The sequence below is a fragment of the Arvicola amphibius genome, chromosome 1, assembly GCF_903992535.2.
Source record: "Arvicola amphibius chromosome 1, mArvAmp1.2, whole genome shotgun sequence".
NCBI classification, from domain to species: domain Eukaryota; kingdom Metazoa; phylum Chordata; class Mammalia; order Rodentia; family Cricetidae; genus Arvicola; species Arvicola amphibius.
Genome location: NC_052047.1, coordinates 123,422,477 through 123,494,565, shown reverse-complemented (window position 1 = coordinate 123,494,565; position 72,089 = coordinate 123,422,477).

Sequence of the window (72,089 nt, the reverse complement as noted above, 5' to 3'; positions counted from 1 at the left end):
GTGTGCATTTAATTTCTACTAACCTTACCTCTTGTATTTGGAAAGAAATTTAACAAAAGGAAATAATAACGGAAATGTACAGGCAATTCTGCTTGCCACTCGATTCAATACAGGCACACCCAGAGCGAGCCTGAAATAGGGCTTGAACCTGCTGTTCCCCATGCTCTTCTATAAAGAGATGGTCACACCGTGTGAAGCATTTAAAGATTAGCACCTTTGTTTTCAGTGTTATTAGCTTTTTAAGCAGCAGGGCCTTCTTGCAGCCATTCACAGGGTATCCAATTGGAAAAGAGATTTCTTCCCATAGTGACGGGAAACTGGCTGTGGTGGCCTCTCTGAAAGATGGCATACGATCTCCAGCACAGAGCCTTTCCTGGTGATTTTCAAGAATAATTTGGAAAATGCAGGGGTTTTTCCCCCTGGCTTTTATGCCATTTTGAATATTTTCTTCTACTGTCATTCTATTCCAGGACTCATATCCCAGGCCTCAAAAATGCTAGCCAAATGTTTTACAGGCTCAGCTGCTTCCTCATCTAGATTGCCCTATCTCTACCTCTCCAGTGTCAAGACCATCAGCTGGGCTGGTGACCAGCCAGCAAGCCCAGGAGTTCTGCCTGTCTTTACCCCCCAAGTGCACATGATGTGCCCAGCTCCTTGTGAGGGTGCTTGAGGATCCAAACTAAGGTCCTCATGCTTGTACAGCCATCTTCCCAGCCCCACCAGAAAGATGTACCCTCAGGCAAAGCATAATTTTAGTTTAAGGGGGTCTGGTACAATTTTCTTTCTTAATAGGTACATCTTGGTAGACAAGATGGTCCTCGGGTCATGGCTAGGGCCAGCTGCATCAGAAGCATCTAGGATGCTTGCTTTAAGGAAATGCAGACTCGTGCCAGGTAGAATATAGAACATGCTTACTATTTTGGTACTCTGGAGGTTAAGCCAAGAGAATTAAAAGTTTGAGGTCTGTCTGGGTTACTAGTGGGTTATAAGTTCAAACCCATTCTGTCAGAATATGCAGTCATGGGGTCCGACAATCTGCATGCTAAGGAGTTTTTCTGGGTCTTTGAGGCCCACACTGTAAACTTTGGTGAAGCGAAATAGAGGGACCCTGTCAGTCACTGATCTGTCCTCTCTGCCTAGGACAAGATTGGCCCATAGTATGCATCTGATAAGTATTGATTAGCTGCAAACAAGCACGTGGGTTTGCTCTGGCTTCTGAGTATGTAGATCAAGCCAGCTGTGGCTGAACGAGAAGGAATGACTGCCTCCTGCTCTTTCCCCAGGCTTCTCCAGAACAGAGGCCTGGGACCAAGTGGCCTTAGAAGCTGCAGCTCAGCAAGGACCCTGCCACCTGCTTCTCATCCTCTGGGAAGCATCTCACAGATGCCATTAGTCATTCATTTGAGGCCTAATCCTCTAATCCTGCTGCTTGCTTGCTGATTTGCCAAATGAGGAATATGCACAGACACAAGCCACTTGTTCCCGCAGTTATTCCCAGCTGGTGAGAAGGGGACAGCTGGGGGAAGAGGCTTTAGGCTTTGCTCTCTGAGCCAGGAAATCCCAGCGTGGTGTTAGGAGATAGCTCTTCCATCCAGGCCTTCACTCAGATACCTACAGCTTGGAGGCATCTAGTCCCCGAGAAGATGACAGGACGGCTCCATATTGAGATTATTGTATGAACGTCGTGTGTTGCTCAAGCATCTCATTCTCTGGGGAAGGATTTACTGAGCGTCTGTTGCATGGGTGGCATGGAACTCAGTGAGATGGAAGCAGACTCGGTGTTAGGCTTTGGGGAGCTCTCAGTCAGCTTCCTGTGCTCTTGGTTTCCTGTTCCTTTGTCAGCCCAAAGAGCTTACTTGCTCTACATAGTTCTCTCACTTTGGGGAATGCAGTAGTCAGGGTTTCCATTGTTGTGATGAAACACCATGTCCAAAATCAAGTTGGAGAAGCCGTGGTAGAAGCTCTAATGGAGCAGGAACCTAAAGGCAGAGCTAATGGAGAGGTTGTGGGAGGAACACAGCTTACTGGCTTGCTCAGTCTGCTTTCTCGGAGAACCCAAGACCATACTTGAAGGGTAGCACCACCCACAATGGTCTGGGTCCTCCCTCATCAATTGCTAATTAAGAAAATGGTCTACAACCCATCTTAGGGAGGTTTTTCCCCAGTTGAGGTTCCCTCCTCTCAGATGACTTTAGCTTGTGTCAATTGACATAAAACTGTCCTGCCGAGAAATAACAACACTGTGATTTTAACCTCCACTACACCATCCTCCAGGTCCCCACTACCCACCATGTTCCCACCACCCCATCACATGTTTGTGGTCCCCTTATTTAATAGAAATACTTCTCATTTGTGCTTACTCCAATGCGCCATCTCTTCTCCAAGCTGAGCCTGACTCACAGGCTCCCCCTCTGAATTCTCTGGGTGGGGGATGGGTTGGTGAGTAAGGGAGGGTGTGTTCCCTTGTGTGGCACCCATGAAGGCCCATGGGTGACCTCAGGATGGCCCCCTTAATCACCTTTCTGCCCTGTTTTATTCTGTTCTATTCTATTTTTGAGACGGAGTATCTCGCTGGACCCGAAACTCGCTGTTGGGCTAGTCTCCCTGAGATCTGCCCATCTCCGTCCTGACCCCAGCACTGGGGCTGCAAGTGTGCCCTGACATGCCCAGCACCCACGCGGATGCTGGAGACCCAAACCCAGGCCCTCACCCTTGCACAGCCAGCACCCTGCACTCTCTCTCACACATACCCCTCTCGGCATTCTTTTCTCGCGTGGGCTCAGGAAAGAAGCTGAGACCAAGACATGTGACCACATGTGACACAGATGTGATATGTTGGGTCTTCACTCGTTCTCATATTTGCCAGGGTAGTTGTCATTACTGAAATAACAAAAACACAACAAGACAGCCTCCCTTACCAGCTTGGCAAAGGACAGCAGCAGGCTTCTCGCTATGGGTGGCATCATCAGTTCAGGCTGGATGTCAGCTGTTCACCCTAAAGCGGAGTGGTTTCCTGTTTGCCACAGTCTCCACCATTCCCTACGGGCTCCTTAGTGCTGAGGCTGGTCTCCTCTTGCTACACTCAAGCTGCTTCTCTTAGGGTGGAGAGGAAAATGAATGTTCTCTCGTCTTATGTCAAGTAGAAACTGGAAAGATAAAAGTTAGACCTGGAGATGGAGCATAAGGAAAGATCTCTGTAGAAACAGACTCCTCCTAAATCATAACAGGATGCCCCTGCCTGCGAAACACTCGTTTTCATTACCTTCCCAACTCCAGAGAGGATTTACACTTTGGGCACTAAAATAGTTTTCGTTAAATTTCTGCCTTAAAGGCATCCCACAATAGCTCAGGGAGATAGATAACAAGTGAATTTGGACCAAATTAGACACAGGCAGGCTAAATGAGTCCTATAATCTCTACACATCCTCTCTCCCCAACATAAACTGTAGACTCCCTGGCGCACAGACTCCAGGAAAGGGACCAGGCTGATCTAGAAACTGCATTCAACTGAGATAGATAAGGGTCTGATCTAGCCTTGATTTACACATAAACCTCTGTTTACTTCACTTCAATATCACTTTCAAGGAAGGAGGAGCTAAGACTGATCAGATTTTACATTGCCCTGAAGATTTTATACATACCATTTTGTTTTGCTGTTTTGTACACAGGGTTTCATGTAGCCCAGGCTGGCCTCCCCCTCGATATGCGGCTGAAGAAGACTTTTAACTTCTAATCCTACCTCCTCTACTTTACAAGTGCTGGGATCTCAGGTCTGCACCACAGTGCCCGGCTTTATGCGGTTCAGGGATCAAATCCAAGATTCATACGTGATAGGCAACACCACTGACGGAGCTCCCACATGATCTCTTTTGAACTATGTAAGAATTTTATAAAGTAGCTGCTATGACTTCCTCCTAAATCATTTTTAAATGAAAAAAATCTGATGTCCAAAGACATGGGGAAACTAGGGCAACATCACAGGACTCGGATGTGATGGAACCAAGAGTCAAAGTATCCATATGCATCTCTATTGTCACTGCTGAATAAAGGCTTTGAGTGAGTTAAGCAAGATGAGGAAGCTTCATTATTTAATGAATAAAAGATTTGCTGTCTTTAGAAATAGAGAGATCTTCCCGTATATGTTTTCACAGGTTCACCCTCATTCTCATTAGCCGCCGTACGGAGATCAGGTGCCAGAGCTGCCTACCCGCTCTCTGTTGGTGGACACGAACAAATGTCCCAGTGTTTCATGGCCATGGCCATTAGGGGCACTGCAGTAGACTCTCTGCCCCCCCCCTTGCATTCTTTTGAGATGAGCTCTTTAGAGCAAATTATTAAAACTGGACTTTTTTCAGCGGCGTGCACATTTAATTTTCTGCAGGTCCAGCCAGATTTTCCTGGGCCAAGCCACCACTCCCACTAACAGGAATACCTGTTTTCACAGTCCCCTCATGGCCAGTGCAATCTATTAATAATCCTCCTTCCTTGCCAGGCAAAGGGTTATGATTTTATTGAATATTATTATTATCACTCGTGCATAGGCCACTTACATTCCTCTCCTGTAAATTAGGCTGTTGCACATCCTTTGCCTATTTGAGGTAAGATTGAAGCCCTTTATCTCAGCTGAGTATCTCAGTTCAGATGAGGACACAGGTTCTTGAGAATAACTCCAAAAGGAACTTGGAATGAATCTCTGATCAAAAAAGAGAACGTGTCTCTCAGCGTCACGTGATAAAGCTGATAAGAACAGACTCAACCCTGGTCAGGCGGTGGTGGTGCCCACCTCTAATCCCAGCACTCAGGAGGTAGAGGCAGGTGGATCTCTGTGAGTTCAAGGCCAGCATGATCTACAAAGAATGGGTTCAATTGAGAGTGCTCGCTGCAAAGCCTGGGCTAGAAGAATAGCATCTTGGCAGCTAGCTTTTAAGTGACGACAACCCTATCCTCGCCACGTCGCATCCATGATGGGAAGCTCTGTAAACAAGGCGTGTCAAGTCCTGCTCCAGGAAACATAACACTGATAAAGGAGAGACACACGAGACAAGTCACAAAGTTGTCCCAGCATAGACGTGTATGACTGAGCACCGAGGGACTTTGAGAACTCAGGGGAAGAGCTGGTGAGAGGACAGCAAAAGCTCTGTTCCAAATGCACCCGTCTCTTCCGAGAAAGACCGTCAGCCAGAGGTAGAGTGGGAGAAGGGCTTCCAAGACAACGGTAGAAGAGACTCCTTTCTTTATCAGGGAAAAGGGAGATTCTTCACCCACAGCTGTAGTTGGGGGCAGGACTTGCACAGCCATAGCCCTTTGTATCTGTGAGGTGACTTGTGCCTGAGATGACACACGATTTGCATACATCCTGACATACCCTGTCACACACTGTGAATTGTCTCCCCATGACTTAGATGACCAGATACAATGTAGACATCTGTAAATGGCTGTAAGACAGCAGTCCTCGGGGAATATCACCAAGAAAGAGAAGTCTGTGTGTGTTTAGCTCAGACACAAATCTTTTTCCACGTGTCTTGGCTTCTCAATTTCAAGAAGTTGGCTGAATTCGTCAGTGTAGAGCCCAAAATTATGGAAGACCAAGTGCCAGGTTAAAAATATAAAATCTGGACCAGCAAAAGGCTTAGCAGACAAAAGTGTCTGCCACAAAGTCTGAAAACCTGATCTCTTCCCCAGACCTCATGTGTGGAGGGATAAGACTCATTCCTCTGGCCTCCAAGTGTGTTTTGACATGTGCCTGTACCCCAATTAAATAAATAAATGTAAGAAAAAAAACAAAGTCTGATGATTCACACCAGAATTTCCAAAGAAGCAACGGGGAACGTTGCATGTTTAACAAGCACCCAGATGATTATATGTACAGAGGAATTCCTCTGGGACAGTCATTCTCAGCAGAGTCCCTTACAGACAAGCCACTCATGAGAATTCTAGTTCAGCTCTCTGGAACTAGGTCAACTCTTCTTTGTTGATAGTTGGTTGGTTGGTTGGTTGGTTTTCTCTCTGCTAGTGACTACATCATTGATGCACACTGAAAATCACTGGTCCCTCAGTGGCCAAACCTGACATAACCAGAATCACCTTAATGCCGAAACACCAACTTTACAACCCAAACTATAGCAAACACAGATCTAGCCCTCACCTCCGAAAGGGCCAATGAAACAGTTTCTGGATAGGTCCTCAGAGTAGACAAGCTACTGTCTTCGCCGTAACTGGTGGGAACTAGCTCTACGACACACCCTATGCCCACAGCTGTGGATGCCCACACCCTCCATATGCTTTAAAGTGTAAGGCGTAGATGACAGAAGTCTAAACCATCTCTACTTTACTTACAATACCTAGCACACATTGAATGTTGTATGAACATGTTGTGTAAACAGTTATTGTATAACATTATTTAAAGAATGGTAATAAGAAAAACCTTTGCAAATGTTCACTTCAGATACTTTCTTAAAATAATTTTAATTCTCCTGTGGTTGAATCCACAGATCCTGAAGCCTGCCTGCCATGATACCATCGCCTGCTGTGGCTGCCATACCCAATAGAGTCACTAATCTAGTTCACTCACAAGTCGGAATCCTTTCTCAGGAAGACCACACCCAAGAAGATTGGATTTGAGAAAACAAAGACATTCCAGAAATAGAAGGATGGGCAGAGGACCCTTCTAGGGCAGGCCCCTACCCACTGTTTTCCTTGCTAGGTTTAGCCTGAACTGACAGGCTGGAAAGATGCCAACATGACCACGGGGGAGGGAGGACCACGTGTTTATTTTCTGGGGAGCAATTTAAATAGCCTGGGAGTAGTCTTGACCTTTTCTGGGGAGGGGTCAAAATTTGGGGTACCTTGACCCAGGGGCACAGGGCCAGAGACCAGGATCTACATTCCAGACTGTTTGTATAAGGGGTGACAGGAAGCTGAGGTGATATTTATGACCAACATTTAGTCTATCTTTGGAAAAAGGGGCATTGACTCAAGTCTGGCTACTTCCAGTTGGCATGGGGAAACATGGGGGAGGGGAGAGCTGGGTCTTGGTGGGTCCACATTCAGTGAGGCAATGGCAAAGTTTTAAGTGGGGAGGAACGGGTCCCGTCTACCCCCATAACTGAAATTGGTGAGGGGAACGTAAGACCTGAATGAGATATTAAAACAGAATAGGTAGCTCCTGTGTTCAAAAGAAAAGTAATGGACTTACCCACTACCTGTATCTTTACCCTAGGCTGGGATAGGGTTATGGGAAATAACCAAGTCTGGGCAGCATCAATCCTCTGCAAGGCTGAGAAGTTCAAAGGCTGGCACAAACTCACTTGCCAAAGTTGGTGAGGTTGGACCTGCTTGGCGTGGCATAGAGGATGAGCCCTCATAGGAGCATTGTGATTTCCAGTGCCCAGGTTGTTGGGAGATAGGGCATGGCCTTGTAGGAAGTTTAGTGCAATATAGTGTCATATGGCCATTTAGATCACGCTTGAAACAGCTTGCCTGTGAGGTTGACTTAGGCTGGGCTCCATCAGGGTAGAGCCTTGTGGTTGGTTTCCCTTGTTCCCCTTCCCGTGACCTTAGGGCAGCTGCTAAGGCCTGGGCTTGCAGATTAACTGCTTGTTGTAGCCTTGTCTGTTTCAGCTGTTTCTTCTCGGCATTAAAAACTTTAAAGGCTATTTTTGCCAATTCCTGTATAAGGATTTGGGGACCCTCCTCAGCCTTTCTTAACTTTTCTCTAATATCTGGTGCTGACTGAGAATTAAAATGGGTAGCCAGGACCGTGGCTCCTGCTAGGGAGGCTGGATCTAGCCTGGTATATTGGGTCATGGTCTCTTGTAACCGATTTTAAAAAATGGCTGGATTTCCGTCTGTTAGCTGTGTAATCTCTCAAAGTTTGTCAAAATTAACTACTTTTTCTGAGACCATTTCCATACCCTGCAGGAGGCAACAAACCATGATGTCCTGCCTTTGTCAGCCTCTTTGACCAGGTTGGTAGTCCCAGTGTGGTTCTGTGGCCAGCACAACCACTTCCCCAACAGGGACTGTTCTGTCTACCAAATGAATCTGGTCTGCATATTGTCTTGCTGCTGCCTGGCTTCTACTTCACTCCTACAGTGATGTAATATCATGCCAGGTTAGATCATAGGCCTGGGACAAATAACAAAACTCTTTAATATAAGAAGAAGGATTAGTAGAAAAGGAACCCAGCAGCTTTTCTATCTGAGAAAGATCTGGACGAGAAAAGGGAACATGGACTTTCACAATGTTATCAACTCCCACCACTTCCTAGAGAGGGCAGAGAAAGGCGGAGTTATGGTGGGATCTGGTATAAGAGGAGACTGGGGAGGATTGGGAGGGGCTAGCCCAGTGCACAGAAGGGTCTAAGGTTGGGAAAATGAGGTAGGAGGGAGAGAGAGGAAGGTGGGTAAGGTGGAAGTTAACCTTGAACTTCTGGTTTGGCTAGGGAGTGGGTAGATGAGGATGGGGAAGGAAAGGAATGCAGAGAATGTTCTTCCACAGGAGGGGGTTGGGTAGTGAGGGTTTGAGGGAGTGGAGGAGGGGCCAGTGCTTCTGGCTACATGGTCCAGCTAGAATTATCTGCATCCCAGTTCCCAGATAACCTGGAATTTGGAGGTATTGTGACCCTAGAGACCAAGACTGGTGCTTCAAGACACTGGGTACTGAGGGAAGGGGCAAGAGCACAGTACCCAAAAACCATGGACATATGAAAGCTCTGTCCATCTATCCCCATGGTGACAAAAATTTTCTAGGCCTCGGAGGACGGTAAGCTCAAGGCTTTTCTCTGGTGGCCAACGTGTCCCATTGTCAAGATCGTAACACTGGCAAATTTTAGTGCATAAGGAAATTAGCTGCTCAGGACAGATTGTATCGGACAGGCCCAATTTATAAAGATTTTGTAAGAGGCATCCCAGAGGTGACAGCAGATATGGTTTGAACTGCAAGCACCCATTTTAAAGTCTATGCCCAACTGTGTGGCCTAAGTCTATTTTAGCCCATCTGCCAAAACAGCTCTTAGGCCAAAATGGGGCCATGAAAATTGAATTCTAGGTGTCCCTAAAACAAACAAAATTCACCTCAGCTAAGCCTGGCTCAGCCACTGGAATCAGGCTTTTGGCACAGCCTGCATCTTCCACAGAAGCCCGATAATCAGCAAAAAATAAACACGAAACCCTATAGCATGGACAAGAAAAAAAGGGACTCACCAAGACGTACCCACTGTAGTCCAGGAGCCCGTTTTAGCCTGGTGTGGAGAGCTCAGGTTATGGACAAAGGCACTTTCAACGTGTGGCCATAGGCCCTATCTGGTGGGTCCTCCAGATGTTAAGAATATTTTCTAACACGAGCTCTCTGCCTTTGCAAAAATCCCAATCAAAGCAAATCAAAACAAACCAAATTAAAGGATATCCAGGTTTAATTGGACTTCTGTGCTCTTGGGTGGCCCCAATAGGAACTGGAAATCTGCAATGTGATGGGGGTGGGGGAGACAACCTAATTATTTTGGGGGGAACAGTTTAAGTAGACTGAGGAGTGGTCTTGACCTTTTCTAGGGAGGAGTCAAAGTTTGGCAGGCTACCCCGAATGGGCACAAGGGTGGGGCCTCCAAAGATGGTGGCCAGAAACCAGGATTTACAAACACCTCATCTGACTCTCTTTTGTTTGTTTTTTTTTAACCTTTGTAATATCAGCACAAAACCCTTCCTTTCTTTTACTGAATTGGTCCATCCCTTTCCTTTCCCCTGCCCCATGCCTTAAAAGGACAGCATGGCCTTCAACTTTCTGAGACCTTCTCTTCAGGCTCTCTGAGCCATGGGTCCCACTGCTCTGACTTACCACCCTTCCAGTGACAGATTCTGAGGCTGCCATACACTGGGTTTGTTCTCACCCTCAGTTCCACTGGGAGCAGGGTTCAGAGATATGGATGCTCATCCATTTAGTGTCTGTACATTCTGTAGACACTCTCTGCACAGGCTGCTATTACTTCTGCAGACCTAAGGCTTCCAAAGGCACTCTTCCCCACCCAAACCCAGCCCTGCCCAGATTCTTTGCCCCAGAGTGTGAAGTGGTATCTTGTTATTATTCTCATTTGTATTTTTCTTATTGTTTATGAATATTTCTATGCTGTGGGACAATGGTCTTGTACTCTGTCACTTATATTATATTGTTTTAATAAAATGATGATTGGCCAGTAGCTAGGCAGGAAGTAGAGGCAGGACAACCAGAACAGGAGAATTCTGGGAAGAGGAAAGAGTCATCCAGACACAGAGGAAACAAGATGAGAATGCCTTGCTGATAAAAAGTACCAAGCCACGTGGCTGACACAGACAAGAATTTATGTAAGAGTTTATAAGAAACCTGAGCTAATAGGCCAACCAGTTTAAGAATAGCATAGGCCTCTGTGTGTTTCTTTGGGACTGAATGACTGCGGGAGTGGGCAGGACAGAAACCCCTGTCAACATTTCTATGTACTGGTTCACCTTTTACATTCACACTTTCTTCTCGCCTCATCTGCCTCTTAGAGGGTTCTTACCAGATCAATTTACCATGCCCATTTTGTCTTTTTGGAGGTTTCTGTTGTAAAGAGAGTGGCACATAGAGATTCTTTCTAGTAGGTTTTTTTTTTTTTTCTCAGAGTGGAGATAGATTCTCTTGTTGGTGGATGTTGCTGCTCATTCCTTTAATCCACACAAAGTTCGGAAACAGGCCTCTGACATCCTTGTGTGCCCAGAGCCTCTGAACTAAAGCAATGCTCTGATTGAAGCTGTATTTTGCAGTCTTTCTGCTCTGAGACTCAGTTTCCCACAGGTCCCTATCCACTCCTTAGATCTGACCCTGGGCTATCACTCACATTTTCTTATGTGTAACTCCAGTTGTCTGATGTTTACTCAAGGCTTCTGTCTTATTCCCTCCGAGTTGCTGTAACAAATCAACAGAAGTTTCTTGGCCCTACCAATCTGTTCTTGCTACTATAACCAAGTATCTTAGGCTGAGTAATTGATACTAGTTGAAATCTGTTTATCATTCTTCTGGGGTCTGGAAGTCCAAGATGAAAGCTTCACCATGTTGGGTATCTGGTAAAGATTTAGCCCCTGCTGCCAAGATGGTGTCTTAATAAATATGTTCCCACATGGTAGAAGAAAAAAATGACAAATCTCTCTGGGACTCTTATTATAAACAAAGGCATTAATGTCATTCACAAAGGCAGAACCCTCATAACCTGAAGATCTCATGTCTTGATATTGTACCAAAGGGAATTGTGTTACAAGAATTTTAGAGAGACACAAACATTCAAACCATGGCTCGAACTACAGTGTTTATTTCTCATGGCTCTTCAAAGGTGTGCATTGCTTCTGTGCACCTGACAGAACCCTGAGAGAACAACCTAAAGGATGAAAGACTTACTTTGTCTCAGTTTCCCTGGATCCAGCGTGTGGTCACTTGAGCCTATGGGCTAAGGCAAGATGCCATGGTATGGGGTCTGTGTGGCAAAGGCGGTTCTTCACCTCATGGTCAACAGGGAGCAAAGAGAATGGAAGTGCAAAAGAACCAGGTCCAACCTTTAAAATAGTCATGCATCCCCCAGCTAGAACTTCCTTCCCACAGTTTCCAGAAATCTCCAAAATAATGCCCTCATCTGGGAAACCCAGCCCTCTTTGATACATAAACCATTATACAGATGTTGGGCCATCTGAGCTCAGGGTGCTGGCAGACCCAGGGTCTGGTGGAAGCCCTTTCCTGGTTTGCATTTTCTTATTTTCCCATGGCTCAGAAAGAAAGCCATTGAGCCTTGCATCCCCTCTTGTCATATGACTGTGTATGGTCAGGCTGAAGGCTGCCATCAAGTGACTTCCTCATCCATTTTCCACCTCCATTTTTTAGACACCTTTCTCCCTGAACCTGGAGCTCACGGATTCAGCTGGACTAGCTGGTCATCGAGTCTGAGAGGGCCTCCTGCCTCTGCCTCCCCCGTGCTGAGATGCCAGGTATGTGCTACCACTCCAGCCTTTTCACATAGACACTGAGGATTCAAACTCAGATCTTGATGGTTGCATAGCAAGCACTTTGCCAACTAAGCCATAGCCGCAGTTACCTGGTTACTTGTTACTAATCCCACCCATGAGGGCTCCAACTTAACAGCTTACTTATATGCCAAAGGCTCTACTTTCAAATATTATGGCATTGGACACTAGGGTTCCATCATGTGGATTTGAGCAGTAAGGTCACACCAACATTCAGTTGTGGTTGCTTGAAACTGAAAAACAAAACAACAACAACAAAATACCCCAGAAAACTCAGCAGAGAAATCATTGGAAAGCCATGAGGACAGCAGAAAATCCATGAAGGTTTAGAACATGTAACCCATGGTTAAGGCGGGAGCCAAGGAAATTTGGGGGCCCTTTGATGAGAGTGGTCCAAGAACAACAACATCAGCATCATCCCCCCGACCTGTTGGGAAGTCAGAAGTCTGCCCCATGCCCTCATTTCTACAATCCTGTTACCTTTCAAATCAACCCCTACCTTTAGAAGGCGGCCGGCCATCCTACTCTATCCACCGTCCTCATTTCTCTGGTCTTTTCCCTGCTTCCTCTCATTTCAACAGCACTTTCTATAGATGCAAATGGGCATGGACAGATAAGAGTCAAGAGTTGTTAAAGAAAGAATGTCCCCTTGACCAGCATCACCTAGCAAAGATGCCCTATTTCGAGCATACTCCCACTATGTTCTTAACGATCATGTCCCTGGGCTAATCCAGCTCTCTTACGTTGATCTGTGTTCCTTTTAAAGTGCTACAGCCACTCTTCCTGTGGTTGGGCACCTAAGTTCTGTGAGCTGGTGAAAACCAGTGTGTTGTGTAGGTATTGCCTGTGCAGTCAGGGTGTTGTAGAGTTCAGGAGGGAGGAATTGCTGGTAAGTTTCTCAGGGCATCTGACTCACACTATCACAGGTATGGCAACCCTTGGTACTACATCACAGTTAATATCTTTTGTTTTGTTTCCATCAGAAATCATTTTTTATTTGTCCCAACAGATGCAGAACTGTTCACACCCCAGGTCAATAGTTTCTGCAATAGAAATTCTCTGCTAACATGCCCCATCTTTTCAAAAAATGCCCTCAAAATACAGACACATTCTTTTTCTCAAGTTGAGTCACATAGTGTGACTAAGATCTGTCCACAGCCACAATTTTATCTTGGTGGATGAAGAGTTGTTAGACCCTTATGTATGCTTTGGCATGGAGCCGGCTCAGCTCCCACTCCTTTGTGCCTGCCCTTCTTGGGGTAAGGGGAAAGGGCTGCTGGCACTGGAAGCATCCTTACATCACAGGCTAACTGATGCCTAAGAAGATCTAGGCTGTTGTGCTATTGTGCAACTTAATGATGCACTCTCCAATTAAGACATGTTCATCCGTCTACCTGCAGAGTCTTAGCGGGCACTTTCCGCTAACTGGTCGTATTCTTGCTTTCTTTGTCTCTTAGTTATGATGTCTTTCAGATTTCCCTTCTGCCAAAGGCTTGGCCCCTGAGGCTGTTTCTTATCACTTATTCCTTCTGCCGCGGGCACACTGTACGTTCCTCTTCTCTCGCTTTGCACAGAGCTTCCTTTTTGAAGATAGCCAAGTCCAAAATGCCTGCAGACTCCCTCAGACAAAAAAAAAACTTGATTGAATAAAATGTCATTCTGTATAAGTATTTTGGGGGGGGGCGCTTGGGGTCTGAAGGAGGCAAAGTAAGGTGAGGGGGTGGAGAAAAATAGGAGATGGAGAAAAATACCACAGTGAAAGGGGAGAGATGAAGCCGAAAAGGGGGTGATAGAGGGAAAGTTTAAATGGGGAGAGGAGGAGGAGGACAGGTCAAAGGGGAGTACTAGGGGAATAATAACTCCCACTAAGGCTATGGGGAAAAGCCGTATTTTATAAACCATATATATATATATATATATATATATATATATAATATGTTACATATATATTACATATATATGGTTTTTATATTTTTATGTGCATTTATAGTGTGTGTGTTTGTGCATACATGTGTGAATTTAATTGGAGTTTTTCCCTACAGAGGAGATTTTTGTTTATCCCAGAAACCATGAGTTGCCAAATAAAAAGCCCAGAACTGGATATGGGCTACCTTCCCTCAAGTTTTTTGGTCAGAGGTGCCCTAGAGGCCCCTTAAACAATGCAGGTTATTACCATTGCTTGTGGTTGCTGGGCAGAACTCAATTTGTGAGACAACTTCTAAAAAAGAAAATCACACATATTTGTTACAAAACCTGGGTAAATCAAATTAGAATCGAAGGGGAGGCTTCTTTCGCTCTGGCTTTCCTCGTTCTGGAAGGTGGTATGTAGGCTGTTGGGAGACAGGGAAGTCATCAACAGTCTTACCAGCTGGGAACCCTGTGAGCTGCAAAATGACCAACATGGCAAGATATGCCCATGGGTGTGATAATGCACAGATGCTGTGGGGTCAACGAATCACTTTCTGATTGGATGTAAGGCCTGAGTCTCAGGAGGAAGCACAAGCCTGGTGCTGTAAATCTGGCCAAGAACCCATTTGTTGGGGGAGCTCACAGTTTCTAGGAGTGACTCTATTACCATTATTCTGCCAGGGGGACACAGCACCAAGCTGCCCTCTAAATTTGTATTTTTCTACATAGATTAATACAGCTCCCAGACCTCATAAGAAAAGTAAATTTATCTGTGTGGTTGATGGTGGTTAAATCAGACACTCACAACTGGTCAACTGGTGGTTAAATCAGACACAACTGGTCAACTGGTGGTTAAATCGGACATACAAGTGGTCAAGCAGTGGATAAATTGGACATACAACTGGTCAACTGGTGGTTAAATCGGACATACAAATGGTCAAGTGGTGGATAAATCGGACATACAACTGGTCAACTGGTGGTTAGATTGGACGGACACACACAGCTGGTCAAGGGTCAGTAGTGCGTTCGGCCACAAATGGTGCATTGCACCCCTCCCCAAGGCTCAGGGATTGGCAAGACTGTGAGAGCCCTGGGAAGGGCTGAGTGTCTTCTAGGTGTGATAGGACCACAGCACTCATGAGCTCCCAGCCTCTGTGGTGGTCTGTATCATGCCTGCATAAGGTCAAACAGTCAATTGTCTAACTTGGAGTGGGACATTCTCTGAACTTGATCCTTTGTGAGCTTCTGAATGAACCATCAGCCACCACACAAAGAAACTTATTCCTCTCATCGGGTCTGAGAGCTGTGCTAATCTACAATAGATGTGAATGTAGACCAGTTTGGTGCTGTGTCCATCTGGCAGGACAGAAGGAAGAGTTTCATACCTGGGACCTTGAGCTCTCAGGCATGGGTTCTGAGGTGCTATGTGGAGAGCTGATGACTTCTGGAAGAAGAAACAGATTTTGAAGGGTGAGCCTCCTAGTAGGCCAATCATGGTCCAGGAGATTGCACCACACCCAGGAGTATTTGGGCAGCCCAAATTGGACCCAATGGGTCATATATTAAAGAAAAGAGGACATGAAATTGGGGATTTGCAGAGGTGTGGGTGGATCGTGGAAGAATTAGGAGGAGAAACACTAGTCAATATGATCAAAATAGATTGTGTGAAATTATCAAAAATAATAAAAATACTTTTAAAATAAAGATAATACAGTAATGAAATCTAATAGTTTGTATGTTAATTTTTAAAATAAGTAAAAGCTTAGAACAAGACTTGGTTAATGATGTAAAACTAGCTTAATTCAGAATAGTGTCCTTGCGGACGGGACAATTGCTCAGTGGGTAAAGGTACTTGTTGTCAAGCATAACAACCTGAGCTTGATCCTCAGGACCCACAGGGCAGAAGGAGTGAACTGACTCCCATGGGTTGTCCTCTGACCACCATTTGCATGCGCACACACATGCGTGTGCGTGCACACACACACACAAAAAAAAATAAATAAATATTTCTAGGTATAAGTTTAATTTTAATTATTTTTTTCTCCCATATAACTCTTCTCATCCTCTTTTAAATTAAGTAAATAAATAATAAATATTATTCTTTTAATAATAAATATTATTTTTAAAAGAATAGTTATCCTTTCCAAAATCTATGTTGTACTTGGACCATAGCGACAGCTCTCTCTATAATCCCAAGCCTTCTCCATCTAGATGTCACCTCCTAAGAGTCAAGAAGCCTCTCTCTCATACACACAAGATGGACAGGATTTTACAAACAGTTTCATCTGTCAAGTTTCTCTGCAAAGGACTATATCGTAGAAAATTAATTTCTTACTGATTTTATCTTATGCAGATAGATCTTTTGCCTGCATGTGAGTGGTGCCTGGTGCCTGAGGAGGCCAGAAGAAGGCATCAGATCCTCTAGGACTGGAGTTGTAGATGGTTGTGAGCTGCCAAGTGGGTGCTGGGAATTGAACCTGGATCCTCTGGAAGGGCAACCAGTGCTCTTAACTGCTGAGCCATCCAGACCTCCAAATGAATTTCTTGTCAAGATTTTTCATTGGCAACAAAAATTATGTGAGAATTAAGGTAGCCAAAGAAATCTCGGTTGAAATTGAGGTATTTCTTGATCCCTTAGCTCACACAGTAAGAAACCTCTTGGGTCCACCCCCAAGTAGGACAGACAGACTTCACCTGTCCTCCCACCAAGGTGGCTGAATAGAGGTGCGACAGTCATTATCTACTGAGAATTGCTGCATTCATGAGTCTGTGGAGCTACAACCCCGGGGGCCTATATTATAGAGTCAGAGCCCTGGAATCATCTGAAAACAGAGGTTTTGTGCCCAACAGCCATTCTTCTGGGGATACTAAGTAGCATTGGTTTATCCATTGATAATATTTCCCCACATGCATCAATTCAATACATACAGGACAAATGCCGAATAACCATCTCCTATTACCATAGGGACAAGCACCCGCATGTTGGTTAACACTTAAACCCTCCCAGCTTTTCTCTCTTCTTCTATTCAGACTAGTAAAAGTTCTTTTCCCTCCAGGACCTTCCCATCAGAGATCCCCAAACCTGGTTTCACTAATGAAGACTGGTAATATACCTTTATGTGCTTGCATGACTTCCACTCAAGTCAAACTTTAAAGAGAAAAACTTTCCAGATTGTCCCATCAGCTGAGTTTACCCAGCTACCCAAGCTGTACTTCCTGTTGTTGTAGGGGACACTTTCTGGGAATGTTTGAATACTGCGGTAGTTTGTATTGGAGACCAGCTTCGACAAGGATACCACTTAACCAGGGTATGGGAATGGGGATTAGAAAAGTTAGAAAAGAGAACGAAGATGAGTGTGAAAATAATAAAACAGAAACATGGGATAGTACCGGGAGGGAGTTCCTGTGAATACTGAAAATCTCCTGTGTTTAATTTTCCACACACCTTTATGCCCCAATACAACAGAGCGGAGAAGGCGAAGGACTGCTTCAACATGAAACAAAGAACAACTAGAACAGTTCTTGATTCAGTACTTGAGACATCAAGTCATTAATTATTGAGAAAAGCATTCTGTTGTTGAGGCAGTGAACCCACCCAAGACCAAGCATCCTGAAGGCAGCCACTCCCTAGGTCAAACCTCTTAATTCAAAAGAAGAAACAGAATTAGGCTTGAATTCTCGGATCTTTGATCAGGGTGGAATGGATCTACCTGTATGGGCCATCCCAATGTGGAAAACCACAAGCAACCACACCTTAGGTCAGGTAGCCACACCTGTTGTCAACAACTTTGAGCAAGCTAAAACTCTCTGACATTCAGACAAGGTCACATTTTTGGGCCTCCACAGTTTGTAATTGGCCCCCATAAGCTCATAGGAAGTGGCACTATTGGGAGGTGTGGCTTTGTTGGAAGAAGTGTGTCACTGTGGAGGCAGACTTTGACATCTCATGTATGCCCAAACCAAACCCAGTGTCTTAGTTCACTTCCTGTTGCCTGTGGATCAAAAATGTAGATTTCTCAGCACCTTCTCCCAGCACCATGCCGTCATGTCCCATCATGATGATAATGGACTCAACCTCCGAACTGTAAGCCACCTAACTAAATGTTTTTTTTTTATTATTTATAATAGTTGCCGTGGTCATGTTGTCTCTTTCCAGCAATAGAAACCCTAAGACAAATACCATTCTTATCAAACTCAAGATTGAATCTTTAGTCCAAAATCTTACCTTAGAAACAAACACAACTTAGTGTACTAGTCCATTGCTTTGCATTGATTGATTGATTGATTGATTGATTGATTATTATGTGGGTGGGAGGTGCACTTCATGGTGCACATGTGTAGGCTAGAGGATAAGTTTCCAGAGTTGGTTTTCTCTTCCCAATGTGTGGGTTCTGGGAAGAGAATTCAGGTCTTCAGGCTTAGTGGCAAGAACAAATAGTCACTTTTTATTACCATAACAAAATATGTGCAGCTGAGTAACTATACAGAAAAAAAAATGGTTTCTGTAGCTCACAGCTGGAGAGGCTGAAAAGTTCCAAGAACCTAGGGAAACACCCATGGCAGATGGCAGGGGCCCAAGTCAGAGCCAGAGATCACATCACCAGACAGGCTTCTAAAATGACTAGAGTCCTTCACTCCCTGGCAAAGGTATGTCTCCCACTGACCTAGCCAGCGACTGACATGCCACACTACAGAACAAGCCTCTAATAGAGAAGCCCTTGGGGAAGAAAACACAGCCAAATCATAACACCTCTGCTGACCACCACTGCACATTTTAAGTAACAGAAAAACCAAGTCATTTTCAGGTCTCCTGGGGTCTCAATTTCAGACCAAACAAACAGTGACAGGATAGCATAAATATAACACCCACCCATTCAAAACTCATTCCTGTTGAAGCATGCATAGCACGAAAGTCCTGGAAACAAAGTTGGAACAACAAGGTCCTTGGCTACAGAAAAGTGGTTTTCTGAACCAGACTGTCGTCTGTCCCTGAAGAACTTAGTAAAAATACAGATTTCTACCAGGTATGGTGGTACATGCCTTTAATCCCAGCACTTGAGTAGCTAAGACAGGGGGAATCTAAATTCACAATATAAACAATGATCATCTGGAGCAGGAGGAATGAATCCTGCTGCTCACCTGAGGTTAATAGATACAAGTTGTGGTGGAATTAAAATGGCCCCATAGGCTCATATGTTTACCTGCTTATTCTGCAGCTGGTAGAACTGTTTGGGAAAGATTAGAAGGTGTGGCCTTGTTGGAGGAGGTGTATCATTGGGGGTGGGTTTTGAGGTTTAAAAATCCTATGTTTTTCCCAGATAGTGCTCTCTCTTCTTATCTCTCTCTGGTTGTTGTCTCAACACATAATAAACTCTCAGCTACTGGTCCAGTGCTATGTCTATCCATGTCATGCTCCCTGTCATGATGGTCAAGGACTCTTGACCCTCTGAACCTGAAAGCAAGCCCTCAATAAATCTTTTCTTCTATACAGTGTCTGTTCATAGCAATAGAAAAGTAACCAAGACATCAGTGAATTCTACCAAAACAAGTTTAGTGATCACTGCCTTGGGGAAACCCAAGAGAATGAGAATGCAAGGAAAGAAGTCTCTCAGAACAATGGGATGGGACTTAGGGTAGACTTGGTATGAGATGCAGTGCGAGAAGGCAGGCTTATCACTCGTGGGTCTGCCAGGGAAAGGAATCACACCAGCTACTGAGATGGAAGAATTGAACCTAAGGAGTATTTTATAAGATATAAAGTTGGTTTTTTAAAAGGGGTCACTAGGAGGAGGGAAGAAAACTCAGAAACATGAAACACATCCCCCAAGGGTCAAAGCAACAAGGGAAGGAACCAACATTACTAGAACTCAAAAGTTCAAAAGTGATGCAAACCAGTTGGCACTGATGTTGAAGACTCTCATGAATCTGGGTCTCTTCTATGAGTTCAGAAAACCAAACACCATAGACTGGTTAGGCTGTTCACAGGAGCAGGAAGAGGTTAAGTCCCCCCCTTCCTGTCACAGCCCCACAGCTTCCTCTAACAGAGGTCACCTCTCCTATGGACAGAGTCTGAACGGAAGTAAAGAATGTGCCTCACAGTAGAAAGAAGTATGGTTGTCGGAGTCTCCGTCACAGCATCATAGAGACAAATTCAAAGGGTTGAATTTGCAGCCAAGATACATCAATTTAATAGCTGGTCAGTGTGTGCAAAAAGAACGAGGGATCCTTTCACAGTTACTTTGCCAAAGAATTTTATTCTGTCAGTGAAGCCCAGAGAGGTCAAGTGACCTGTGAATGTCACACAGGATGAGCCAGCATCTATTCTGAGTTGGCCACAGCCCTCGCAGTGTGCTTGGGGGAGACGTCTGTCATCCACTCTCCACTCATTTTTCCTGGAATTGGCTTCTACCCCATTTTGGCCCCCAGAGGAGCTGCTCCTCAGATGTAATTTAGTTACACAAAAGCTAAGGTTTCCTTTTCTGATTTTTTTTCTGAGTTTACCATGACCTACATGTAATTGAGGTGCCACTGACAATGTCTCCGCTGGATGGAGCAGGGAGTGACTTAACAGCTCCAAGAGTTGAGTCACTGCACATGAGAAGGTTTCCCAGCCATCAATCCATCAGGAGACCTTTGAACTAGCCTGTAGCAGGCTGTGGATTCCACCGAATTCTCCAGCTCTCCAGCTACACTCTCTGTAATAGGACTTCATTGCTCCTCCCATTGCTTTGGCTGTCGAGAATGGTATGGTATAAGCAAAGTCTTTTAAAAGCATCGGCTTGCCCTCTCTTTCTCCCTCTCTCCTTTCTTTCCTCTCCCCTCCTTCCCTTCCTATAAATCTAGTGAAAGATAAGGCACAGCGAACACAGCAGAGTTGCCCTTGATGTCCTAACCTCAGTCACGCCAGGTCAGCTGATCCAGCTCCCAGATGACCAACCAGGCAGGTGAGACCAGCAGAATTGTTTAGCTGAAGCTTCATCTGGCTGTAGCTTCCTGAGTTAACAGGGCTTAGTGATCCATGGACTCATAACATAAATGCTTAATGTTTCAAGTCAGAATGGTATGATTATTTGTTACACAGGGCTTGGTGGCAATAAGTAAACTGATCTACTATAACAAAAGGCAAAGATAAGAGTCACACCATGGTGCACAGACAAAGGCAGCATTAGGGACCCACGGGGTTGAAAGCTACGGACAGATTCCATAGAAATTCCAAAGATGGACCAGTTCTAACCTGTTTTTACTTTTCTGTTTTTCTCCTCTGTTCCTGTGGAGTTTCTCTTGTCATTCGTCTCAGCCATTAAATCCCAGAGAAAGAATATGATTGGTCCATTAACTTACCTCTCGCACCAGGGTTGTGACTGACAACTCCCCTAAATCATGCGACATGGATTCAGGTTGTTCCTCCAAGAGATACAGATACAACAACCCCCAAATGAAACACGAGCCCTGGGCAGGCATGAGGAACAGAATCTTCTACAAGCTCAGGATCTTCTTTCAGGTTTTATAGCATCCATTTGTCCGTGAGCCAGGACACAAGGAGGGCTGGCTGCGGTTGGGTGACAGATTGAGAATCCAAAAGATTCTCCAACAATTGGAATCACAGCCCAAAGCTAGCAAGATGAAATTAAATATGGATTAATGTGAAGGCCTGCACTTGTGTTCAAATAACAGCTGGTGGGGGATGAGATAAGAGTTGACGTTTAATGGTGGCTTGTGTGGAGAGATTAGAAGCTCAGAATGTGCCAACAATGAGAAGATGCCGAAGATGGTAGACAGCTGCGGCTGGGCTAACGGGAAGGCTGAGGAAGGGTGGGACCTCCGCGGACAAGCCTCTCAGCTCTACGCGGCCGCTCTGGGACACTGACAGCCTAAGACTGACTGCGTGTCTAGCCTACACTAGACTGGCTGGCATCAGTTAGACCTTCTCAGTTAACTAACTCACAGACACGATGCTATTATTCCTTCCTTCCAGGAGATGTAAGGAAAGCAAGGAGAGGTTACCCAGCTCTGATGGAGCCTTGGAACCCACGATGGACCCCAGATCTTATGCTCATAGCTCCTAAGTCACCTGACTCCCAGGAAGTGTGGCAATGGCACCCTGCTCTTGGGTGGAAGACTGGAGGAAGTGCGCTTGTGGTATGTGCCATGCATCTATAGGCATTTCATCCTGGAAGGTATTAGGGTCACCATTTCAAACATGAGGCCTCATGGGAAAGAACTAGAGCATGCTGGGAACAATAGCTGGAGAAATGTAGTCCCAGGCATCTCTACATTTGGGGTGAAATCCGTTCTGCTTAGCTGCCGGAGCTAAAACTGAAGCCATGGGTGGGGCTTACAGTGACATGACTTTATCTCAGAGTTCTGAAGATAGTTCTGATGTAGACTGTCTTACACTAAATCTCAGAATACAAACATTATACCATTAACTAGACTTTTATATGTGCTAAGAATTCCTCAATCGTGGCATAGGAAGGGCATTTTCATAATAAAACCATAAGACCGGTTGCCATTAAGTCGCTTACTGTATACTAATCACTGCCCAGCTTTAAGAAAGGGTGTCAGCATTATCCCCACTTAATACCACAACCACAGCACAGAGAGGCTAAGAAAGCACCCAAGGTCCCACAGTTAAGAAGAAGCAGGATCAGTGTGTGAATCAAATTGCCCAATCCCTAGACAGAGCTCCCTTCTATAAGACTGCAAGTCTCTTGGGACAACAGGGAGCCATGGTGAAGGCTTCTAGACACTAGAAAGCAAGCATCCTCCGTGGAGGATACTAGAATGAAATCAAAGTCTCCTCCCACCCCTGGAATCTAAAGCCCAGAGGCACACTGTTTAATTCTGGAAGAATACCAGCAGACACATACAACCCTACGCTGTGGGGGTGTACAGGGATCCCGCCAGACCTGGGCCCCGGCTGTGCAGCCAGTATGTTCCACACAGCGGGCTCCCACCCTGCTGGGCCAGGCTCGATGTGTTTTATTAAAAGGCAGAGTTTATCCGGCCTGCTCCTGGCAGGGCTGCGGCTGCAGTTTATTAGGACATCATTTGGAGTGTAAATTGTTGCCGGTTTATAAAAAGGCTTTCGCAGAGCAGCTCCGCTGGGAAGACCGGGATCCGCAGCTTGGGGCAGACAAGCTTTAACTAAATCATTGATTTCCCTGGGAAGCAAGAGCGGGCAGCAGCCTCGCCCAGCTGCTTAGCTGCTGACACCCCTGTTCCTGGAGGGCAAAGTGGCAAGGCTCCTTCCAGCCGCCTTGACAGCGCATGCGCCTCCTGTCTCCTACAAGCCAAAAAGCCAGGAATGGCTCCAAGGACATTTGAAAGCAGTTGCAGGGGATCACTGTTTCAGCCTTAATAAATGAGGGCATTGTGAGCCATGTCGCAGGCAGGCAACTGTGGTACCAAGGGTGACCCTGGGCTTTGATGCTGCTGGATTCAGCAAAGAAAAATGAGGACCAAGAGCGGACAAGCTAGCTGAGCATAAAAAGACGCTAGCAACCAACTGAGCTTGACAACCTTAGTTCTAGCCCTGGGACTCCCGTTGTGGAATGTGGTAGAAAGACAGAACTGACTCCTAAAACACACCCACTGACACAAATGTCCCCATATATGCACACTCACAAAATAAATAAATGTGACAGTCAGAATGAGAATGACTAACTCTTTGGATTAAGTAGGAAGCATGTTGGTCTGAAATTTGCAGCCGGCTACCTTCACGGCCCCCTAGTCCCTCCTGGGTGAAGTCCCGCTGATAATGTTTTGAAAGTTAGTGTACGCAGGAACGGGTTTCACTGTGGCATTTCCACATGCGTGCCATTATACGTCCTTCCACTGTGCACCCTGCTGTGCCCCTGCCTGTCACAGCTGGTTCGGTTCCTTCCCTGAGATATAACACACCTCTAATTTCAAGTCGCATAACCTATGCTATCTCTACCATCTCCTGCCCCACCAGACTTTCTTTCTTCGCTCTTACCATCTACTGTCAGGTTTCAAGATCTCCCCCACATATATACACATTCACATAATTTTAAATCTAGGTTCCACGCATGTCAGGAAACATGCAGTGCTTGTTTATCTGAGTCTGGCTTATTTCACTTATCAGAATGACTTACTGGTCCGTCTATTTTCCTTCAAATGCCATGACTTCATTCCTCTTTATGGCTGAATACAGTTCACTTGCATACTTGTCCCTTATCTTCGACACACATCTATCTGTTAATGGACATCTAGGCTGGTTCCACTCCTTGGCAATTGTGACTAGGGTAGCTATCAGTATACACTCGTGGGTATCTCTGTGGCATGTCGATTGCAGCCGTGGGTACATGTGGGACGGCTGTGTCATTTGGTAGTTCTATTCCTCGTTTTGGAAAACTCTGCACACTGATTTTTACAGTGGCTAACCGAGTGTCCATTGCCTCCAGCAGTTTCCTAGTTTGCTCTTCTCCACATCCTTGCCAGCATCCCTTGTCATTTGTTGCTTTGGATGATGCTCATTCTGATTGAGGTGAGATGGAATCTCATAGCAGTTTTAATTTGTGTTTCCCTGATAACTAAAGATGTTGAAAATCTTTTCAAGTATGTATTAGCCATTTATGGTGTCTTTTATTTAAAACTATTTATTTCATTAGCCCATCAATTGGTTGAGTAATTTTTGATGTTTAATTTTTGCAATTCTTTATATACTCATAATAATAATTCCCAGTCTAAATTGTTGTTGACAAGATTTTTTTTTCTCATTCTGTGGGCTATCTCTTCATTCTGGTGATTGTTTCTGTCCTGCATGGAAGCTTTTATTCCATATGATTTTATTTGTCAGTTCTTGGGATTGTTTCCTGTGTCAGTTTTTTTTTCTGAAACATTCAGTCTACACCTGTATCATGAAGTGACCTCCCCTGGCAGTTTCAGGTGTCACAGAAGGATCCATTTTGAATTAACTTTTGTTCAGAGTGTGAAGCATGGATCTAGTTTCCTTCTTCTATGCACCAAAGTCCAGCTTTACCAACACCATTTGTTGAAGAGCCAATAACACTTAACATTTGTTAAAGAGCAGCAAGCATGCTGACGGTGTATGTTTTGACACCTTTATCAGAACTTCAGCAGCTGTAGCTGGGTTTAATTCTGGTCTTCTAGTCAATTCCATGGCTCTACATGTCTGATCTCGATTTGTGCCAGTACCATGCTGGATTGTTACTACAGCTCTATAATAAAATTTGAGATAAATCAAGGATTGTGATATCTACAACATTACTCTTTTAACTAATTGTTTTTTCACCTTGGTCATTCAGAGCTTTTGTGCTCCATATGAATTTTAGGAATTTTCCTAGTTCTGTGAAGAATGCTGTTGGATTTTTGTTGGGGAATGAATCTGTCCTTGGTGCTGTAGCCATTTTCACAACACAAATCCTGCCGGTCCCTGGGTGTTGAGGGTCTTTCTCTGTCATCATGTCTTCTTCGGTGTTCATCATAAATTTGCACTGTAGATGTCTGTAGGTCATTCCTAGCTCAGGTGGTAGTGAGGTGCTGGCTGAGAAACACTATCAATTGATGGAGGAGAGTCATCTGTCTATGTGTTACTTTCATTGGTTAATAAAGAAACTGCCTTGGCCCTTTAATAGGACAGAAAATTAGGTAGGCGGAGTAGACAGATCAGAATTCTGGGAGAGAGAAGGCAGACGCTTCAGGCAGTCACAATAGTCAGGTCACCATGCTTCTCCTCTCCAAGACAGATGCAGGTTAAGATCTTTCCTGGTAAGCGACCACCTCATGGTGCTACACAGATTACTAAATATGGGTTAAAGCAAGATGTGATAATTAGCCAATAAGAGGCTGAAACTAATGGGCCAGGCAGTGTTTTAAAGAATACAGTTTCCATGTAATTATTTTGGGTGTAAAGCTAGCTGGGTGGCAGGATGCAGCCCCGCCGCTCCTTCTACAGTCAATGACATTTCCTCATGGTTTCTTTCTCACTGAGTGCCCTGTTAGTGTATGGAAATGGTACTGATTGTGTCTGATGACCCTGTGTCTTGCTCAAACATTTCTCTGAAAGTATCTACCAGTTATTTTTGGCATAGATTTCAGGGTCTTCTAAGCATAGGATCATGCTCTCTGCAAATAGGGATAATTTAACTCACTGCTTTCTTTTTTTTTTTTTTTTTTTTTTTGGTTTTTCGAGAAAGGGTTTCTCTGCAGCTTTTTTTTTTTTAGAGCCTGTCCTGGAACTAGCTCTTGTAGACCAGGCTGGCCTCAAACTCACAGAGATCCGCCTGCCTCTGCCTCCCGAGTGGGATTAAAGGTGTGTGCCACCACCGCCCGGCTAACTCACTGCTTTCTTATGTGTATCCCTTTTCTTCCTCTGATGATATTGCTCTAGCTAAGACTTGAACCACTGCATTGAATAGCGTTGGAAAAAGTGGGCACCATTATCTTATGCTAGATTTTAGGGGAAAAAATTAGTTTTTCCTCATTTGGTACAATGTTGGTTTTAGTTTTATTTTGTTGAGATACGTTCCCTTTATTCCTTATTTCAGGGTATTTATGAAGAAGGGATGTTGAAGCTTGTCAAAAATCCTTTTCTGTACCAGGAGAGATGACTATATGCATTCTTTTCATATTCTGTTGTATGTTGAATTACACATATTGATTTGCATATGTTAAATCAACCTTGCTTCCATGGAATAAAACCAACTTACTCTTGATTATAATCTTGATGTGTTCTTGAATTCAAGTTGCTGATACTTTATTAAGAAATTTTATGTCTGTGTTCATCATGGGGATTGGTCTATAGTTTTCTGTTTTTGTGTCCTTATCTAGTCTTTGGTTTCATCTACTGAACCTGGTGGTACCCTTCCCCCTTCTATTTATGGAACAGTCTATGGAGCATAGATGCTTAGTGGGATTCTGCTGCAGTGGATCCACACAGTCCCACACTTTTCACTGGGAGATATTACTACTTTGAGCAATATTTTTATGGATGGTCAAGTTAAGTTGTTCATAGCATCTTGACTTAATTTTAGTAGGACATATGTAACTAGGAATTTATTCATTTATTCTAGATTTTTTTCCAGCCAATATCAGTTTTCAAAGTATTCCTTAATGGTTCTCTGGGTCCCATTGGAATCTATAGTAAGCTACCATTTCTCATTCCTAGTTTTATTAAATTGGATCATCTGTTCCTCTTTCTTTTAGTTAATTTGGCTGCAGATTTGACAATCCTGTTAACTTTGTCAAAGAACCAACTCATTCTTGGATTGTGAGCATTATCCCTGTAGTCTCCCTTGTATTAATGTCTTTCTTATAAGAATAGCAACAGTAATCTTTGTTATTTCTTGTCATCTACCACCGCTTCAGGGTTTGGGTTGATATTTATTACTAAGACCTTTTGATGCAACCATCATTAGGCTGTTATTTGAAATCTTCATGGTTTTTTATTAGATTTATTTATTTATTATGTATACAACACTCTGCCTCCATGCATGGCCGCACACCAGAAGAGGGCACCAGATCTCATCACAGATGGTTGTGAGCCACCATTTGGCTGCTGAGAATTGAACTCAGGACCTCTAGAAGAGTAGCCAGTGCTCTTAACCACCGAGCCATCTCTCCAGCCCCAATCTTCATGTTTTTTAAAGCAGTCATAGCAATAAATTTTCCTTCCAGAATTGTATCCCAAAGGCTCTGATAAGTTGAATTCCATTTCATTTGATTCTAGAAATTTTTAAATTTCCTTCATGACTTCTTAAATGACTCACTGGTCACTAAAGGGTCTATTGCTCAATCTTCATGTATTGTGTAGTTTCTGTAAGTTTAGCTGAGTTTTGCTTAATTGTTTTGCTTTGTTTTGTTTTTGGTTGGTTGGTTGGTTTTGCTTTTGATGTCTACTATTGCTGCACTATGCGCTGATAAGACGCATTATCTTGATGCTTCTATATTTGGTATGATTTGATTTGTGACCCAGCATTCTAGGAACTCTGCTTTAGAGAAAGTTCCATGGGCTGCTGAGAATATGCCTTCTGGTGGTTGGGATATTCTGCATTTGTTAAGTCCATTGTTTGACTCGAAAAGATTCCTTGTTGGTTTTAATTCAGATGACCTGTGTAAATTAGAAAAGTACATTGATACATTGAAATCACCACTATTACTGTATCGACTTACTTTACTTTTTATGTCTATTGTTTATTTTATGAAATTGGAGACCCCAACATTTGATGTGCAGACATTTACAATTGTTTGTTTGTTTGTTTGTTTGTTTTTTTCGAGACAGGGTTTCTCTGTGGCTTTGGAGCCTGTCCTGGAACTAGCTCTTGTAGACCAGGCTGGTCTCGAACTCACAGAGATCCGCCTGCCTCTGCCTCCCGAGTGCTGGGATTAAAGGCGTGCGCCACCACCGCCCGGCTCAACAATTGTTATATCCTTTAAATAAAATAGTTCTTGTGTTTGCATGTAATGGTCTTCTTTATCTCTTTGAAGTTTGGTTTGAAGTCTACTTTATCAGATATCAAAATAGTGACACAAGCTTTCCTTCAGTTTGCATTTGCTTAATAGATTATTTTCCATCCTTTGACTCTCAGTCATTGGTTGTCATTACCAGTGATATGTGTTTCTTGGAAACAATACCTAGTTGGATCTAGATTTTAATCCAGTCAGTTAATATCATTTTATGAATAAGTTGAGGTTATTATTGAGAAATGTTTCCTAATCCGTATAATTTTGTTGGTTACTCCTCTGGTTGGGTAGATTATTGTTTGTTTTATTTTTTCTACTCTATCAGTACTAGGAATTTGTTTAGTAAGTATTATTTAACATAATGGGCTGCTTCTTAACTTTCCTGTATACATCTATTCCTCTCATGAAAGTAATTCTTCCTATGCCCTCATGATTTAGATATTCTTCCTCCTTTGCATATAGGATTCCTTTAAGTATCTTCCTGCAGTGCTCCTATGGAGGTTATGAACTGCCATAGCTTGTGATTGCCTTGAAATGTCCTTATTTTCTCATTAATTTTAAAAGATGAATTTTCAACCAAGAATAGTTATCACAGCTGAGATCTACAGAGATCACTCGGTGGCCAAGAGTATATGTGTTTTTATCTTTTAGAATTTCTAACGAGAGATCTTGTGTTATTCTATACTTGATCTTAACCAAAAAGCTGCACAGGAGCCATGGTGGTTTTAATGAAAATAGTCCCCCTGGGCTCATATGTTTGAATGCTTGGTTCGCTGCTGTGGGATAATGCTCTTGTACACTATAAAGATTTGTCACTCATATTGGTTTAATAAAACGCTGATTGGCTAGTAACCAAGCAGGAAGTATAGACAGAATAATCAGACTAGGAGAATTCTAGGAAGAGGAAAGGCAGAGACACAGTCACAAGCCAGATGTAGAAGAAGCAAGATAAGAATACCTTACTGAGAAAAGGTGCCAAGTCACATGTCTAAACATAGATGAGAACTGTAGGTTAATTTCAGTTATAAGAGCTAGTTAGTAATATGCCTGAGCACTAGATCAAACATTTAATATTTGAATACTATATAATATTTAATATTATATTATATATGATAAATGTCATATTATAATGTAAATATAATATTTAAATATATTAATACATATTATAATTAAGATAAGCCTCTGTGTGTTTATTTGGGACTGAACATCTACAGGACTATGTGGGATAGAAACACTCATCTACAGTTCCCAGTTGGTAGAACTGTTTGGAAAGGATTAGGAGGTGTGGCCTTGTTGGAAGAGGTGTGTCACTAGGAACAGATTTTGAGGCTTTGAAAGACTGGTGCTAAACCCATTGTATGCTCTTACCATGCTCTCTCTCTCTCCCCTGTATCTCTCTGTCTCCCCCCGCCTCTCTCTGTGTCTCCTACTTGTAGAGCAAGATGTGAACTCTCAGTTGTTCCTGCCACTATACCTCTGCCCCACCATCAGGGACTTCAACCATCTGAAATCATAAGTCCAAACTAAGTGCTTCCTTTTATAAGTTTCCTTGGCCATGGTGTTTCGTCAAGCAATAGAAAAGTAGCTAAGCCATGGATCTGATACTATCCAAATGTGTTTGCTTTTGTAAGTTGTGTTAGTGTTTTTCCCTTCCATTTTTAAATATTGATCCTGTACTTTGAATTTTGACTATCATATATTGTGGATATGTTCTCTGGCCATGTCTGTTTGAGAGCCTAGATGTCTCCTGTGTTTGTATGTCTATTGCTCTCTCTAGACCTTGGGACCTTTCTGCTTCATTTCATTGAATAGATTCTCTGTCATGAGTGTTAATCTTGGCACTTTTACCTCACAGATTCTTAGGTCTGGTTTTTTGATTGTTTCTCACGGTTCTTAGATATTGTGGTCATGCTTGTTGATCTTTTCTTGTTGATATTTGAATGTTGTATTTTGTCAGCCTGTATTTCATACATGAGCATCTATCTTCTGTGTGTTTGGATCTAGTGATGGTATTTTCCGTTATTTCTTGGTTTTGTTTTTGACTTGTAGTGACTTTTCTATTTCTAACATACTTATTTATTTTTTTCTGAGAATCTTGATTTTCTTGATGAGTTTTTTTTTTTTTCTTTTATGGTGATTTTCTCATCCTAGATAGTCTGGCACAGAAAATGTATATCAGGTATTGATTGCTACAGTCATAGTGCTGTGTAACAAATCACCAGAAGCTTATTGATTTAGTCAAAGAATAGTTGTGCTCAAGCTCCAAGCAATCTGTAGATTATTCTGGAAGCTGCTTCTGGTTCCAGGACATGAATGAGTTTGGGTCTAACCAAGAGTATTTGTCCTAGGACTCAAGAAATATGAATGGCAGCCATGATGGAGAAAGTTTTTACATCGTAAATCATAAAGTTAATGGAGTAGGGTCCATTGATATAGTTAAATATAAGGGCGCTGTTGATATATAACACCTACTATTCCATTGTTCAACAAGTTTAACACCAGTGGAGAAGGAAAGTATGATCTCCTAGAAGCAGATGTGGATAAGAGTAGCCTCTGACTTCACAAGAGGTATTTGTTGGATAACTAAACCAAAAGTAGCAAATCAAACAGTTCATTCCCTCCTGTGGAGTACCTCTCTCTTCTTTATGTCTTCATTATTTCCTAGCATTATTCCTCTTTCCCTTTAGCCTCTGTAGGCATGCTCATCTCATTTCAAAGAAAAGAAGAATGAAGAGAAAGATGTAAAACAAAACAAAGGAGAATGAAACAGAAGAAAAGAAGATAAATACAAACGCAAAACCATAGGCTTGGGGGTGTGGCTAACAAAGTACAAAGTTATTGGGTTCAATCCCTAATACCTCCATCAGAAATGTCTCTTGACCTAACTTGCTTATTGCCTTTTTTTCCAACTCTAATATAGCTTCATAAAAGATGTACAATCTAAACCAGGAAGAAGCTGCACATTCCACCCACCGGATAGGTAAAATGAAGGATCTGCTAGAGCATGGCATTCTAAGAGTCTGACACAGAACACACACATCCCCAGTGAGACAACCCCTGTGGAGAGAAGTCTGAAAGTATCTAGGAGAATTTAAGACGCACTTACCCATTGAGTCAGCAATTCTACTTCCAGGAATTTATCCAACAAACATTTCTGCACATTTCTTTAGGGAAAAAGGGGGATTGTAGAATAATAACCATTACAACAGTGTTTGCAAGAATAAAAAGCTATCCATAAGTATGGCATAGCCACCAATAAAACACTACAGAATGAAGCTGGTCTGTATTTTGTGACTTGGAAATTTCTCCCAGCTACATTAAGCTAGGGAGATGCTGAACAGCATAAAGGATATGCTCTCGTGTGTGTGTGTGTGTGTGTGTGTGTGTGTGTGTGTGTGTGTGTGAACATCTCTGCAGGTAGATTAGAAATGGTTCCCTCTGAGCACAGCCCCCCCCCCACACTACCTGCAGACCGCTGATTCAGTGTTCACAATCCCAGGAGACCAAACTACAACACCTGAAGTGAACACTTACTAATTCTGTAAAGAAGTAAACTTACTTTGCAAAAAGCCCTTTTAAATACCCCATTTTTTAGAGTTCATGGTCTTCTACTGTGAAAAAAAAAATTGTTCTTCCTCCAAAGTGACCACTGAGGTACCCTGATTGCTATTCCCTGGGTCATACCAGGAAAGGCACAAAAGCAATTCATCAATTAGGTTCTTTGTCTTCTGATCAGTCCCCTTCTGGTGGTCCCTGACCCCAACCACCTGACATCTCCATAACCCACTTGCCACTTCACAAGTGCCAAGTGACTTCTTGTTGTCCCAAACTTGGAGATTTTAATCTTATGCATTAAGACAGCAGGGCCCAGTAATTCCCTGAATGCATTTTTATTGACTTTGTAAATCAGCCTTGCCCACATCAGGGACTGCAACCAGGAAAGAGGTGTTTGTCTGTGAAATTGGCTGGACACACACCATTGACTCTGATGATAACCAGTGATTCGTGGGGCCAGACAGACGAGCCACATGCACTAAGCAGATTAAAATATAACAAAACAAAAAGGGTTCCATTACCAGGAATGCCATCGAAAAGCGGCGGGATGTTCGTGATAAAGGACAGAAAACAAACTGATTCTGCATCTAAACGGAAGCCCCAGACAACTTTGCTTCCGTTTTTGATCAGCCAACAGGAAGTGTGGGGACGCTGCGGCAGGTAAACACACAGGTCCCCCAAAGCCCTTTGGCCAAAGTCAGAAACTCTTTGTCTCTTGTTTCCCTTGGTCCCTGTGAACATGGTTGTACATAACTCCATGAATCTCTGCAGGAATCACATAAAAGGTATAATTTTAGAATTATCTTTTCCCACTGAGGACAGAATCTAACGAGCGCAATGGTCTAACCCATGCTTCGTCTTTCATTAGCTTCCTCCCCACAATCGTCAGGGCCTTGGCACTTGCCGTCTTTCTGCCTGTAATGTTCTTCAACTAGATAACCTCGCATCTAGCAAAAAGCCCTTCACCTCGGACTCTAGATAGATGCCGCCACTTTAACAAAGCCTGTCCTGGCTGGACATGGCAGTGTGTGCCTGTAATCCCAGCACACAGGGAGCTGAGGCAGGGGGACAGAGGGTTCAAGACCTATCTAAGTTATGTAATAAGTTCAAGGCCAATGTGGACTACACAGAGAGACCTGCCTCAGAAAAGAATAAAAGAAAAGAAAAGGAAGGAAGGAAGGAAGGAAGGAAGGAAGGAAGGAAGGAAGAAAGGAAAGAAGATAAAGAATGAGGAGGAGAAGGAAGAGGAGGAGAAAAAGAAAGAAAAGCAGCAACAGTCACTGATTCTGAAATAAAAGTGATCCTTCCTTCCCATCTCTCCATTTCCTCTCCTTTATCTGTATCGTTTGTGTGGAGTGGTGTCATACTGTGTACTCTGTGCTTATTTATTTTAGGTCCTGCCCTCGGGAGAACAAGCCTTTCTGTCTGTTCTGGTCGCTGCTGTGTACTCAGTGTCTAGAATACTAACTGCACAAATATTTGATGAATGAATGAATGAATGATGTAGCTGAGTTCCTCTTCTTTTCTCTCCACCTAAGTGGCTTAATTCATCCATGTATTTGTCCAACAAATGTTTGCAGAGGGACTGCCACAAGCCAGGCATGCACTGTGCTGAGGCTCAACAGGATCCTGGGATGGTAACTATAAAACGCCACGTTCTCCGCAGGTTTCAGGAGCAATTTGGTGTCAGTTCAGTTAGTGGGAAGAGCTGTGTGTCTCAGCCACGATAAACAAGAAGACAGGTGTCCCGCATAAAGTGGTGAGAGGATTACTCAAAGTTCCTTACCCTCTTTCTCTGGAACTTTCTGCACACGTTGCATCCTGGGTCTTAACCATTATCACAGCTTCCAGTCTCTCCAAGACAGAGGCAGGTGGCTGGCCATCACTGCTGGTTCTCGGATTCTCGAAACGCATGGGAGTGCAGCAGATTTTGCCCACATTTCCCAGGATCCCTTGCAGGTTGTGCGAGCACGTGACTAATTTCTGCCCAATGGGATGTGACCATGAGCAATATGTAGATTCCCCGGCAGTCATATATGTACTGTTCGATGGACTGTAAGTCACATGGCCAATGTAGTGATCATGGTTGGTACATGAAAAGAGAAACAAGAAATAAATTTTGATAGTATATTTAAACAACTGCATTGGTTATTGGTCTCATTTCTGTAACAAGATACCGGACAAGAAGCAACTTCAGAGAAGGAGGGACTTACCTGGGCTCATGGTTTGAGGAGTTGCCATCACAGTAGGAAAGTCTGGCAGCTGGAGACTGAGGCTATTGATCATTTTATACCTACTGTCAGGAGACAGCAATAAGATAGAATGACTGGTTTAAAACCCCATGATCTGCCCCCTGTGACCCAGTTTTCCAAACAAGGCTCCTCCTCTTAAAGATCCCACAACTTCTCAAAACAGCCTCTCTAATTGGTGTTCCAAGATTCTGCTGGGGCATTTAACATCAAACAACAAAAACAGTATGTTCAAAGAGCCCTCATGCCAACATGTAATCACCCTAACGGCCTTAACGAGGTGTTCACATCCTTCTATCTTGGGTCCTCAGACCACAGTGATAACGCTAAATTTTCCTCAGAAACAGCTGATCTGTATTTTGATTTCATAGTTAAAACGTCATCTTCAGCATATCCAGGTCCTTTTTATAATTTGAACTGAAACCAATGGAAATTAAATATAAAATTTGCCCCCTCTGTCTCACTAGTCACCTTGCTGGTGCCCGATAGCCTCTGTGGCTCCAAAGACCTGAAGACAAACATACACTGTTCTGCGGTCTCCCTTTTCCCGCTGGCGCGGGGTGGGGAGGTGGGGGGCGGTGAAAGACACTCAGAAGAGGAGACTCATGGGTAGGAGTCATATGTTGGAGTTGGCGGAGCCACTCTACCTGCCACTAAACTATTTTATGCAGAAGAAACAAACCTACATTCCCTTTAAGCCTGTGTTTTCTCGTCCCTGGGCTGTAGTTTACCCATCCCTAACTAACATGCGCTCCAGGACTTCTGTTTTAACTGCTCAAGAGACTTCCAGAGCCGTGACTCCCAAACCTTCACCTGGCTTTATCTCTAAAACTAACGATACTGACTAGTAATACCATCGACCCTAGCGTTTCCCAGGCTACACATCGCTTCAGCCACTCCGCCATGGCTCTGCAAATTCTCATCTGGGATTCTGATGGGAGCCTGGGATGGGTGGAGGTGCCTAGGTTTGAATTCAGCCTCCACCACTAGGAGGGTTGGCTTCATCTCTCAGCTTGACTGCACCACAAGACGGCTCCGGTATTTGATCACGTACTTCTCCGAGGGAGGATGTTGCTAGTGAGATCAGCTGGAAAGACTGAACTGAGTGAGGCAGATGGCCCTTCCTAACAAGGGGGGCCCCATCCAGTCACTTAGAACAAGAGGCTGATCCTCCCAAACTCAGAGGGATTCCTTCCTCCCGACAGCCTTTAAATTGGGATGCTGGCTCTGTGCTGCCTTCAATCTCAGACTGAATGAAGCCTCAACTCTTTCTGGGGCCCAAAGTTGCCAGCATCGATGTTGTAATGCACCATCAGCTTCCAGCCCCAACTCTGTGACTACACTCAAAAAAAAAAAAAAAAAAAAATCATATGCCCTTTTTGTCCGGGCGGCATCCCTGGGCTGCCTGGAATCCCTGAAACTGTGCCCTGACGTTCCATCTGAACTGGTGAGTGAATGCGGACCCTGGGGCAACCTGTCCTGGAAGAGAGCACAGACCCCCTTCCCCCAGCTCCCTCTGCAGGCTTGACCCTGTCTCTCCCAAGCCTTCCCTAGTGTTTTCAGGTGTCCTGCTCCTGTTCTAAGGCCATCCACCCAAAGGGGTCAGACTCTGGCCTCCAGGCAGGTCTGAGGATTCCTGAGGAGGGGTGCGGGCTCCTTCAGATTGTGCTGCCAGGTTCGCTGTGTGATATTCCATCCCGCCCTGCCCCCACCTTGGCCCTTTTGTCCGGATGGCGTCCCTGGGCTGACTGGAATCCCTGATCCTGTGCACTGACATTCCATCTGAACTGGTAAGTGAATGCGGACCCTGGGGCAACCTGTCCTGGAAGAGAGCACAGACCCACCTCCCCCCAGCTCCCTCTGCAGGCTTGTGTCTGTTTCTCCCGTACCTGCCTCTCCCAAGCCTTCCCTAGTGTTCTCAGGTGTCCTGCTCCTGTTCTAAGGCCATCCACCCAAAGGGATCAGACTCTGGCCTCCAGGCAGGTCTGAGGATTCCTGCAAGGGAGTGCGGGCTTCTTCAGATTGTGACGCAAGGAATAGGTCCTCCTCTGGCACTGAGGAGATCCAACCAGTTTCAGTCACAGCAAAGATTGGTCTAGGACACCAAGCACCTCCCGGCTCCTTTTGAAGGAAGAGATGGGCAGGCACCAATGCAGGAGCTCCTCCAACAACATGAAAGGCAACATGACATCACCACAAGCCAGACATCCTGAAACAACAAGAATTGAACACCCTACCCCAGAAGATATAGAAGAAATCAACCTTAAACAGTACTTTATGAAAATAATAGAGGACCTTAAACAGGAGGTAAAAAACTGCCATAAAGAAATGGAGATGACAAACAAAAAGGTAGACGAAATAAATAAATCTCTCAAAGATACCCAAGAAAAACAAGAAAAACAAGAAAAAGCAATCAAACAGGTAAGGGAAACAGTACAAGACCTGATAAATGAAATGGAGGTATTGAAGAAAACACAATCTGAGGGAAGACTGGAAATGGAAACTCTGAGTAAACGAACAGAAACTTCAGAGACAAGTATTTCCAACCGAATACAAGAGATGGAAGAAAGAATCTCGGACTCTGAAGATACTATAGAGGAAATAAATTCACAGATTAAAGAACTAAACAAATCTAACAAATTCTTAACACAAAACATTCAGGAAATCTGGGACACCATGAAAAGACCAAACCTAAGAATAATTGGGGTAGAAGAAGGAGAAGAATTACAACTCAAAGGCCCAGAAAACATATTCAACAAAATTATAGAAGAAAACTTCCCCAACCTAAAGAAGGATGTTCCTATGAAGGTACAAGAAGCCTACAGAACACCAAATAGACTGGATCAAAAGAAAGCATCCCCACGCCATATAATAATCAAAACACAAAACATACAGAATAAAGAACAGATATTAAGAGCTGCAAAGGAAAAAGGTCAAGTAACATATAAAGGGAAACCTATCAGAATTACACCTGATTTCTCAATGGAAACCATGAAAGCCAGAAGAGCTTGGATAGATGTGCTACAGACACTAAGGGAACATGGATGCAAGCCTAGACTACCATTGATGGAGAAAACAAGATATTCCAGGACAAAAACAGATTTAAACAATACGTAGCCACAAATCCAGCCTTGCAGAAAGTAATAGAAGGAAAATCACAAACCAAGGAGTCCAACAACGCCCACAATAACTCAGGCATCTAGCGACCCTTCACTAGCACAACTTGAAGAAGGGAAACACACAAACTCTACTACGAAAAATGACCGAAGTTAACAACCACTGGTCATTAATATCACTTAATATCAATGGACTCAATTCACCTATAAAAAGGCACAGGCTAAGAGACTGGATACGAAAACAGGATCCAACATTTTGCTGTTTACAAGAAACACACCTCAACCACAAAGACAGACACCTACTCAGAGTAAAGGGTTGGGAAAAGGTTTATCAAGCAAATGGCCCTAAGAAACAAGTGGGTGTGGCCATACTAATTTCCAACAAAGTTGACTTCAAACTAAAATCAATCAGAAGAGATGGAAAGGGACACTTTATACTCATAACAGGAAAAATCCATCAGAATGAAGTCTCAATCCTGAATATCTATGCCCCTAATATAAAAGCTCCCACTTATGTAAAAGAAACACTTCTAGAACACAAGGCAGCCATCAAACCATACACACTAATAGTTGGAGACTTCAACACTCCTCTCTCACCAATGGACAGGTCAATCAGACAGAAACCTAACAGAGAATTGAAAGACTTAATGGAGGTAATGAACCAAATGGACTTAACAGACATCTATAGAACATTCCACCCAAATAGGAAAGAATATACCTTCTTCTCTGCGGCTCATGGAACCTTTTCGAAAATTGACCATATACTTGGTAACAAAGCAAACTTCCACAATTACAAAAAAATATTAGTAACCACCTGTGTCTTATCGGATCACCATGGATTAAAATTAGAATTCAACAACAATGCTACCCCCAGAAAGACCACAAACTCATGGAAACTGAACAGTCAACTACTGAACCACACCTGGGTCAAGGAAGAAATAAAGAAAGAAATTAAAGTCTTTCTTGAATTTAATGAAAACAAAGACACAACATACTCAAACCTATGGGACACAATGAAAGCAGTGCTAAGAGGAAAGTTCATAGCACTAAGTGCCCACTTAAAGAAAACGGAGAAAGCACTCATTGGTGACTTAACAGCACATCTGAAAGCTCTGGAAAAAAAAGAAGCAGACTCACCTAGGAGAAATAGAAGACTGGAAATAATCAAACTGAGGGCAGAAATCAACAAAATAGAAACACAGAAAACAATCCAAAGAATCAATGAAACAAGAAGCTGGTTCTTGGAGAAAATCAACAAGATTGACAAACCCTTAGCCAAACTAATCAAACGGCAGAGGGAGAACACACAAATTAATAAGATCAGAAATGAAAAGGGGGACATAACCACAGACACAGAGGAAATTCAGAGAATCATTAGATCTTACTACAAAAGCCTGTATGCCACAAAATTGGAAAATGTAAAAGAAATGGACAGTTTCTTAGATAAATACCATATACCAAAGTTAAACCAGGACCAGGTAAATGCTCTAAATCGTCCTGTTTGTCGCGAAGAATTAGAAACTGTTATCAGAAACCTCCCTACCAAAAAGAGCCCAGGACCAGATGGTTTCAATGCAGAATTCTATCAGAACTTCCAAGAAGACCTAATACCTATACTCCTTAAGGTATTTCATAATATAGAAACACAAGAGTCACTGCCAAATTCCTTCTATGAAGCTACAGTTACCCTGATACCTAAACCACACAAAGACTCAACCAAGAAAGAGAATTACAGGCCAATCTCAATCATGAACATTGACGCAAAAATTCTCAATAAAATACTGGCAAACCGAATCCAAGAACACATTAGAAAAATTATCCATTACGATCAAGTAGGCTTCATCCCAGAGATGCAGGGCTGGTTCAACATACGAAAATCTATCAATGTAATCCATCATATAAATAAACTGAAGGAAAAAAAAACCATATGGTCATCTCATTAGATGCTGAAAAAGCATTTGACAAAATTCAGCACCCCTTTATGATAAAGGTCTTGGAGAGATTAGGGATACAAGGGTCATTCCTAAATATAATAAAAGCTATTTACAGCAAGCCGACAGCTAACATCAAATTAAATGGAGAGAAACTCAAGGCTATCCCACTAAATTCAGGAACACGACAAGGCTGTCCACTCTCTCCTTATCTCTTCAATATAGTGCTTGAAGTTCTAGCAATAGCAATAAGACAACATAAGGGAATCAAGGGGATTTGATTTGGAAAAGAAGAAGTTAAACTTTCATTATTTGCAGATGATATGATAGTGTATATAAGCGACCCCAAAAACTCCACCAAAGAACTCCTACAGCTGATAAACTCCTTCAGTAACGTGGCAGGTTACAAGATCAACTCCAAAAAAATCAGTCGCCCTCCTATACACAAAGGATAAGGAAGCAGAGAGGGAAATCAGAGAAGTATCACCTTTCACAATAGCCACAAATAGCATAAGATATCTGGGAGTATCTCTAACCAAGGAAGTGAAGGATTTATTTGACAAGAACTTTAAGTCTTTGAAGAAAGAAATTGAAGAGGATACCAGAAATTGGAAGGATCTCCCCTGCTCGTGGATTGGGAGGATCAACATAGTAAAAATGGCAATTCTACCAAAAGCAATCTATAGATTCATTGCAATCCCAATCAAGGTCCCATTAAAATTCTTCACAGAGATTGAGAGGACAATAATCAACTTTATATGGAAAAACAAGAAACCCAGGATAGCCAAAAAAAATCTTATACAATAAAGGTACTTCTGGAGGCATTACCATCCCTGACTTCAAACTCTATTACAGAGCTACAGTATTGAAAACAGCTTGGTATTGGCATAAAAACAGAGAAGTTGACCAATGGAATCGTATAGAAGATCCGGGTCTTAAACCACAAACCTACGAACACCTGATATTTGATAAAGGAGCCAAAAGTACACAATGGAAGAAAGAGGGCATCTTTAACAAATGGTGCTGGCATAACTGGATGTCAACCTGTAGAAGAATGAAAGTAAATCCATATCTATCACCATGCACAAAACTCAAGTCCAAATGGATTAAAGACCTCAATATTAATCTGAACACATTGAGCTTGATAGAGGAGAAAGTGGGAAGTACTCTACAACAAATGGGCACAGGGAACCGTTTCCTACGCATAACCCCAGCTGCACAGACATTAAGGGCAACATTGAATAAATGGGACCTCCTGAAGCTGAGCAGCTTCTGTAAAGCAAAGGACATTGTCACTAAGACACAAAGGCAGCCTACTGACTGGGAAAAGATCTTCACCAACCCTGCAACTGACAAAGGTCTGATCTCTAAAATATATAAGGAACTCAAGAGACTAGATGGTAAAATGCCAATTAACCCAATTAAAAAATGGGGCGCTGAACTTAACAGAGAATTCTCAACAGAAGAAGTTCAAATGGCCAAAAGACACTTAAGGTCATGCTCAACCTCCCTAGCTATCAGGGAAATGCAAATCAAAACAACTTTGAGATATCATCTTACACCTGTCAGATTGGCTAAAATCCAAAACACCAATAATAACCTTTGCTGGAGAGGTTGTGGGGTAAGGGGTACACTCATCCATTGCTGGTGGGAATGCACACTTGTGCAACCACTTTGGAAAGCAGTGTGGCGGTTTCTCAGGAAATTTGGGATCAACCTATCCCAGGACCCAGCAATTCCACTATTGGGAATCTACCCAAGAGATGCCCAATCATACAACAAAAGCATATGCTCATCTATGTTCATAGCAGCATTATTTGTAATAGCCAGATCCTGGAAACAACCTAGATGCCCTTCAGTGGAAGAATGGATGAAGAAACTGTGGAATATATACATGCTAGAATACTACTCAGCGGTAAAAAACAATGACATCTTGAATTTTGCATGCAAATGGATGGAAATAGAAAACACTATTCTGAGTGAGGTAACCCAGACCCAAAAAGATGAACATGGGATGTACTCACTCATAATCGGTTTCTAGCCATAATTAAAAGAAATCGAGCCTATAATTTGGGATTCTTGAGAAGATAATAAGAAGGTGAACTCCCAAAAGAAGATATAGTAATCCTCCTGGATATTGGAAGTAGACATGATCGCCAGGCAAAATTGGGAACTTGAGGGTTGGGCGAGACGCGGCCAAGGGAAGATGGGGAGAGAAAAGCGTGAAGGGGAGAATGGGGGTAGCTCGGAGGAATGGGATGCTTGGGATACAGGAAGGGTGGATATGGAAGCAGGGAAGCATATATCTTAATTTAGGGAGCCACCTGAGGGTTGTCAAGAGACTTGACCCTAGAGGGGTTCCCAGGTTTCCAGGGAGACGCCCCCCAGTTAGTTCCTTGGGCAGCTGAGGAGAGGGAGCCTGAAAAGGCCAGTTCCTATAGCCATACTGATGAATTTCTTGCATATCACCATAGAACCTCCACCTGGCGATAGATGAAGAAAATGACAGAGCCCCACATTGGAGCACCGGACTGAGCTCCCAAGGTCCTGATGAGGAGCAGAAGGAGAGAGAACATGAGAAAGAAAGTCAGGACCGTGAGGGAACCTCCACCTGGCGATAGATAATGAAAATGACTGAGCCCCACATTGGAGCACTGGACTGAGCTCCCAAGGTCCTGATGAGGAGCAGAAGGAGAAAGAACATGAGAAAGAAAGTCAGGAACGTGAGGGGTGCATTCACTCATGGAGACGGTGGGTCAGAACTAATGGGAGATCACCAACTCCAGTTGGAATGGGACTGATGGATCATGCGACCAAACCCATCTCTCTGAATGTGGCCAACAGTGAGGGCTGACTGAGAAGCAAAGGACAATGGCTCTGGGCTCTGATTCTTCTGCATGGACGGACTCTGTGGGAGCCTTCTCAGCTTGGTCGATCACCTTCCTGGACCTGGGGGGAGTTGGGAGGACCTTGGTCTTAGCATAGAGTAGGGAACCCTGATGGCTCCTTGGCCTTGAGAGGGAGGGAGGGGAGGTATGGGTGGAGGGGAGGGGAGGGAAGGGGGAGAAGGAGGGGAGGGAAGGGAGAGAAGGAGGGGAGGGAAGGGGGAGGAGGAGGGGAGGGAAGGGAGAGGAGGAGGGGAGGAGATGAAAATTTTTAAATATAATAAAGATTTTTTTAAAAATCACATGACCCAGTTTCTTATAATAAATGAATGACTGAATGAGAGAATTCAGTGTTCTAGTCATTCTGTTCTTCCTTTCTCTGGAGAATATCGCTACTGACTACTAACGGACCACGTGACACCGCTGCTCCTTGGTTTCCTCGCCTATAAAATGCAGATGTTAACAGCCCTCTGCTACACGTTAGTTATGATTGTTGTGCTATTATTATTACACACAAGCTCTGCCAGCCATCGCTAAGAAGGAATATAAAGCATGCATGTGTGTTCTAGTGGGAGGGAGCAGCAAGTCCAAGGTCTACAGCTCTGCCTGGTCCCTCGGCATCCAGAGAACGCCTTGCATCCACCCTTGGTCATTTATCTCTCCTATTCCCTTCAGCAACGGTGGGGCTTCAAACCCACAGTATTACCTCCTCTTGCCCCCTACGTCAGCCCTCTCCCCTGCAGGTTAAGCCCTGCCTTCTATTTCACAGAGAAAATTATGGCTCTCAGGCAAGAACTTGTTAATTAATTTTGTTTCATCCTCTCATGCTTTTGATCTTGTGCCCTCTCCCTCCTTAGGGATGTTCTCTTCCCATTAACTTTTCTCTCTTGATTCTGAGCCTTCCCCTTTCCTGCAGCTCTTTTTGCCCTAACCAGCCACCATGCCTGGGGCCAGCTTATTGTTAGACACGTCCTGCTGCCTAGCCTCTTCTTAACACCCCACTCGTCAAGCTTCTTCAGACACTATTCCACATCTGCTGTCTCATCTCCTTCCTACCGTTCTCTGTAGAGCAGCTCAGGAAAGGGAATAGGCTGTTCCCTTTGCTAGGAAGGACCAGGTCAGGTAGAAGGATCAAGGTGCACAATCCTCTAGGTCAGGATGTGCTTGCATTGGAACAAAGTAAGAAAAGAGGAGATCTGGACAGTGGGTATGGTCCAACTGTGACAAGGAGCTGGCTTTAGCTGTAAGTGTGACAGGGAAATCACAGCAGGCTTTTGAGACTCACAGTAGCAGGCTTCCCAGCCTCTAGCTTACAATTTAAATGGCATTCTTTACAAAGGTGAGTGTACAAATAAGAAAACCAAAGGAAGGTCGCTACAATAAGGGGCTAGAAATATGGTCAGCCAATAAAATGTTTGCTACGCAAGCCTAGAGACCTGAGTTCAGATCCCAGCACCCGTTATGAAAGTCAGGCATGGTGGTGTGTCTGTCATCCTGGAAAGGGGGAGGCTGAGGCAGGATGGTCTCTGGAGCTCACTGGTCAGATACTATTTTCAAATTAGTGAGTTTCAGACTCGGTATGAGATCCTGTCTCAAAAACTAAAGTATCAAGGAATAAAGGAAGATAACTGACATCAACTCCTGGCTCACACACACACACACAAGAACACATATACAAACACACACACACATATACAATCACACACACAAGGACACATATACAAACACACATACACAAGAACACATATACAAACACACACCAAAACAGCAAAATAAAATAAGTGCACCAATCCAACTCTGGGTATACACTAAAAGCCAAGCCAAAGGGATCTGCTGGTGTCTGGGACGTGAATAGGAAAAAAGAAGCTAAGGGGGATTGGGTATGGTAGCACAGACCTGTAATCTTAGCTGCTTGGAAGCTGAGGCAGGAGAACCAAGAGTGTAAGACCTTCCATCTCAAAACTAAAAGTCACAGGTTGTGCTTCCTCATCTCCAGTTCATTCATCCAACAACCTCCCAGAGCTCAAATGTCTCACACTTGAATATATAGAATTATATATAATAGCAGGTATAGAATTATGGCATAAGGTGCAAAAATAAGTAAATATAATAATATAATCACAGCAAGAAAATGGGAGAGAGAAAGGTAGTGAGGCCCATCAGCTATTGGCCAACACATAATAACTATAATTAATAGATAGATTGATAGATAGATAGATAGATGATAGATAGACAGATAGATGATAGATAGATAGATATCTGTGTTTGCTATTATGCAACTAATGAAGGATGACTAAAAAACTTTCAAAAGAGTTACAATTAGTAACCTTTGAGAATAAGACTTCAGAGTAGGAAGGAGTAGGGCAGGAACACTGGGTTCCATGAATAGTTTCTTTAGGCAATTTTCTTTCTATCTATCCACTTCTAAAAGCAACGAATATAAATTATCTTTATTTAAAAAAATGTAAGAACTGAGCTTGTGCTCCAATATATAACCCCATGCCCATTGGACCCAGCAGATCACAAAACAAAGCCAAACAGCAAAATGATGTGGAAATGAGACTTGTTGGGAAGAGCAGGTTCCTCAGGAGTTTAGGGAGATGAGGAAAGGGAATGCAGAAGCGTGAAGATGTCCAAAATGCCTTGCATATGCAAACGTGCTGTAGAAATTCCTACAGCCAGTAGCCTTTAAGTTACCCGCCCACTTGGGCGTGGCCTCTTATACTATAAATGCCGACGCAAAGCGGTCACCCTCTCTTCTGGCTGCGGGACTGGTTGCTGCAGGACTGTGATCTGTGAGTCTACCCCTAAATAAATAACCCTTTATTATACTCAATTCTGAGCTAGCGTGGGATTTCTTTTTAGCGTCCATCTTCACAAACATATAAAGCTATTAAAGAAGAATAAAAACAAAGTCTTTAAAAAGTGGGAGAGGTTCCTCTGCTCTGCAAGTCTAAAACACAAGCTGACTGTGTCCTAGTGTACTCAAGCAAAAATTGCATTTCTTCCTTTGTTTAGGTTTTTCTTGATTCCCTTTATTGGTGTGATAATGCTGATCTTGCTATAAATTTTTTAAAGAGCTCCCGCAAAATATAAATGTTTGGGCTCCCAAGTGGTGTTGCCTGTCAACACCATTCAGAAGCTTATTTCCCATAATACCACTTCAATGCAGAAGCCCAGAGCTGCCAGAGGACTTATGCAGAGATTTTCTTTGAAACAGACCATGGTGTGTGTGATATGAGAGAGAGAGTGTGTGTACATACGCATGTGTGTGTGTTGGATTCCTGACTGTTACGCAAAGAGAATGACACAGGTGAGTGGCATTTCTCCTAATTGTTCGGTGCTTGTTAAATACCCACCTTAAAGCCAGTCTTTGGGCTGGAGCTGTAGATCAATTGGTAGAGTGCTTGCCTAGCATGCATGGAGCCCAACATTCAATCCCTAGCACTGCATAAATTGGGTCTGGCCATGCATAATTGTAATTTCCAGAGACTGTAGCAGAAGGATCAGACGTTCAATGCCATCTTTGATTTCATAAAAAAAGTTCGGGGCCAACTTCAGCTACATGAGATCTTGTCTCAAAAACAACAAGAGGGCTACACAGTTCTGGCAGTCTGGATCTATCAATGCCACTACCCCCTTCACTCACTCACCCCTACACCAGCTCACATGAGGCCCCTGCTGCTCTTTGCAGTCCCAGCCTGCTGGCCTTCGCCTGTGAAGGTAGCCTTGCCAGCTGATCTCTTTTTGCATTCGCAACTGTACAAATAAGGGGTTCCCCCATGATAAGTCCATGCCCTTTGATCATATGCACCCCATCTAGCTCTCCCTCTGATCTCCCTTTTCCCTCCTTCCACATCCCCGGTAGTTTCCCATTTTACTTCCGTTTCTCCCCTCCCAGAGTCCACGTTAGAGAAAACGTGCAGTGTCTGTCTGCATCTGACTTGCCTTGCTTAGCACAACGATCTCCAGTTCCATCCATTTCCCCATAACTGACATCATTTCCTTTTCCTTTAAGGTCGAATAAAACTCCATTGTGTGTAAGGACTCAGCATTCCTTATCCACTCACCTGGTGATGGCTGTCACAGCTAGTTCTGTGCATTGGCTGGTCTGAGTAGAGCTGCAGCAAACACAGGTGTGCAGGTCTTTCTCTGGCATGCTGACTTAGCGTCTGCTGGGTATGCCAACCGGTAGTGGCTGGAGCTTCTGCAAGTTCCACTTTGAGAGTTTTGAGGAACCGCCATACTGATTGGCACAGTGGATGTACCAGTCTACCCTCCCACCAGCCTTTGCAACATTCTTGCCACCGTCTGCTGTCACATGCTTTCTTGATGAAAAACGCGCCTCTCTGACATGGGGAAGTTGAAACTTGGCGAGTTTCTGGCCAGTGTGTTCCTGGTGAGCTCTCCTATCCAAGAGCTGACTGAGCATCACTGCTGTGGGGATCTGCCTGCCTAACCCTGCATCGTTGGTCCCAGCTCAGAAAGCCCATGTGTTGGAATGTTAACTTTTTATGTTTTAATTCTTATGTTGTTGGAACTTAGAGGTGGAGCTTCGGAGTACCTAGGGTTAGAAGAAGTCTTTAGGGTGGGACCTTCCAGATAGGAATGGAGTCTTAACAGTCAAGAGTGGCCTGAGCTGGTACATTATCTTTCTGTTACCATGTGGTATCTTTCACCATGAGAATGGCACCGTAGCAAGAGGGCCCTTGCCAGATTCAGACTGCTTGACATTGGTCTTCCTGTCTCCACCCTTAAGAATTTTAAGAAGCACATTTCTTTGTAAATGAACTCGTCTGTTGAATTCCATTAGAGTAACATGAAATACGTTGAGATGTCAGCCCTGGCTGCTCCTGTGAACTTTGCTTTTCTCAGTCTTTAGACGGCAGATTCTCTGTAACTGCCACCATCCACTCCAGTCCTGAAGGCTGCTGGAGGAATGGAAACCCTGGGCTCTGCCTCTTGGGCTAGACAATTCATTCACACATGCTCTCAATCTACGAATCTGTCTGGGTGGCACGCACTGAGAGCACCGCAGCGTGTGAGACGCCAGAGACATGGGGTAACGTGGACACAAGAAACAGCTGCGGTGCCACAGGTCTGTTTGAGAAGAGGCGCAGTATGCTGAAAGGACACACTCAAATAAGAATGACTAGTCAAGACGGCAGAACGGATTGAAAGGAAGTGGCATTTCAGCTGTGTAGGAGTCTGTGAGGTGAGTGGGAGAGGAGGAGGAACGTTCCACAGACATGCTTTGGAGACAGAAGTCCAGGAGGGGAGAGAGAGGTGCGTGAACTACAGAGACACTGGGGACGTGGGGCGGAAGGAAATGGAGAGGTGGAGAGCAGGCAAATCCAGGTCTCCAAAGGCTTGCAGATCTGCCCGGGGAGTTCAGACTTTATTCCAAAGCATTGGAGAGCTGTGGAGGACTCGGAGCAGGGGAGTGACACCATCAAAGGTCTGCTTCCTCACAACCTCACACTCTAGCGTTTTATTCTTAAAATAGGCAGGGCCAGTCAGGAAATGACATAACACCAAGATGTTTCAAAGTTAAGTCTCACAGGACATTCGTAGCCATGTTTCCTGGTCTCTGTGATTTTCTGACATCCTTCTGAGTTTTCATGCTAGCTAATTATTTTCAGTACAAGGCTATACTAGGGGTCTGGAGAGATGGCTCAGTGGCTGAGAGCACTAGTTGCTTTTGTCAGAGGCTCCAGGTTCAATTCCGAACAACTACACATGGGCTTACAACCCTCTGTAACTCCAGTTCCTGGGGACCTGTGCCCACTTCCGCCCTCTGCAGGCTCCAGACACACACGTGGTACACATACATGCAAGCAGGCATAAACACTGAACACACAAAATAAAAACAAATATTTCTTAAAAGGTATGTAAGAACCAGATATAAGATAACATTCCATTAGTTGTTTAAATATAGTTTCTGTAATTAAATCACCCCCAGGCTCCCCAGTGACAGGTGGTGTTCTTCCTCCTGAGTGCCCATGCCAGACACAGTCTCATACACCACTACACATATGGCATCTTCCACGCGCAATGAATTCCAAAGTCTGGTTTTTTCACTTAACAAATATCGCCATCGATTTCCATGTTATTAGGATTGTTATTCAAAGACTTTCTAAGAGAAGCATTCGTGGTGAATTATTTTTATTGTGCTTTTTGTTCCTTGAGTAATAATTCCCAACACGGAACAGCTGGAAGAAAGGAAAGTACACGGCATTAAAGAGTCAGCTGTTTTAAAAAAAAAAAAGTGCTTGCCAGGTAAACATCTCAGTAAATGCCCCGGTGGTTTCTTTATTCTCTGTACATGCGTTTATTCCTAAGAAAACTCATTTCTAAGAAAGAAAGAGAAAAACACATTTGTCTTAGAAATAAACATGGTTCCTACCACTTTGGGCGCCCGCTTCTTATTTTAACAATATATTGCGAACATTTTCTCTGTGATGGATAAGTGTTCCTCTGTATAGTTGGAAACCCCATTGGTGTTCTATCCTCCACTTTTATTTCACTCAGGGGCAAACTTATCAAGGCCCCCTATTGTCCTTACCAACCTCCAGAGCACCTGCTAACAAAGTCCCGTGTTCTTAAGCCTTACATAGGAAAAGGGAAATGCCCCACTATGTTTGAATGAGAGTGGTCCTCACTGTGGAGTGTTACTTTAATTAGGCAAAGATGTGCTGTACTTGTTTATGCTGCATTTGTTTAAATCATGTAAAGATGTGTTGCTTTGCCTGCCTAAGGTACCTGATTGGTCAAATAAAAAGCTGAATGGTCAATAGTTAGGCAGCAGAGGGATAGGCAGGGCTAGCAGGCAGAGAGACTACGTAGAAGGAAGAATCTAGGCTCAAGAGGAAAGAGAAGAGAGGACAAGGCAGAAAGAGAGGGAGATACCCATGGCCAGACAGACAGACAGCTACCAGACAGACAGACACGGAGAAGGACATACAGAATGAAAGAAAGGTAAAATAAATAAACTTGAGGCAAAACATAGATGAAGAGAAACAGCTTAAATTAAGTTATAGGAGCTAGTGGGACAAGCATAAGATGAGGCTGAGCATTCATAGCTAATTATAAGCCTCCATGTCATGATTTGGAAGATGTTTGGTGGCCCAAAAGAGAGCCTGTTACACCCCCATAGGATCATATATTTGAATTCTTAATCACCAATGAGAGGAAATATTTGACAAGATTAGAAGGATTAGGAGGTGTCATCCTGTTGGAATAGGAGTGGCCTTGTTGGAGGAAGTGTGTCACTGGGGGTGAAGTTTTGGGTTTCAAAAGCCTATGCAAGGCCCAGCGCCCTCTTGCCCCCTCTTTCCCACCTCTGCCTATGGATCAGGATGTAACTCTCTACTATTCCAGTGCCGTCCTCCCCACCATGTTGATAACGGACTAAGCCTTTGGCCTTTGAAACCATAAGCAAGCCCCTGGCTAAATGCCTTCTTTTATAAGTGTTGCCTTGGTTGTGGTGTCTCTTCACAGCAATAGCACATGGTCTAAGACAGAAATCTAGCTGGGTACTGAGTTTCCACAATCCTGCCTGATATTATAATTCTTCATGAACCTCTTTGTGAAACCTTAGCAGCTACCCTCCTCAGAATAATCAATTTCTCTGTCTACTACCCCCACATTTAGGCTCATGCATTTCTCAATTCTACATTTATCATGTGGTTTGAAAATTGGTTTTTTGTTGGCACTGTACTTTGCCTGGGTAGCACAATAGAGTCAGTCCTGTTGGTGGAGGTGTGAGTGAGCCAGCCCCAAAACTGTGAGCGAGCCAGCCCCAAAGCTGTGAGCATGGGAGAGCTGTTTCCATTATTCATCTGCCTGTCATGTGACAGCATGGGCAAGGCAAAGATGCCCTCCCTCCCCATCAATGACCTAGGCAAGTAGAAGAGCTGGTCTTGAGGTCAGAAGGAAGAAAGAGCTGGCCCTCCCCACCACCATCTGCAACACTCAGGAGAGCAGGCCCTGCACCTCACATGGGCAGCACAATAGAGCCAACCCCACTGGCAGAGGCGTGAGTGAACCAGCCCTGATTGTGAGCATGGAAGAGCTGTACCCATTGCTCACCTGTCATGTGGCAATATCAGAGGGTAAGCCCCCCCATCAACACATGAGGCAGGTAGAAGAACTGGCCCTTAGGTCATAAGAGCAGGAAAGCTAGCCCTGCTCCTTCTCTGCTGCATCCCTTGGGAGAGTGGTCCCTATGCCACCCCTGGGCAGCACCATAGAGCTGGTCCTGAAAGTGCAGGTGTGGGAGATCCCACCCTGAGAACATAAAAGCAGGAGAACTCCCCCTCATCACTGCAAAGGGTGAACTTGCTAAGGCAATGCAGGAGAGCGCATCTTAGTGGTGAGGACAAGGGACAGTTGATGGGATGGTCAACCTTGCAACTACTCAGGCCCAGAACAAGGGCTGGCCCACCCCAGTGTCCACCCCATCTGTGACCTGCTGGAGCACATGAGGGGACCTGTCTTGTGGAACCAAAGCTGCAGGATCTTCACAACACACAGCAACAGCAGGATAACCAAGAGTCCCAGTGATGATCCAGTATAGACAGTGTAGCAGAAACCAGAGGCCTCAAACCAGACCATGACTCTCTGCAATGAACACTTGCAAGTAAAGGTATATGAACAAACGGGTCTACTGCATGGCTCACTGTGTAACACTATAACTTCCATGCAAGATTCCCCCACTTTCTTGTCTATTTTTTTTTCTTTTAAATTTTGAGGGGTGGGGGGCTTCAAGGGCAGAGAGTAGATACACAGAGAAATGAATGGGATCAAGACACATGATATGAAAGATACAAAGAATAAATAAAAAGAAAGTTAAAAAAGAAACTTGGTTTACCTCTTTTTTAAATTACAACTGCTCAAAAATCTCTGTTAACAATATTCTGTATACCACTGCTCACACCACTGTGCCATAACAAGGAAGAGTTATGAAAATCTCAGCGCTTACAAGGCTCATGGATTTGTGAAGGATGTAGAGACCTGCACTTTTGTAACACTGAGGAGCAGGCATTTTGTTAGGTAATAAGCATAGTGTTGTCATACGGCAGAGCAGAGCGTTGGCTTGAGGGTAGGGAATATAAAAGGAATGAGGACAGCCAGGGAGCTGCCTAGAGGAGACAGCTAAGCCAATTCTTACTTGTTTGGCATAGATGAACTCTACTGAGACTGCCGCTGCTCTTACCAAAATCACCAAATTCTACCACTGCCTCCCTTCAAGACAATGACCTTAATTCAGTCCATACTCTACATGATGTCTCCATAGGGCTTTGTGTTGTCCATTACCCACTAATTTCCTCATTTATTTATTTGCCAGATATGACCTGAGAATATTTCTTATGCTGACAAAGGGGATGCAGGGTGAGTTCTTGCCTTTTTTGGCATATCTGTCCTGGTTCCACACTTTAGACCCTTCAGTGGTACGATTTGAATATGGCTTGCCTTCTCCAAAGTTGACAAGAAAGCTTGGTCCCTGGATAAGTCGAAATGTACATGGCTGTAACAAAGCACTCAGCATAAATGACACAGGACAGGAAAGATTTCTTCTGGTTTTAGAATGTTCACTGTCATCCCAAGGAGGCCATGGCGAAGCAGTTGAGTTCACATCATAGGCCCAAGAAGCAGAATGAGTCAATGGCAAAACTCTTCTGGCTTTTTCCTTTTTCCTCTTTTGATACATAAGGACCTGCAACCCACGGGATGGTGCCACCTACATTTAAGGAGGGCCCTCTACCTCAGAGCTTCCTGAGAACACCTTTATAGGCACCCTGAGAGGTTCCTTGGTGAGTTTAAGTCCAGTCAAGGTAACAATGAAGTTTAATCATAGTTTCTGGTAACAGTGTTGAGAGACTGTGTTAAGTCACTAGAGAAATTGATGAACTGGGTAGATGGCTCAGCCAGGAAAATGCTGGTCTTGCAAGCATGAAGACCTGAATTTGATGCCCAGAACCCATGTTTGTGTTTTGTGTTTTTTTTTTAAAGAAAAGCCAGATATGGTAATGTGTACTTGTAATCCCAGAGTTGGTAATATTGAGATACCAAGCAAGTTTCTAGACTCACTAACTAGCCAGCTCAGCATACTTGGTAAGTTCCAAGACAATCAGAAACTCTGTTTGAAAAAAAACAAGAGGGAGAACTGAAGGCTGTTCTGTGCCCCCCCACTCATATGTGTGTGTGTGTGTGTTTATGTATGTGTGTGAACATATAACCACATATATGACAGAGTCTTCCTCTAAAGTGGCCTTCAGTTACCTCAAGAATGGGCTGTTACAAAGTGAACCTGGTCACTGGTATTTGTCTCTTGTGTGTACTTGATCCCTCTTCCAGCACTTACCAGAAGTTGAGAATCCTGAGCCGTGATAAACCCTAGAACCCACTCAGTCTCTGGTATTCTGTTATGTCAACAGACAACAGGTGAATACTCTCCTGTCTGACTTCATTTCCTCTTTGGTTACTAGGTTCTCCCAGAAATCCTTTTATTCCAATGGCTCCAAGAAGTCATTGATGACTATGAATCACTAACTCCAAAGCTAATATCTTCATCCAATCTCTAATTTCCAGAAGGCTAAATATTTTATATAGAGAAACATTTTCATGGGTTGGCTATGCACTCATTGCTAGAAATAGAATGAACAAGGCAATTTTCCTCCTGTCATTGAGCTCCAATAGCAATGTTATTTATGACTATATTCAGACCCACTAACCTTCATCCAAATGTGCATACCACTGTCCATTCTTAAATACAGAACATCCTGTCTTTCACGGGTTCCTGTGATTCCACTTCACACCCCAGCTCATATAATCTACAAAGTACATGAGGCCCTCTTCCAAATGACCAGGACTCAACCTACACAGCCCTATGTGACAGTTTTCATCAAATGCCATGTGCCGTTGAGATAGTGACAGGTAAGAACTAGCTATAAACCCTGATGGCTCAGTTGGTGATTTCCTTGATGATTATCCTCTGCTGGGTTGAGGGATTGGATCTGAACTATATTTCCACACATTGCTTACACTGTCCCTTAAGAGCAGAATTCTAATGCTACATGCCTCTGCTGTGGAACAATCTTTCTGTACACTGTGGATATTTGTTGCTCTCATTGGTTTAGTAAAGGACTAAATGGCCAATGGCTAGGCAGGTTAAGGTTAGGCAGGACTTGCAGACAAAAAGAACACAGGGATGAAGAGGATGGAGTCACCAGTCAGACACAGAGGAAGCCATAGAGTAGAACATAAATTAATAAACATTGGTTAATTTCAGTTGTAAGAGCTCGTTAGTAACAAGCCTAAGCTATTGGCTGAGCATTTATAATTAATAGTAAGTCTCTGTGTGGCTATTTGGGAACTGACCGGAGGAACAGAGAAATTTAGCCTACAAGTCTCCTCTCATTAAGCGGTGAGACAAAGCCTTGACTTAGAGGACTCTGTCTTCCCTCTTCAGGGCTCCAAATAGAGATAAGAAATTTCTCCATTCTACAATCTATTCTGAAACTGATGGAATGTATACTGTATCTTGTTTGCCCTGCACTGGTATTTTGAATTTAGCTGCCAACTAATTTCCCATAAATAAACAAATTTTCAGCTTCTTTGGAAAAGCTGGAATAAATGACACTGGGGCCACATACCCACATCCGAAGCTAAGCACAGTTAAATGCAACTAGGAAGCAGCCTCCTGAGGCAGCAGATGTCACACATGGACATACCCTGCCTGCTGCCACTCTGGTTTTGTTTTGTCACCCGCCTGACCCCTACAGCCAGCCATTCACAGTAATTTCAATTTAATTTTTTTCATTTAGAAATGATTAGTTTTCAAAGTCTATTAATTTATTGGATTTTCTAGTGATAACAAGTCTTGGCTATAGGATAAAAATAACCCAATAAGTTCAAAAATAAATGCTCAACAGAACAGATTCCAAGAGGTTTTCTTTAGATGTACGCACACACACACACACACACACACACACACACACATCTGCAAAGGCCAAAAGAAAGCATCAGTTCCCCTAGAGCTGGAGCTACAGTTCCCATGGTGCTGGGAACTGAATTCTGTTCTGAAGAGCAGAAATCCTTTAACTGCTGAGCCATATCTCCAGCCCCACAACCTCCGCCCCTTTTTTTTTCACTATACACAACCTATTAGTCCTGAGGAAGCGGTGGCCCAGCCTTCCTTTCTCCCAAGAAGAGTGCCCAACGATGAATGCATTTTCTAAACTCATCTCTGATTTACCTTGAAATGAGCTCAGATACCTCCCAGAGCCAATAATCAGCTGTATCCAAAAGGCAAGGCTCTCCAGCAGGGAGCTCAGGTCACTTATTAACCCTTTGTGGACTCACCAGACATTGATAAGAAAAGGAAATACCATTCCTAAGCAAGTTTGCGGAATTAGTGCAAACCTAAGATGCAGCATTTCCATGTAAGAAAAGTCCAGATGTTCAAGGATACCCAGCAGAGGCAGAACAGACATGCTCCAGTTTGCTTTTGAGCGGTGCAAATGGTCTGCCTTTGGAGAGAGTGTGCTTCACCACACCACACACACACACACACACACACACACACACACACACACACACACCACGCACGCCTTGTTGAGTATTGTGCAGTTACTGGATTTGCACTGGGTTGATCTATGTGTCCACAGTCCTTGGCATGAATGTTCGGCTCCCTCATTCCTCCACTCAGAGGCAAACAGAAGCTGTAGATGAACACGACCGACCAATCAGGGACATGGAGGAATTTCTGCTGGATGAATTTCTAGGAGCTATGGGCTCCTAGAGCCGGCTTAATGTCTCTCTGAGTCTGGCAGTTGGCACATGACTTCTCCGAGGAAAGGAAGGAAGCGTGTGAAGGTTGTGACGGTGTGATGAAGAGAAGTGGGAGAGCTTCACCGTCCGTCTCCCCTTCCAACCTGCTTCCCCAAGTCCAAGTAGTTCAGGCTCTAGGCAGGGAAGGAGAAGAGACTGGGCTCCTGACTTCGTTCTGGAGACACACAGAGACGCATGAAAGTCTGGAAGTATGAGCTTCCTTAAACAGTAATCAGCTCCAAATCAACTAGGAACCTCCATTCCTTCACACCAATCGAGGAGTGTAGCCCAACAGACCTACATAATCATCAACTTCCGATTCGCCAACCCCTTCCCTATAACCCTTGGTTTTCATAAAGGAGAAAAAAAAAATCACTGCTCACTTCAACATCCGGCACGGTTAGCGTCAGTCTCACCTCCTGGGGATCTTCCTCCATCTTCCTCCTATCACCCTCGCCCCCGGTGGAAAGGAATCTGCTTCCAGAGTTAACTCTTCCAAGCAGCAGCCTTTGAATGAGTCATCCTTCTCTTCCGGTTCCACCCTTCAAAACACCAACCAGTGCCTCCCTGTGCTCTCAAGAATCCTGGGCGCCTAAGTGAGATCGTGCCTGTGCGGAATTGGCTGGCGCCGACCCTTTGCCTGCCATTGCTCTTCCGCCGCCCCCACCCACTTCCACACTTGTTGCGGGTGAAACCGTCGTCTTCCAGAGGACTCCTCACTTCTTCTGGAAGCATCTCCTGATCTCTCATCTCCTCGCAGGATGTGAATGCTTGGATTAGCATCTGACTAATATCCTATAAGATGTAATTCCCAAGAAAACAAAGACTCATACTGGAGGCCCCAGAACCCAGAACAGTCTAGAATAGTGTGCCTGAGCACTGTGATGTACAAAGAGTTGAAGACTGCCATTTTGAATGTGACAGAGCCTCGCTATGTAACCCCGTCTGACCTTGAACTCAGCACCTCCTGTCTCTCAGCCTCCCCAGCAGTTGAACTGTAGGCTAGCTAGATGGGTTGATTTTCAAATCAGACTTAGCACTTCTTGGCCACACCAACTCTCAGCTGATGAGGGACAAAGTGAAGCCTTTCCCTTGCACATCTGGGTCTGGTGAGAAATTTACACAGTGGGAAGAACCTTCCTCATCTCTGTTACCCAAAAGGCACCTCCCAGTTCCTGTCAGAAAAGTCTTGGGATTTGTTTCCAAAGTCTGTGACAAACTCTGAGACTCCACCTCTTCCATTATCCCTGAGGTTCCTCTTCTGCCTTCATCTCACCAACCTTACCCTCCCAGATGCCCCAGAGTGGCCCTTGACTGGCAGTCACTTTATTTCACCCCTTTTCTCTGTAACTGTGGAGCTGGAGTTCCCTTTTAGAAAGATCTTAGCTGGTGTGAGAAGCAACACGAAGCCTACAAGTATACTGTGGACTCCAAAGCAAGGAAGTCTACAGAGTATGGAGTCGAGCTGTTAAATTGCTGCCAAACAGAAAAGATGAGGAAGAGGGGAAGGAAGGCAGAAGCATGTTTTAAATGTCAGATCTTTCCTCTCCATGAGACGCATTATACTTCCTTCCCCTAGGGAAGTAGAATGAGCACTGTATTGAGAAATTAACTGAAGATCAGGAAGAATCGTCTCAGGTAAAAGACAAAAAGCAAACTGGAAGCTACTTGGAAGGCAACCAGTAGAAGGCAAACACAAGAGACGGAGCCAGTGATGGAAGAGATGAATGAGGACATTCACTCCCTTCTACCAAACTCAGAAGAAAAAGAAATAACAAAAAGCAAAAGCAAATTACAGAAATCTCACCAGGAAATCTCTTTTGCAGTGATGTGGATGGCTACAGAGTCACAGTTGAGAATGAGAGACACGGAAGGCTTCTGTGGCGGCCTCTTTTCTCCACCCACCTACCCCCCAAAAAGAAGCAGTCTAGACAGGAAACCCTTGAAGGGAACTCCTAAAAAATTCTGATAGGGATCCTAAGGGTTAGCTCCTCACAGCTGGAGGCTTCTGGTGGGAGTGGGGTGAGGAAAGACTGTTTTCTTTAAAGAATTGGAACCAGGAGTTTGACCATGCTCCAATGAGTATATGAGCAACACAAACTGGACTTGAATTTTTTTCTGTTCTTTTTTTCTGGGGGGAGGGGTTCAAAAGTCAGGGGTAGACCTAGGAGGGCTGGGAAGTAAATGTGATTAGGGTCTACCATGTGAAACTCCCAAATAATAAATAAAAATAGTATGTTGGAAAATAAAATAATAGCTAAGACCTAGAGAGACAGAGGACTGTATCTAGATAAAGACAACAATTGGAAAATGAAGACCTGGCATTCTTTTAAGCAACTAAGATCCACACATAAAAATATTGAGAAAAATATCATTCCTACTCTCACTCAAGGGAAACTATGGTGTTGGCTTATACTGTGCCCTGTAACACTAAATGGTTTCTACATTGGCATTAAATTGGATTGTTGTCCAGAAGTTCTATATAGACAGTCAAGTTGTCCTTTTGGAGAAATTAACCAGATTGTTTTAAACATGCAGAACGCTGAATAACATACTTGAAAACCCATGTCAGAAACATAAAATCATAATCAAAGTTAAATCCTCAAAGACAATGGGTGAATTCTGTCTGTATAGTCATAAGGACCTGCTGATTTCAGATCCCTAGCATCGGAGCATGGCTCTGATTCCCCAGAACTGGGAGACAAAGATGGGCAGATTCTGGGGGCTCACTAGCCAGTCAAGATGAAGTACCAAGTTCCAGGTTCAGTGAGAGGCAGTATGTAAAAGATGGGGAGTCGCAGAGAAAGACATCCAACATCACATGCACAGGCAAGAAGTGCACCTGCACATAGGCACATATACATGTATATACTACCATCTTGCACATGGGTGCATACACATGTATACACCACCATCCTGCACACAGGCGCATATGCATGTATACACCACCATCCTGCACACAGGCGCATATACATGTATACACCACCATCCTGCACACAGGCGCATATACATACATACACCACCATCCTGCACACAGGTGCATATACATGTATACACCACTATCCTGCACACACACACTTAAATCTCTATACTCAAGGGGGAGGAAACATGAACATTAGCCTGACGTAAAAAGAATAAAGACAGTCACTCTCCAATATTTAGAAGGCATATAAGGTTCATTGCCGCCCCCCCCCCACACACACACAAGAGTTTTCTTTCTTTAATTATTTTAAAGACAGAGTTAAACTCACAAACCCTTGCGAAGGGAAAAGTTTCTGTTTTAGCTGGGGTTTTTATTGTTGTGAAGAGACACACAACTGTTATATAGCAACTCTTATATAGGAAAACATTTGATTAGGGCTGGCTTACAGTTCAGAGGTGTAGTCCATTACCATGGTAGAGAGCAGGGCAGCACACAGGCAGACATGGTGTTGGACAGAGTCTAGAGTTTTACGGCAGGATCACTAAGAGAGAGGGGGGGAGGGGAGGGAGAGGGAGAGAGCACCTGGCTTGAGCTTTTGAAACCTCAAAGTCCATCCCCAGAGACACACTTCCTCCAACATGGCTACAGCTCCAAATAGCACCACTCCCTTTTGACTAAGCATTCAAATGTGAGTCTATGGGGACCACTCTTGTTTAACCACCACAGTCTCATGACAAAATTCCTCACCTATGACAGAAAGGACCACTCCAGATTTGTGGGTCTGGGATGGATTTTAATAGCATATGATAGGCTTAAGAAGGCCCTGAAAATCAATGACGGTACTGGCTGATAAAACTAAAGTGGGTGCTTCCCAAGTTTCCACAGAAATCAAACCACTTATTGAGGGGTAAATCTTAAGAACAAAGGAAATATTAAAAACAAGATGTCAAAACAGTAAAACAAAGTAGGATTAAAAATACCTGTTGGCAGCCATCATGAGAATGTCCCAGCGGGCCTGAAACGAAGAGGGTGGTGGTAAGAACTGATCCAAATACACATTCAATGGCTTTTTAACCGTACATGATTAATTAGCCAGTGGATGCAGAGGGGGGATACAGTGAGAGGGAAGAAAGCCAGATGCAGTGGCTGATTCTGTAACCTCAGCACTCAGGAGGCTGAGGCAGGGGTCCCGAGACCCAGGCCAGACGGTGATACATAGTGAGACTCTTTGTCTCAAGAGAGAGAAGTCAGGGGAGAGAAAGCCACCCAGGACCCCAGGTCCATAGCTTGTGAGGCCAGGACAGTGGTGCCACCAACTGAGAAAGATTCAGAAAAGGTACGAGTCTGGCTTTGGCCGTATTAATGGGCCTTGCCTGAGGTGCTTTGATGGATGTGTGAAGTAGAGTGTTCAGATATATGGCCTGGGCCACAGAATGTTCACTGCCATAGAAGAACAGAGTCCACCCCGCCAAGATTTGTACCGATTACTATACCTGGAGGGATTTCTCAGCACAAACCTTTACGAACACTACAGAAAGATTTATAGAGAGCTGTATAGTCCCCACCAAGAAATGGGAACTATATACATTTCAGTCCAAATGGATGGATAACTAAAACCAACAAGGCATGAGTGATTCATGTCTGCAGCTCCCATGCTCATTTCTGTATAAGAAACACTCCAGGGCGAGACAGTGCCTCTGATCCCCATGCTTATTTCCATTCTGGGACTTACCAACTATGGGGGTGCTTGTTGACACACTGGGGACAATCCCCATCATTTTCAGTTGTATAAGGATCAACTCATGTCAGAAGATTGACAAGACATGACATTCAGTCAGTATCACTCATTGGTCTTACTGAGGTCCAATCTGGATGTGTTGGTTGCGCAATCCAATATCCTGCCTTCTGCCTCCCACTGTTGAGGCAGGTTCCACTGTTGCTGCTAATTTAGCCCTTGTGATATTTGAAGAGAAGTTGTGCCTCGTGGTTCATGCACTTGCTGAAATATCTGGTTAAATACAAGTCTATCAATGATGCCATGAGGAGATTTAGCCCCTCTCTGACAGAATTCTACAAGTTTTAACAAGATATTAAGTATGCCTAATTTAAAAGTGGGAAGCAAAATATTTAATTACATATTTTGATGTATATGTGTGCAGATGTGTAAATTGTTTTCTACTTATTTCTCCCAAATGATACACTGTTAGGTTCAAAAATCTAACACCGAACAGCCAACCTTTGTTCTGCAAATGACTCTATCCAGTTACAGACACAGCCTGGGCAGAACATTCTAGCTAATCTCTGCTTGGTTTCACAAAAGTGAATGAGTGGGTAAGAAGCTTTCCAAGAGGCTGGATATTAATTTGTCTTCGCTGACTGTGACTGATGACAGCCAGCAGGCTTCCTAGAGTGCTGTCCAAACTTAGGACAATGACAACTGCCAGGATAGAAGCAGAAACATGGCTCACCATCTCTTGGTCTCCTAAGCTGGCTTTCATAACAGTGACCAGAGTTACGCCTGAGGCAGCCCTCCCCCCCAAATAGAGACTGAACATATCTGTGAGTCATGGCATTGACCTTCTGGATAGGATCTCTCAACAGGGGATCTGTATAAGCCCCACCCACATTTCCCTCCAGATCTTCCCTTGTGGTGAAACAGAAAGGCTCACATTTTGTAATATCCATACTGACCTTGGGCTCCAACAGCTTGTGGCATGGCCCAGTTGACTATCACTAGTGGAGACCAGTGGCCTTGTCACCTGGCCCCCAGGGCAGGTTCTACATAATTGAGTAAAAGGGAGTTCAGATCACTGATAGTGAACTCCAGCTGTGTTCTTGGTTTAGTTCCTCTTCTCTCTTCTCCAAGAGTTTCTTTCATCTCATTCAGTCCCCAGCTACCTGCCAGTCAAGACATCCCCTTAACATTCTTAGCTTACTTACATTTCCATCCATATAGCACATGTAACCCTCCTAACATGCTAAAGCAAACAGCCATCAGTCACTGCACACATTGTGGAAATGGGATGCTTTTCTTCCTGCTCAATACTACCCAGAAGGAAAGTCAAGAAATGTTGCGACACTTCACAGGAAGCAGTTAACCTATTCCTTCATGGTCCACAGCTCATGGCATTTCCACTTCATACCATCCCATAGCCTTGTGAGTGCCCATCTTACCACCTTCAAGTTGAAACAAAGCTGGTGTGTGGGTGTGCATGAATGTGGGTGGGTGATCGTCGGTGAATTTTAGTTTACGTAGAAAAACTTGGTGATGACGAAATAGGGATTCTGGAGATGGTTCAGTGGTAAAATGCTTGCCACGCAAACATGAAGACCTGAGCTTAGAACACCAGCACACACATAAAAGTCAGATATGAGCACATTTGTCTACAACCTCAGAGCTCATGTTGGAGCGTGGGGCCCAAGCAGGTGAATCCTTGGAGCTCATTGGCCAGCCACCTAGCTAAACCAGTAAGCTGCAGTTTGAGTGAGAGGCTGTATCTTAAGACAAAGTAAGGTGGAAAGCAACCAAGGAAGAGTGCACATGCACACACACGAGACACCTGCATACACAGTGCACACACCCATATAGACAGGCGCATACAACATGCACAAGTCACAGAATAGTGACATTCAACACCACACACATACACTCATAAAAAGCAGGTAAAACCGGGGCAGAGAGAGGCTGTCACTTTTTTAAGTTCACATAGCTAGTAATTAATGAAGGTCAAAGTCAGCTGACCTTCCTCATCATTGGCATCAATATATTTCCCTTCCAGCCCCATCTACTATCTTTTCTGGAAACCCATCAATACCTTCCCAAAGCCCTCCTAGTCAAACAAGATACACATCAGGCCCATTACACAATGATTCTTAGGAAGCCCAGATGACCTCAGCCGGCTCCTGATTGGTTCATTCAAACTTTCAGCAGTTTATGTGGAGTGGCCACAGGCCCCTTTGGAATGGTGGGTCCTTCCTGGTGACAATATCTTTGCTTCTAAACTGCATAGTCTTAATAATGTCAAGCCTGTAGGTAAGTTACAGGAAGGCCTGGTGAAAGTTGGACTTCCCATATAGTCTGGCAGGAGGCTGAGCATGGGTAGGGCTGTGGATGCTGGGTTAGGGTGGCATGCCAAGAGATTTGATCCAGAGTTGTTTGGTGCAGACAGACATGAAGTCAGTCTTTAGCTGTTGGCTTTTGCCATAAGTTCTATTTGGAGCCTGTTTACCAATGGCTGAACCAGAGGCTTTCCTGAGACTCAGCTGCCCCCTTGAGCTGGCAAGCAGCCACCTAAAATGGGGTGTTAGTCAAGCAGCAGTGTCCACTTCCCAGCCCCCGCCCAGGGGACAGGGAACCTTCTCCATCGGAATGTCCACCAGACAAAGCTATTATGTTTTTAATGTGTCCCTGGCTCTAACCGGGCATTGCATGACAGGGGCCCAGAGTGGCATCTTTAACAGATGACTCAAGCACTCTATTTCAATCCGTTCCGAGTTCTGCGGGTGACAGTCGATTTTTTTAAGCCTTGTCATCTTTCAGAGCCCTTAAGTCAACAGGCACAGCCGTCTGGCACTGAGACATAGCTACGACTTCACGAGGTTTAGCAGACGATCCATAAAAGGTGTTTCTCTCCTTCACACCCACTCACCTCCCACACCCACCACTTCACGTTTTAAAAAAAAAAAAAAAGAAAGCAAAATGCTTTTACTGCCCCAAACATAAATAAGTAATAAAGTGTGAGCCTCCAGGGTGGTGCCCTGGATGCTAACGGAGCCTGCAGAGTCATCTCAGTCACTTTTCACACTGACAGTTCAGGCTGATGTCTTAGCAAGTGCATTCCGGCATCACACTGCCTGGGTCCAAGTCCCAAACTTGCCACTTACACACGATGTTGTTTCAAGATGCAGCTTGGCTCCTGTGAGCCTCAGGTTCCTTATCTGCTACATTAATAACAGCAACAGGACTTATCTCTGTATGTTTTTCAAAGAAATGGGTTGATGCGTGTAGCACGGGTGGCTTGGGGAAAAAGGACAATCCCCTCTGCTGCCACTAGGGAAACACAGGGCAAGATGAACTGGATGAGAGCCAGCAACACAAAAGAATTTATTGAGGGCTGGAGGGATAGTTAAGTGGTTGGTTAAAAGAGCTTGCTGCTCTTCAAGAGTTCAGTTCCCAGCATCCATGTCAGATGGCTCACAGTTGCCTATTACCTCAACTCTGGCTCCAGGGAATCTGACAAATGGACATACATAAACACACATACACACACACACACACGTGTGTGTGTGTGGTGTGTGTGTGTGTGTGCATGCAGAGGTGGGGAGAGAGATACAAATAAATCCAAATTATGAAAATCTAGGAATTGACAAGAGGAAGGAATGCAGGCAGCAGGCAGAGGGTAAACAGCTGCTGACAACAGCACAGGTTGCTGGGAAACCTTTAGCATCCTTTCTTGCGAGCTTTCGAAGTGAAAATAGTATACAAACACATATACAATAATAACTGATGAGAAAAGAGAGGAGAGCAGAGAGGGTAGATGGGAGGGCTGGTGAGGGGGGAGGGAAGAAAGCAATGTTGGAAGTAAAATACAATCCCAAGAATAAATGAAAAAAAATTAAAAAATTTAAAAAGGTAGTGGGTTTCTTTGCTACTTCCAGACAAGGCCAGGGGACAAAACTTGCTGGTGAGCAAGCTCCCTAAAGAGAGGTGCTACCTAAACAAAAGTTATTTTTTTAATATCTTCATAAGCAGTGAAGGTAAAATACGTTCTTTGAAATTAATTACAGAGTCAGAACTGGCTCTGTTTGCAAGTTCCTCTTTGGCCTTATAAAAATGGGAGTGAGATTTCCCAGCAGGGCAAGAGAGAGAAATGTTTTCTTTAGTGAAGGACTGTGGGCTGTTTCTCATTCTGCCTCCTTCGGGCCAGCATCCCGGGCGCCGTGACCCCCATTTACAAGGCTTCAATGGGGAAATAATAATAATATGTCCTGTTCCTCCAAGATTGTCAAGTGCCGTGCAGATATTACCTAATTAATTCTCCTAAGTCAGCAGAGAAAATGGATTCCGGAGATTTCTGAGCACTCTTGAAATGTAAATGAGGTCACAGCCCAGCCTATCCCTCCCAGGCCTGCAGTACAAGGCTCCAGAGTACCTGGAATGAAGGCCACACTCTGCTTTGAAAGCACCACTGGGTGGGGAGCCTGCTAACACTCCTCCAGCAGATCTCAACCTGTGGGCTGCAGGTACCCTAAGATCATCAGAAAACATTATGATCTATAATAGTAGCAAAATTACAATTATAAAGCAGGAATGGAAATAATTTTATGCTTGGGGGTCACCACAACATGAGGCACTGTATTAAAAGGTCACAGCATTAGGAAGGTTGAGAACCTAGCCCATCACTCACTCCCTGCTCATTCTGCCCTGGGGCTTTGACATCTACTCTCTGTTCCCTCCATCTGGAATTCTCTTCCTCTCACTGTCTGTTACTCTCCCCAAACCTAAGCTCTCAGTCTGGCGGGAGTGACCTTCTCAGCAAGGGCTATGGTCCACGCTCTTGCGTGCACGTGCACACTCCTTGTTTCTAGTTTCTTTTCTGTGAGACCTGTCTCAAGTTACACCACCCTCTGTGTTTGCTCCGTTATTAAAGCAAAACTCCTGAGGTGAGCAACTAGAAAGAGGAAAGATGTACTTTGGTTCACAGTCATGGAGGATTCAGTCCACAGCCAGTCGGCGCCTGTTCCTTTGGGTTCTATGTCAGGAAGTCATGGAGTTGTGATGGGTTTTACTGACTGACACCTTGACAGACCTAGAATCATCTAGTAAATGAGCCTGCGGGCATGTCCGTGTGGGCATTTTTGATCAGGATAATGAGGTAGGAAGACCCAGCATAAACCAGGAGGCACCATTTTCTGTGTTGGATCCTGGAGTGAATCAAAAGAAGAAAGAGAGTTGAGCACCAGCGTTCATCTCCCCCTGCCTCCTGACTGCAGACGCAATGTGACCAGCCACCTGGGGCCCCTGCCTCCATGCCTTCCCACCACGATGGACAGGACCCTGGACCTGTAAGCCTCAAATATTTTCTTTCTTCAATTGCTTTGGTCAGGATATTTTATCACAGCAATGAGGAAACAGCTATGTGGTGGGGTGAAACTTCACACCTTCCAGCTGGAACTCAGCAGGAGACCTGTCCCAGCTGACCTGAAAGCTTCCATTAGTATCTGCATTCTCAGGTCCCCACTACCTCCCAACAGTGCCAAGTGTGACTAAGCCCTTCACACTCAGACCTCTGAGAGCCATTTCATGTCCTAGCTGTGATATTCGATCATTGTTTTTCTGGTTAGAATGAGACCCAGGGAGCACCCAGTCGGCTGCCATTTGCCGTTGGTACATTTTGGTATAAGTGGTGTACAATAGGTAATCAATAACTTTTCAGTTCACAAATAAGTGAAGGCAAGGATGATTTGACTTATTCCCCTGGGCCCAAACTGGCCGAGGGGAAGTGGCACTTGGTGCACAAGATTTCCTCCTCTAAGATCTTTGCACTTTCCCATTTAAGACCTCAGGGTTGAACCTGTCCCCAGGCCACCTTCTTTTTTCTTGAATACACTCAGAATGCTCTCATCATGTCAAACCCATGTCCTCAGGAGACAACTGCTATCCTCAAGAGCGTATGTTCTCACCTAGTACTCTGCCTGCTTTGGGGATTTGCTTTACGGCTCCATCTGACATCATGAAAGGTTGGGAATGAGTAACCATGAGCTACTAAGCCCAGGAGAGCTGGAGCCTTGGAAATGTCTCCCAGCTCTCATGAGGATGCAGAACCCAGTTTGAGAGTGTGAAAGACACACCAACACAAGGCCCCAGGGATCAGACACTGTGTCCCCTTCTTCCATTGCCCCAAGAGGTTTTCTAGGGACTAGGACATTGTAGTTACTACCCATTAGTGTGGCATGCATAAGACAGACCTAAACATACTTGAATCTCCCCAAAACTCAGATGAGGCAGTGGTGAAATAATTTTACCAACAAATAAACTGTGGCACAAAGAATTTAACATGCTCCAGGTCACAGGATGTCAAGAAACATGACCATGTTTGAATTCAAGTCTATTAAACGTCAATGGTCTGTGACTTTCACACTCAACATCACTCAGGCTCGCTGTTCTGTTAACAGTATCTTAAATGTTAAATGTAATGGTTGTACGGGCTGGTTTTTGTGTGTCAACTTGACACAAGCTAGCGTCATCAGAGAGGAAGGAGCTTCAGTTGAGAAAATGCCTCCATGAGATCCACCTGTAAGACATTTTCTCAATTAGTGATCAATGGGGGAGGGCCTAACCCACTGTGGGTGGTGCTGTCCCTGGGCTGGTGGCCCTGGGTTCTATAAGCAAGCCAGGAGAAGCAAGCCAGTAAGTACCATCCCTCCAAGGCTTCTCTATCAACTCCTGCCTCCAGGTTCCTGTCCTGTTTGAGTTCTTGTCCTGACTTTCTTCATTGATGAATAGCAATGTAAAAGTGTAAGCCAAATAAACCCTTTCCCCCCCCCCCCCGCAAGCTGCATTTTGGTCAAGGTGTTCCATCACAGCAATAGAAACTCTAACTAGGATAATAGCTATCAAGTTCCTGCTGAGCAGACCCAGCATCTGGATTCTGGAAACACCCATCACCTCACTATCACAACCCCTTACCCCAGTCGACACAATGGTTCCCACTATTCATAACTAGAAGCTGCTTCACCACCCATGCTCGGCTTATCTCTCCTGTCACCCATGTGGTTGATTCCCTCTATTAGATTATTGGTTTGAAATACCTAGACAGATGTGTGCTTTGCTGGTTGGACCATGAGCAGCTGAGGTTCTTATCGGTCCCCTGCCTATATACCTTTCCATGCTCATCTTCTTGTCTCCATGACAAAGTCCAAACCCATCACACGATGGGACCCAGTCAGTTACATCTGCAGCGACATTGCTCTCTAAACCCACACCAAAATTCCTCTGTTCCTTAATAAACCATGTTCAGTCCCAACCCAGGTCTTGAGCCATTTTCTCCCTCTGAAAAGCCTGCTCTACCTGAAATATTCTGCTCACGTGTCCAACATTCTCCTTACAGTAGATCTCTACATAGAATCCAGAATATCCCTTTTACTTCAGACTACATGTCTGCCTTCTTACCAACACTCGGCACCTCCAAATAAGACCACAACTCCTTAATACGATGAAAAGACCTATGTGATTGTTCTCCACCCATCACTTCCCCCCTGTCCCATTCTGACCCACCCCCACTGGCCTTTGTAGTTCCTTGAAGAAGCCAAATCTGACCCCTCAAGCTCTTTGTACTTCTGGCTCCCTGGGGACTTTTCCAAGTCCTCTTCCTTGCTACCATGGAGGTCTTGGACTAAATATCCCTTCTTTAGATTTACCTTCCTCTCATTACCTATTCCAGTATTACTCTCTGACTTCACTCACTGCTTGTGGACCCTTCCAGATGTGTCCCAAATCAACTGGATTTACTTCTCCCTCAAAGTCTCCCCTGGACACTGTGGCGACTCTCAAGATGCTCACACACTCTCCAATATGTGTAATACTGTCCTTTCCTTAAGCCTTTCTTTCTCTTGATGTCAAGGCTTTAATATATATTAAAACTTTTCTCTTGATAACCCCAACTTGGCTTTATAAATAAAAAGAAATAATGTATTTGTCTCTGTCATCTTCATTGCTAAGATTTATTGACCACTGCACTTGCCATAAACAAGATATTTCACAAGCGCCTTATACATATTTCATTGGCCTCCCGTAGTAGCTGTAAGAGGAGTACTATGAATACCCCCACTTCAGCAAAGGGAACACTGAGCCATAGGGAAGCAGATTAACTTGTGGCATGACTAACAAATAGGAAATGTGACCTCATTTCCTCCTTGCCAATGAGGTTTTGGGTTCTGGTGGAGTGCACTATGCCAAGCAGCGGAGATACAGTAACAGAAAAGAATGGATTCTGTTCATATAGAAATTAGTTAAGCTTGGTGGATTGTAAAAAACAAGAGAACATAGAGTTGGGAGGAGTGTAAAGATTTGGGAGAGGATGGAATATGATCAAAAGGTATTGTATGCATGCATGACATTTTCAAAGAAATAATAAAAACAATATACTTTTTAAAAAATGTTTGTTCTGAAAGGGAACACACAATAAGTCATAATTCTTAACTATAACTGAGCTGCATCCTGGGAAGACAAAGTGCAGGTTGCCAAGAGAATCAAGTATATTGGACATTAAAAGGCCCTGGGAAGAGTTTCCAGGAGGAAGAGACCAAGCTAGTGAGAGAAGGGCAATCACTGTTTAGGCAAAAATAACTTTTCCATGCAGAGGCTGGACAGAAAGGATTTTGCTGCCCAGCAGAACTTAAAGGAGGCCATCATAGACCCAGAAGAAGGAGCGGCTGAGAGAAAGCTCATGAGAACATGCACTGTTATTGGCATGGGGAGTTCCGTGCTAAGTGCTTTCCCCAACCCCAATGTGTTAGTCAGCTTTCTGTTCCTGGTTTCAGAGGTTTGCATCCATGGCCACTGTCCCCATTGCTTTGAGGCAGGATGTGGTGAGAAAAACCATCATGGTAGGGAGCCCAGTGAGGGAGCCCTCACTGCAGACATAAAGCAAAAATACAGAGAAGAAGAGGCCGGGATCTCAATAGCCCCTGCAAAGACATGCCCATGTAATGATCTAACTCCTTTTCACAAGGTTTTCGCTTCTAAAGGCCCCAGAACTCACTGTCCAGAACCAATGCAAACCCAGTGCAGGGAGGCAGTGCACACACAGGGTGACTTGTGGCAGTCACTGTTTTCAATGAAAGCAGGCATGATGTAAATATGATGTCAACATGATTCTGTATGCTCTGGCTGCCAGCACCTCTTGATGGCCCAGTACCCCAAGTCAGACACATTTCCAAGAGAAAAAGAACAGTTACTTTTAGACTGTCAAAAAAAAAATCCCACCTGGGGGAAGCTGGATTTAAAATAAGATATTGGTCTTTTCTGCACCAAGAAAGGTTTATACTTTCATTATTGGTGTTTGGACAGTGGTTATTAAAACCATACAAAAGGATAATATGAATCTATAGCCACAGATATTTTTAATTTTTATTGAATCTAAACCCAAGATACTGATGTTCATCCTAAGCAGGACTAGAGTTTTAAGGAGTCCCTTTATTTAGAATTATTTACATTTTTTAAATAAATCATGTGATTTGCAGGCTAATTGTTTAAGCAAATAACTACATGGTTCCCGGACAACAGACCAACTTTGTGTTACTCTGGGCCTCAGAAAACAATAGAAAGAGTTAGCAAAAGAGTGTGAGTCCTTTCTCTGAGCATCTCTGTTTCTGGGCCAGAGATGCTCGGTGCGTGGAATCAGGCAAAGCCTAGGAATGGAGTCTGCCTGGAAGTCAAAAGCAACCCTATCACAGGCCTCTACAGATTAGACATTTGTGTTGTAAGCACCAAACTTGTGCTCATTCGCTACAGCAGCAATTATCTCTGTAAAGAACGCAGGAAGGAACTAAAGATGGAAAGGAGGGAATCCCAGTCAGTTGGCATCAAATTTCTCATTAGTAACAAATTTTAGCTGCAAGATAATGGAGCAATTATATGCAAGTCCATGGCAACAGGAAGAAAATCCAAAGGAAGTGGGAGGGTATTGACAAGACAACTGACAAAGGCCTGAACAGATGGATAACTGTGGAAAATTGCAGAGGTCAAGATCAACCATGCTTATCGGGATCCCCATTCAAATTTCTCAGCCCTTTGTAAAGGCCAAATAGTTCCCACATTATTTAAATTAGTTAAGGCCATTGGGAAAGATGACTCAGATTGACTACATCTTCAAAGCTTTAGTCTTGCAGGGCTAGGAAGATGGCTCAGCCAGTAAATTGGTGCCATGCAGGCATGGAGACCTAAGTTTGGCTCCCTGGCACCATTGTAAGAAGCTGAACATGAAGAAACTCACTTGTAACCCTTGCATTGGAGAGGCAGAGACGGAGTCCCTTGGATTTGCCAGTCAGGCGCCCTAGCTGACTCAGCAAGCTTTGGGCTCGGCAGAATGTGCTAACCTGAAACAGTAAGATGGAAAGTGATTGCAGAAGATACCAACATCAACCTCGGATCTCCACACACGTGTATGCACAGATCCACACACACCCTCACACACATAAACTATAGACACAACATCAACCTCGGGTCTCCACACACATGTATGCACAGATCCACACACACCCTCACACACATAAACTATAGACACAACATCAACCTCGGGTCTCCACACATGTGTATGCACAGATCCACACACACCCTCACACACATAAACTATAGACACTAATAAAACAACTAGCGTTGTCCACGCAGCTGCTCGCACCTCTCTGCTTCCTTCTCACCGTGCCTATGGCGCTTACCAGCTGGGTGACTTTGGATAAACAGTTCATTCTCTCCATTTTTCAGCTCTCTTCTCTGTTAAAAGATTTGTAGTGAGGGGAGGGGAAGAAAAAAAAGAGTCGTGGCATTCATTTCCTGTGGATCGCAATGAAGATTGAGTTTGAGCATCTGAACTGCTTAGGATGCTGTCCGGTGGGCTCACATGCAGACCCACAGGCACATATGTTAGATGTGCCATGAACGTAAAATCACCTAACTGTTTAAGTCTGACTTACAAAACACAGAAGAAAGCAGTACTCAAGGCCACTCTGACAGACACACATATTCCAATGAATTTCAAATCTATATATTCATAAGAAATTAATACTTTCATACTGAAAATGCAGAAATGTTTGCATGATATTTCTCACTGTGATCAATTGAGTAAGCAGAAGTTTTGTATGTTGTGTAAGATAAACCTTAAAAACACAGGAGCTTTTCCCTATGCTGGTAATTATCACATATTACTTTTTAATAATTAAAGAAATTTAGAAATGCCAGTTGAGGCAATATAAGAAGGTCATAGACTACTAGCCAATAAATCTGGTATTTATTAAGTATGCAGTGGTAAAAATAGCATACACGGTACTTTGTGGAGATAGGTAGTCATGGAGAGACTGAGAGTAAGCAGAACTCTGAGAAATTATTGCAGGGCTTGCAGAGATGTCTCAGTCTTTAAGAGCACAGACTGCCCTTCTAGAGGACCCCTGTCCTGTTCCCAGAACCTGCCTCAGGTGGTCACAACCACTTTTAACTCCAGCTCCCCAGATCCAGCTTTCACTTCAGGCCCCCATAGGCACCTGCACTCAACGCCACACAACTGACGCGTAACTCCACACACACACACACACACACACACACACACACGCATGCACGCACACACACACACACACACGCACGCACGCACGTGCACACACACACACAGAAAGGGAGAGAGAGAATTAAAAATAAATATTTTTTTAAATAAAGAAAATAATTCCTACAAACTCCATGGGGAAACTGAGCCAGAATGGGAGTCTTTCCTGAGGAATAGTTGTCAGTACAATTTTGGAGACCTGAACAGAGCTAAAGCCCAGACAGCATAGATGACTTTACTGCTTGGCTAAGAAACACGGGATGGGGGATATTTGGGGAAAGATGACACTGAGATTAGTCAAGTTGATTTTCCTTTTGGAGACAGTCTCAACATGTAGCTCAGGTTGGCCTCAAACTCATGGTATGATTCATACTGGTCTTAAAATTGTGATGCTTTTACCTCAGCCTCCCCAGGGCTGACATGCACCAACTCAAGTTGATTTTGTAGTGCCTCCATGGCATTTAAATGGTTAAAATTCAGATCAGAACCTTAATTAAACATAAGACTAACATAATTAACAGAAAGATCGTTTGTTGAGAGGTTGATTATTGGAACACCCAGGGTAAATGTGGTCACTAGGTGAGAACGTGAAGCCTGAAGGAAAAGCAAGACAGAACCTCATAGGCATTTAAAGCTTAAATTTAAAGCTTTGGAGTGAAGATGTCAACTCAAGGAGAAGCCTGAGCAATTGATGGAGATCCAGGAGCATGCAGAACCATGACGTGCGTGTCCAGCGGTCTTGAAAGCCAAGGAAGGACCAAGCTGGAAGAGTATTCAGCAACATGGCCTCTAGATCTCTAGGAGAAACACATGCGGTGAAGTGTGCGGACTGAGTAAGGTCATCTCCCAGTCTCCTGATTACACAGACAGGGAGGAAGTAGACCCACAAGCGACACTATTTCTCAGTGAA